A 72,089-nucleotide genomic window follows, 5' to 3' on the forward strand; every position below is an offset into this window, starting at 1 on the left:
TTTTAAAACTGATCCTAAGGGTCTTATTAATATCCACTAGCATCCCAAAGGTTTGATTTTAACCATTTAAATCAATTACATAGATCAAATTTGCTACCGAACTAGACATGCTGTAGGGACAACACTGAAACTATTTTGCAACCACAGCTCCATTCCAAACCCTCTGTTCCTCAATAATACTGAACCTAAGGTCTTCTATCACCCCATTAACATCCCCATGGTTCGTTTATAGAAGATGGAAGCAAGTACAGTAACAAACATTACAACAGAACTTAATATGCTTTTAAGAACAAAACTGGGAGCAACCATACATAAACTATAAACAGATTAAAATTTATGGCAAACAGATCATTCATATAACATATATTAAACATATAACTTCCAGTTATTGATTGATTAAACTCTAGAGATTATCTAGGTGCACAGAACACGAGCCAAAGAGAAGGAGAAAGAGAAGAACTTGCCTGTGATTTCAGTTCTAAAATCCCGGCGTCGTCTCTAAGTTTCCGGCACCTACTAACTTCCTTCAAGCCTCCTATGGGTGTGATCTAATCCACCACAACCCTCCTTTGACCCCCTCTGTTCTTGTCCTTGGTAGCTCTTACAATTGCCTCTGTTCTCTCAACTCTCTCTGTTACGTTCTATTTTTACTGTGCCGTGAATAAGGTTCTTCCAAAATCCTTAGTGAAACTCATCCATGTATATATATAGGCCTTTAGAAAACCCTAATTAAACTATATATATATATATATAGGCCTTTAGAAAACCCTAATTAAACTAGAGCTAAGGCAGAACCCTAATTAAACTAGAGTCGGCCCATAAATTTAAGTCACATACACGTTAAATACTTGTATGACGGCTCCAAAAAACCCTAACTGAAAACTATTAATTCAACTTCTACTTAAGCACTTAATAAAGACAATTAAATAATTAACCAAATAAGGCATTTAAAATACAATTTAAAATAAAACAAACAATACAATAACTCAGATAACTAAACAAACCATAATTCAAATAAAGAAAATAATTAACCAAATAAGGAAATACAAATACACAAGTAACCATTTACAAATAATTAAATAAAACAAACAAAATACAACAATTACAAAATCAATAGACAAAAATGCACATAGAATAAAATTTAAATCCCAATTTTATCCTTTTTAATTTTAAGGGTATTACACATCACTAACATGAAAATTGAAACCAGTTTATAATCAACGAAATCAGAATTTGAGCAAGAATAATTATCAACCACAAAATAGTTTTATTCAACGCAGTTTAAATTCAATTCAAGTATGCATATAAGATATATTTTAGTATTAATTTAAACCCTGGAGTCTACCTAGGTATGCACTAAACACATGTTTAAGGGAAGGAGTTAGAATAGGAACTTGCCTTCGGTTTCAGTTTTGAAACCTTAAACCTCCGTCTTTGAGTTTTTTTGACAGATTCTAGACTGTCGTTTAACCCCTCCATTGCTCTTGGTTCAATCCAAAAGCAATCCATTCCTTCCTTCTTTAGCCTCTCTGTTTCACTCTCAAGTTTTTCTCTGTTTTCCTCTCTACCTTCTCAGTATTTCGTCGCCTCCACTATTACGTGATTAGGGTTCTAAAACCCTTAGCAGACTTATACAAGTATATATATAGGCCAATCTTTTAACCTTAATTCTAATCATATTAAGAGACGGAAAATTAAAAGAGAAATAAAACTAGTCGGCCAAAATCTTAATTACCTAAACAGAATATAAAACCCTAATTAAACATTTAATGAAAGCAAACAATTAAATTTCCACCTAAGCATACATTAATGAAAACAAATAATTTGACTAAATAAAAACAATTAAACAAAAATTCAATTTAAACAAAAACACATAAATAATTAAATAAAATAAAAATCACAACTAAACAAATAGGCAAGTAAACAAATAAGCTAAAAAATGCAATAAAACATTAATTAAAATGCCGAGACTATCCTTTTAAAATTAGGGGTATTACAGTGTGTTAGTGGGGGGAACTAATTCCCATGTGGAGTTTCGAACAAGAGCATCAAATTCATCGCACATAGCGGTACGCCATTGTGGATGTTTTTTTACTTGTGATATGGATGTGGGCTTTATTGGTTCGGGTAAGGTGTGGGCAGTGGTCAAAATTTTTTTTTCTTGGGTTTAAAAATATTATGTTTTGATCGAGTGATCATGGGATGAGTTGAAAGGGATGGTGGTGGTTTTTGGGATGGTTGATTCGAAGGATTTATGGGCGAGAGATTTCTTACTTTTGGTGATGAAGAATCCCGTGACTTGCTGGACGGAGATGTGGAAAGTAAATCTCCATGAGTTGGCGACGTGGATGATGATAAATTGAGAGATTGTGATGTGGAAAAGGGAGAAGATTGCGACTAGGGATTCAATGAATTATCTCTATAGTATTCGGTGGGCTTGGAGTTAATTAAGGTATTGGAATTTGGAATGGCCGAATCAATGGATGGGGCGCAGACGTGGGTAGCTTCCTGGAAATTAGGAAAATTTGTTTCCTGAGTTATACTCGTGACTATAGGGATATGAAGATTCGATGGTGACAAATTTAGGGAAGGCCAAGTAGCTTAAACATCGTTGTAGACTCTAGATTCATGGGATTGGAGGTTTTGAAATGGGAAAATATCTTCCACAAAAATAATATGACGGGAAAGGAAAACTTTTGATGTAGTCGGATTAAGACATTTGTATGAATTGTGAGTCATTGAGTAACCTAGTAACACACATGGTCTTGACCGTAGTTCTAGTTTATGGTTAGAATAAGGTCGTAACCATGGATAGCAGAGACAGCCAAATGTCTTGAGTTTATGATAATTGGGTGAAGTGTGGAACAAATTTTCAAATGGTGACTTATTGGCAATGATTGGGGTTGGTAGTCGATTAATGAGGTAAGTAGCGGCTTGAAAAACAATCGACCAGAACTTGAGAGGAAGAAATACCTGATGAAGAAGAGTTAAGCCAGTCTCAACGACATGGTGATGTCGTCTTTCAACCGTCCCTACGACTTGAGGGGTGTGTGATGGAGAGATAAGATGTTGAACGCCCAGTTTAGAAAGAGTTGGATGTAGACCTTGATATTCTCCTCCACTATCAAAATATACTATAATGATTGGTGTTTGGAAATATTGTTCAACTGTGTTTTTGAAATTTTCGAATACATTTGTGACATTGGATTTGTATTTAATAGGATAAATCCAGGAAAATTTTGTGAAATAAAAATCACGTAAGATTGAAAATTATCAAATGATGTAATTGGGGCAGGTCTTCAAACATCTGTAAAGATGATTTCCAAAGGTTTATTGCTGGATAAAGGTGAGACACCAAAGGAAAGTCTATGGCTCTTATTACATAAGCAAGAATTACATGTATCTTGAGATGATTTTTCCAAAACAAGAAGAGATTGACACGAAACGATAGATTTTAAGACTCGAATAAACGGGTGACCCAAACGATGATGCCATTGATTAAGAGAGACTTTATTGGAGAGAAAAACTTACGGCTTAGATGGGCTTGAGGTGGTCGACCACTCATATAGATTTCCTTTACTCCGGCCTTGGACGAGCATTGCCCCCGTGTTCAGATTTTTCACAACAAACAAAGATGGGAAAAATTCAATTAAGGTTTTATTTTGTTGGCAAAATTGTGATACATATAATAAATTTTTACGGATTAATGGAGCATACAGAACATTATTAAGTGTAAAAACAGAATTAGGGGTAACAAGCTGAGTGGATCCAGTATGAGTAATTGGGACACCATTACCATCATCGACGAGAATATCGTCATTGCCGCCATAATCTGAATAGATTGATATATTTTGGAGATCTAAGGTTATATGGTGAGATGCTCCAGAGTCCACCATCTAATTGTTGTTAGTATTTGAAGAGCCCCTAACTGCAAAGTTGGCCTGTGGTTCATAGTATGGTGGTGACTTGGATTTGCAGTATTTGGCGGTGTGCCCGACCTTGTCGCATAGTTGACAGTCAACTCGTGGCCGATTATTGTATGAGGGACAACCTTGTTGCTCGAAATGTCTGTTGCCTTGTTGAGGACGATTTCCCTGATAGCTTTGATTCTAGGAATTATTGCCATGATTAGAATTCTGCCATTTCTTGCGGTTCCAATTATTGCCATTGGATTTGTTGAAGGTTTTCTGAGTGAGTTGAGCGGTGATGGTTTGACTTTCTTTTCTAGATTCCTCACATTTTATGAAGATTTCATGATCCAATAATTTGTCGTGTAGCTCTTCGAAAGTAATAGGAGTATCACGTGCTCTAACAGTAGCATTAATCTCCTTGAAGTCTGGTCCTAATCGATTTAGGACACTGATAACCAATTCTACATTAGCTAAGGAGACCCAACGATAGCACGTTCATCTGTGATGGATTTGATAGTCTTCATGTATTCGGCAACTGAGATTCCTTCTTTGGACGTTTTGGCTAGTGTTTTATGGAGGCCAAAAATACGAGTATGAGGTCTATTGGCGTATGTTTTATTGAGGCGTTCCCATGCCTCTTTAGTTGACTTTGCAGAAGCAACCAGCGTAGCAACAATATCGGTGACTGAGCTGATGATGGCATTCATCAGCAGACTATCTTGTCTTTTCCAGATTCTATATTCAGGACTTGTGATGGTTGCATTACCTTTTTTGATGAGAGTTGATGGTTGGGTGTAGATGCCATTGACAAACCCCATCAGATCATACCTTTCTAGGAAAATAATGATCTGGGTTCTCCAGGTGGGGTAGTTTCTGCTAGTAATCTTGAGAGGAAGGTGAGCAGCATTGAAGGCAACAACGGAGTTGACAGATGAATTATTGCCAGGGGTGATAAAAGTAGGATTCGAGGTGGATTCTCCAGAGATTGACGCGTCGGCCATTTGGTATACGACGAGATAGGAAATCGGATGTGAGAATGAAGGTTTGGCTTAAACAAGGAATAAGGATGAAAAAAAGTGAAAAAGGAAAAAAAAAAAAAATGCTTGTTAAAGCAAGACAGACTCTAATACCATTATAAAACACAAAGAATTATGAAATTATCCTCACCTCTCTATTGTCTGTACATTGCTCAATATATACAAAATAGTGATAGATAGAAAAAAAAAAACATGCCCCTAATTACATGCTATAATGGTGGATCGTGATATTTATATAATTGTATAGAGATAAATATGGAAAGTTTGATCTAGTCGTTAGGTAGGCGAGATTGGTGGAGCTTGATGTGTGATCTTTCTTTCAGGTGGCGGCAGTGGTGGTGGTGAAAGATGGTGGCGGCAGTGGTGGTGGAAGGTAGTAGTGGTGGTGGTGAAAGGCTGTGGCGATAATGGTTGTAACAAAGGAAGGCGGTGGCAGTAGTGGAAAACGGTGGGTGGTGGTAGAAGGCGGTGGTAGTGGTAATGGTGGTGGTGGAAGGCGGAGGTGGTTGTGGTGCAAGGTTGTGATACATGAAGGTTTTTTTGGAAAGTTGATTTTTTTAAAAAAATTAGTTGGGAATGAAATGATTATTACATAGATTTAGTTGTGTAATTAATTTTTATTCTAATAGAATGGATATTCCCACTCCAAATTAATACCAAACAAAAGAATGGTTAAAATAACAACCAAACGCACACAAGTTTCAAATTTTGTTGTCAGTATTGTGGCATGGACTAGGGTCCGAAGAGGCTTCAAATTCCATTCCATTGTTTCAAAGTCCAAACAATAAAAAATTCCTTTCCTTTCCTTTCCCCTCCCCTTCACCGCCCTTTGTCTTCCACGGAAGTGAGTAACTATTTTCTTTTCATATCAAAAGAACAAAAACTGGTGGTCTAGTGTTATATTTTTAGGGCGAGAGTGAGATTAGATCTGATATCGAAGTAAATGGCGAAGTGTGGGATGAACCACTCAGCAACGTTCATCAAAGTCTTGTTGTTGATGATAGTCACAGCCTTTATCTGCGCATCATCATCCGAAGCAGCCTCTACCAAATTCGTCAAGAAAACCATCTCCTCTCACTCCATCGTCATCTTCTCCAAATCTTACTGCCCGTATGATTTCTCTATCTCTCTCTCTTTATATATATATATATATATGCCCTTATTACTACTTATTACTACATCTGATTTGAAATCTCAACGATTTCTGTGCATTCCTTAATTTTTTTTCTGTCGTACTTTTGACCGGGCATTCCAATCAGTAATTGAAATGAGAGTTGTTGAATTCCCCAAATTTATTTTGTTATATATTATGTAAATATATGTATGTGTCATGTGTGTGTATTTACTGCATTGTTTATGTTAATTTGTATGTTTCGATTTTGGATGAGAATCAAATCGGTTCATTCTTGTTACCAAAATGAAATGAACTGATCGATTGATTAGTGAAAACCTAAATTGCTTACATGAAATGCTCGAATACGGGAAAGATAATTAATTCATTAGATATTCTTGGTGATAGAGAAACAATTAACTTTATCAATTTTCATTGACTATCTTAAACTCTTTCAATTTATTTTGTGTGCTGCAGTATCCTAAAGTTTCTTCAAGTGTAGTGGTGGATTCAGTATTATATGTATATGTAAAAAACCTAATAAATTGATGCTATGTTCGGGAGCACCGAATCTACTGTTTAGATTTGGGATTGGAAGAAATATAGTTAAAACTTTGAACTAAATGTCCTCTAATCCCAAATCTAAAGCACTGATTCGGTTCTCCCAAACGAAAAATGAGATAGGTTGCAGTACTCCACCGCATCACATGGAATGAGTCCTTGAAGTTCACGTATGACTTAAAGTGAGATTGTTGTTATTTACTTTATTATTATTATTATTTTTTACTTAAAAAAAAAAAAAATTACTTTATTTTTTTCAAGCCTTGTGAAGGAGAAGGGATGTTTTGGATATTAATGGTGACCTAGCATCTTTCTTTCATTTCCGATAAGAAAGATATCTTCATGTTACTCTATTTACTTGGGTTAAGAAAGATATCTTCATGTTACTCTATTTACTTGGGTTCAAAAATAGAAAAATTTCTGTTCAAAGTGAAAAACATTACTTATTAATCAATGCAAATGGAAGGAAACCAATGATTGCTGAAGAGATGATATCTTATGAATCTCACATGAAGATACCTGCTAGTCGCATTGTTTAGTTGGCCTAAACTTTGGCTTGTAGAGCATTGCTTTTAAAAATAATACCTAAAAGCACATTGACAAAATCAATGTCTAGGAGAGTTCACTTGCAATACAAATGGTTTATATAGTATTTTGTGAAGTACACTAGTCACCAACTCTTTCTTGGTTGCTGTCAATGTAATTTGTTTGTATGCAGAATTGGGCTAGTATAAATCATTAGCTATTTGTCTGGTCACTTTTTTCATTGTATTTTTGTGATTTGCAGATACTGCAGAAAGGCAAAAGCTGTTTTCAAAGAGTTGAACCAAGTACCGCATGTTGTTGAGCTTGATGAGCGAGGTTTGTCTACACAACTAACTAATTTACATCTTTGTTGAGTGATCTGGAATGTGACAAGGAACTTCTGTACATGTTGATGAATAATTTGCAATGTAAAATAATTACGTGCAAATGTGCAATTCAGTGTTAATTGTCTTTTCAGTGCTAAGAAGCGTGCTTGTCAGCATTTTTGACAGGTTATGGGCCTTTTCCACCTTTAATTGCTCTGTTGACATTTTATGATAAGCAGATGAGACACCAATGTGGCTATGTTGTTTCTTTGAAGTGCGTAGATTCATAATCATACTTGAGGTGTCCATATCACTCATCGGGAAGTTTTTGACGAAGATTTGCTCTGTGTTTTACAGATGATGGCTGGGACATTCAGGACGCCTTGAGTGAGCTTGTTGGCAGGCGTACTGTACCACAGGTGTTCATCAATGGAAAACACGTTGGAGGCGCAGATGGTAACTCACCGATCTTTGTGCTTGACATCCTTGATTTCTTTTCTCCCTACCTTCATTAGATATTCTTTTTATTAGAAACATACCTGAATGATTCTTAAATATGATTACAGATACCGTTGAAGCCTATACAAGTGGAAAATTGGCTAAGCTTCTGGGGGTCACTGCAAAGGATGATCTTTGAGCCTACAATTTTGAATGATTTGCAAATTGATATAAAATCTGCGCATTCCCATACTTATAGGTAGGTTAAATGATGTAACAGTTGCGAATTCATCTTAGTGTCTGCTTTGATGCAGCCATCGATCATTTTAAGTGGCTCTGTGATTCGCAGGACGGATTTCTTCATTTCTGCTTTCTACTGATTGGTGATTCTAATTTCCTCTTTAAAGCTGGGATGATATTTGAGGTTACTCTACTTTGACTATATTTTGATTGAACCAGAACTCTGAAAGTTTTTTAACAAACACAAGAATTTCTTCTTCTTCTTTTATTTATTTATTTTTTGATCCTTCCTTAACCTCTTGGTGCTCATGTTTCATCTATAAGCTTTTCTCATGGTTGCAACCTCAAAAGGTGTTCAGATCTCATCCATTTTAGCAAAAACATTTTATGAAATAAGGGAAGAGTGAAGTCCTTTCCCTTTCCTCTCAAAAGTGGAAAGAAAGGATCTTTCCTCACTTCTTACATTTGTTTACTATTTCAAGAGTTGATTGTAATTTTTTTATACTGAACTAAAGAAAATCTTCATAACATTTGAAAATTATTTGATGAAAGAAAATCCATTTCCATCTACCTTCATTTGTTTCCAATTTTCTAACCACCATGGCATCAAATAAAGCATTCATCTAATTACACAATGACCATAGCTATATTATAATCAAGAGTACACAAATTCATGAACATAAAACATCCAACTGAAAGAAAAGGTTCAACATTCTGAAACTTGAACCATTTAGTTTTTCAAACACGGGCTATAAAACCCATTTACCAAAACTCCATGACTACCAACCACTATGTAATCTCAATGTAAATGCATACCAAAACTCCATGACTACCAAAACCTTATACCACTCAAATCTCAAAACCTAAATATATCACAACACAAAAAAACAAAAAAAACCACTTCAAACCTCAATGCATGAAGTTTACCCATACACAATTATTACATAAACATAAATACAGAAACATAAATATATATATATATATATATAAAGGCTAATTCAATGCACGAGACTTGAAACTTCTGCCCTGCAATGCAGATCGAGCGCAAGAAGCTTCTGCCATGCAAATCGATTTCCCGTTCATCTTGTAAAGTAGGTCTTGGGTGAGAACAAACGTTTTGGTGAAAACATCCCCATGTATCTTGGTGAAGCAAGCCCATCAATGCTCCTATAATTGGGCATTATAAACCCTTCTCTCTCCTCACTATTACGTGGTACATTATTGGACAGTGCACCATTGAATGTACCATATTTCTTGAGCTTCCCCATCCAAGTCTTCTTCTTGGGGGACTCCTTGTGTGCCCCATTCATCCTCTGGCTCAGGTACTCCTTCACTGCATACACTCCCCTCTCCACCACCTCCGGTGGCGGCGACACCATAGGGTTCCCCTCAACACTCAGCTTCTGGAGCTTCTTGAGGCAGCCGACGGAGTCGGGCAAGGCAGTGATCTTGTTGTAGCTGACGTCCAATTCGACGAGGGAGATGAGGAGGCCCAGGGAGTATGGTAGGGTGGCGAGGTACTGGAAGTTCTGGCTGACATTGAGGACTTCGAGGTTGATGAGGTTTTCGAGGTCCTCGGGGAGGGAACGGAGGCAGTTGAGGCGGGCGTCGAGGACGCGGAGGGTGGTGAGGTGGGACGTGGAGTGAGGGAGGAAGACGAGCTTGTTGGAGTTCACTGAGAGCTTCTTCAGGTTCACCAGCTCAAACCCTATGGTGTCTGGGAGTCTGGTTAGCTTGTTGAAGTTGGCATTCAGCTCCTCCAGTGATCTGTCAATAAAATGCATGAGCCCACCAACACATGTAAACAATAATCACTCAATTATACATGTGTACTTTATATATTTACATAAATATAATAATATATATATATATTTTTGGGAATACGTGTATGGGAGTGCTTAGGGTTGTATAATTCATTTTTGTATTTCTAAACAATGGGTATTGATGTCGTTAGAATTACTTTAAGGGTAACATTGGTATTTTGATAACTTTATTTGCTGACATAGTAAAAATGTCGTTATTGATATAATTTAAACCAACATTTGTTTTTAAGAACGTTTGATATAAATTAACCTAACTAAAACTTTCCTGGTTTATAATAGTAATTAACCTCATTTTCTGTAGTCCAAACTATTATAATTGGAAGACTACTATTAAAATTTATGGTACTATGCTATTTTAATCATGAGTTTTAATTATTCTGAGATATAGACTTACTAATTAATATAACATCAATAGACTAGTAAGAATGAATTATATAGCAAGGCAAGTCTGTTTTAATGATAAGATTGAAGTAGTCACGGAGTCATCATCATATTGCGGGACTTATATAGATAGAGCAGCCAAACCCGTGAGATACATAATCAGAGTCCATATTGTGCGTTTGTGTGTGAAGAAGCTCTCTAGCAAAGTTTGACCGAATTTAATGAGCTATTTGTAACGGTCTACAATTAAATATGACTTAATGGACCTTGGGTTGCTCGATCAATTAATTTTTTTTTTTTTTGCTATGCATGTCTCACACGTGTAACAAAGTGTCCATTTTTATGCTTTCTAGATACAGGAGATAAGGATGAGGAAAGGAGAAGAAAAGACGAAAAGCACTGCTATATGGCCGACAGTCCACCTCTGAGTTGTAAGTTTTTTTTTTTTAGGTAAAGAAATTCCACACATCCAATTTTCACCGAGATTCGAGTTTTTTATTTTTTTTTTTGAAGAGGACTGGGTGATATCGCTGGAACAATTGATCCTTTGATAATTATAAGTTGTGTATGCAGAGGGAATGCATGTGCATTATATACGTACAATGAGTTGTAAGTTGTCTATGTGAAGGGGGTGCGTGTGCACATGCGGATGTGTGTATAACAAGTACAATTTGAATGTATCTGATATAGAGTATTGTAGGGCGCACTCAATATTTTTTTGTCCATATTTTTAATTATATATTTTTTTCAAAGAACATAAATGTAACAAATTTTCAATATTTGGTAGCAGATAGGAAGAATAAAGGGGTGAGCAGCCTCCTAATCGAAGTAATTTTCTTCCCTTTCACTAGTTCAGGGGCAAGTTTTTAAACAAGGAAAAAGAAAAAGTTTAATTTGTATGAGAATTTAATATACCCATAAGAAATGAATTATGGTATATATACCTGCAATTTTCAATAGTCTTGGGGAGTGATTCAAGAAGATTGCCGGAAACATTTAAAGTCTTGAGCTTTGAGAGACACCCCATTGAATTTGGGAGGGACTTGAGCTGATTTGAGTGCACGTCCAGCACCACCACATTTAGCAATCTTGCTATTAGAGACTCTGGTATGCCCTGTCAAACAAACAACAAACAAAACTTTCAAAGTAGTCCACATAATTGGTATGTGTATTTGTGTGAATATATATATATGTGTGTGTGTGTGTGTTATAGATTATAGAAATAAAGTCTTGAGATGTAAATGCTTTTCTAATTAACCAAATATATGTTGTGGTATCACACTTTTTATAACTGATCAATTGTCATATCGTCTGATATGAGCAACGAAGCACAACTCTCCTGATATTTTACCTGGCTTATATATATTTTTCTTTTTTGATTAATAAATAAAATTATTAGATGATTCTGAACCATGTTAGATCATTGGTCTAGCCTAATCGAAACTTATATATTACTTTTTTATTTTTTAGTAATATCTTATTAAATTCTTATGGGACCACTTCAAAGTAGTCACTATGCTCTAATAATTTCTTAACAATTAACTCCAACAATGCCAAAAGAAGACTAAAGAGTAGGAAATTAAAATAAAACAATAAAGTGTCATTGTGGGAAAAAAAATTCAATTTGATAGATGAAAATGGGATGCACATCTTAATTATTCTTGTGAAATCCAAACAAGATATATCTAACAATCATAGATTTCCTTTTATTGTTTTTCCCTTTTTGGGTGATATATATTGTGTGTCTATATATGGATATGTGGGGCATTAATTCTTGGAGTCTTGGAGAGACAAACTTCCTTATTACTTACCCAGAAAGAGGAAAAGTTTGGAAGTGTAAAAATTAAAAATCTATTCAACTTCCCATCTATCATCTCTCCCTACTCAAAAAAACATAAAACACACACACACACACACAAACAAAAGTAATAATAAATAAATCAATCAAGAAAAAAAATTAAGAAAAAGGAAATAAAGACATAAAATATCCCGTTTTCAGCCAGAAGAGAAAAAAGGAAAAAAAAAAAAAAAAAAAAAACAAAGAAGAAGAGGGGGTTTCCAACAAATTTAGAACACTCCTATTTTTGGAATTCCCACATGAGAAAATGCTTTTTCTCATGTGTCATCATATTCACCACAGCTCATTGCATGAACCAAAAAACAATCATGTCACTCATTGACTTAACAGTATACTTATACATACATATGTATGTATATAACCTGTATATAATTTTTTTTTTTTTAAACACTGTTTACATAGGTTGAATATGTAAACCTGTAGATTATTATTGGAGATTATTATATATACCTGTAGATTATTATTGGAGAGGTCTAATTTGCAGATGGTGCCTAAATTGAGAGAAGGGTTAGGGAGAGACTCCAAAGACATCCCACTCAAATCCACAATTTCAAGCCTTTCAGCTTCTTGTATTGGCGCTCTTCTCCTGTCTGTCTTCTTCCTCCCATCAATCTTAACTTGTTGCTGTTCGTACATCATCTTTACACACACACACACGAGAAAGAAAGAGCTATCTAGGAAGACAAATATATATATATATATATATATATATATATATCAACTGATATATATGTGTATATATATAGAGAGAGAAAGTAGGGGAGATAAAGTAGATAGAGAAATAGAAGGGGAAGAAGAGGAGGGCACTATCTATATATCTGAGTGCCTCTATGTGTATATATGGTAACTTGGTAAGTGGTTGCAGCAAAATTAATACGGACCATAACATATTAAAGGACGTACGGATGAGCATGAGGTACAAGACACGTTTGCATGACGTTGTGGGGGGAAAAGTACAAGCCCGTATGGGGTTAGGGGGTTGAGGTTGCGTATACACATCAACCACTCATCATGTTAAAAAGTCAACCCTTTGTTTTAGTTGGCAGCCCGCGAATCACGCTTTGCTTTGTTGTTATTATTTTGTTCTATTTGGCTAAAATCCAATTGAAATGCTAGTCTTATCTGTTTACTTACTATTCAGAGGGACAATATCTATAAGCTATAGCACTTATAGACCTTTTTACTTGTGGAGTGGACTTACAAATTCACCCCCAATTTCTTTTGTGATTAGTAAACAACCCACCCTAAATGTTTGTGTAAACACTAGGTTGGACTAACAAGTGAAGAATGATACATTCTCGAAATTTAAAATACGGAGAGAGAGAGAGAAAAAAAAAATAAAAAATTTTTGTGAGTGAGCGGTAGACTCCACCACATGATGTTGTCATGCGGGTGGAGTCCACACCCCAACCTATATAATACCATGTCTGTATTATTTGGATTCAGAATATGTATTATTTTTTTAATAAATTTGTAAATCATATTGTCATAGAACACTGTGTTGAGATTGATTGAATCTTCCATTTTGTAAATTTGAAGAAAAAGTCGCTTATTCGGTATGCTTATTATTTTTCATCTTTGGATTGTAATGTTTCAACATATAAGAAGGGAAAAAATAAACAATATTTGTGTAAACCCTAGGTTGGACTAATAAGTGATTAATAATACATTCTCTGAATTTAAAATGTCAAAAAATGAATTTGTGAGTGAGGTGTAGACTCCACCAAATGATGTCATGCGGATGGAGTCCACACCCCAAAACTTACACAATACCATGTCGATATTCTTTGAATTCCAAAGATATATTATTTTTTCTAGTAAATTTGAAAATCATATTGTCATAGAACAGTGTGTTGAGATTGATTGAATCTTCCATTTTGTAAATTTGAAGAAAAAGTCTGCTTATTCGGTATGCTTATTGTTTTCCATTTTTGGATTGTAATGTTTCAACATGTTAGAAGGGAAAAAAATCAACAATTTTTTTAACCTCTTAAAGTTTCTTTGATTTGTCTCTTGGTCCACAAGTCTAGACCATGGGTCATTTAGTGAGAAAAATTATTAAATGATCCTGATTCATAGGTTATTTGGCGGTCCACTACAATCAATATCCATGTTTAGATTTGTTTATTTTTTTAAATATATTAAACTCTTATAGGTTGAGTTTTGATTAAATTGAACCACATCAATCATCTAATAATTTCTCAAGTAAAAGAGAGAGAGAGAGAGAGAGAGAGAGTGTGTGTGTTTCAATGCTAAGGTGGAGCAAGAACATTGTAACGTATCTTGGAGGAATTTTTACATGGTCCATGATGTACAACATGATCTCAGCCAATCACAACACGACACGTAAGTAAAAAAAACTAAATAAAACTCGACATGTACTCAGACTACATAAAAATTTCTTCCAATCTTAGGGTGTTTTTCTACCAAGAATATATGCTCCACTAATTGTGTAATACACACCGGCCTGTGTATATATATTTTTGTATGGCATAACTAGCAATAGATATGTGAGTAAGTGGGAATATACATACTCCACCTAAAGAAGAAATTCTCATTTTGAAGGCAAAATTAATCATTACGCAAGTAAAAAAAAAAAACTAAATAAAACTTGGCATGTACCCAGACTATGTAAAAATTTCTTTCAATCTTAAAGGTGTTTATTGGTATGGATGAATGGAATGGAATTGAATGCACATTCTAACCATTCATTTATTTGGTATGCAACTTAAATTGGGAATGACCATTTCATTTGAATGAAAATTCATTCCTGAGAATGAAAATCCATTTCACAACTAAACTTATGGAATGACCATTCCATTCCCAAGTAATTTATTTTAAAAAATCGACTTCCTAAAACACCCACATATTCCAAATCTAAAAACCACCATTACCTTCCACCACAATCATCTCCGCCTTTCACCATCACCACCATTACCACTGCCTTCCACCACCACCGACTTTCACCATCGCCCACCACTTTCCATCACCACTATCACCGTACCGCCACCGTTTGCTGCAACCACCACCGTCACTTTTCACCATTACTATCGCCACCACCACCACTGTCATTGCCTTTCACCACCTTCCACCACCACCGCCGCCATCGTCTTTCACCACTGCCACCACCTTCCATCACCACCATTGCTACTGCCTTTCACTACCACCACCGTCTTCTACCACCGCCACCGCCACCACCGCCACTGCCTTCCACAACCACTAACACCGCCGCCATCGCCTTCTACCACCTTCTATCACCACCTTCCACCATCGCCACCACCACCACTACCACCGCCGCCGCCACCTTCCACCACCACTACCACCGTTGCTGTCGCCTTCCACCACCACCACCATTGTCGCCACTTCCACTGCCTTCCACCACCACCATAGTCACACCACTATCTCCTTCCACCACAACCACCACACTACTGCCACCGCCTTCCACCAACACCACTGCCACCTTCCACCACCATTGCTTCCACCAATTCTCACTATTGCCACCGCCGCCGCTTTCCAATACTACCACAGCCATTGCCACTATTTATTTTTAAAAAATTATTAGAGAATATTATTTTGTTATTTTATTTTAATTTAATTTATTTGTTACTAAGAGAGATATTTTGGAGAATTCAATTAGAAATTTATTTCATTCTAAATTTTAAATTGGTCCAACCAAACACTAGAATGGTTATTATTATTGCATTCTTACACATTTCATATTTACGACCAAACAATATAATGAGAATGACCATTCCATTCCATTTCCATTCTTATTTCATTCCCACTTACATTCTATTCTATTCTTGTACATCAAACGTAACACAAAAATATATACTCCATTAGTTGTGTCATGCGCGTGTGTATTTTTGTATGGCATAACTGGCCATGGACATGTGAGTAAGTGGGAATATACATAACTCCACCTTCGGAAGAAATTCTCATTTTGAAGGCAAAATCAATCATTTTTTTTCTGAAATGCATAAAGAGTACTTATAATAAGAAAGGAAAATGATCATCAAAGAATGAATTGTCATCCACAAATATTAAATATTGTACAAAAAACTGGCACCACCAACATTGTTCCACATCCAACACCATGACCAACACACCTCATACTCACATTTGTGTGAGATAAAAAGATGATGTAGATAGAGATAATGGAGGGCAATGAAGAGGATTTGACAATTAGAATGAATTGAAATGAGCGAGACAGAATCATATAAAGAGAGGAGAGAGAATATTATTTAAAGATACTTTATTGCCATTTAAAAATTGATACTTTGATGTAACATAATGAGTGGTAAAATGGTTAGTATTTTGCAAAAACCAGTTTTTAACATTAAAAAAAAATAGTTTCACTGTAACATTTATAACATTTATATGCAAGTGAAATAATAAAATTGCTCTTCTTCATTATGTTTTGGATGAGTTTGCAAGTAATTTTGTCATTCAAAGGGGAGACTGCAATTTTAGCAACATCAAGAAGATTAGTTCGCCAATTATCATAAATATTAGGTAGTGAATTTACAATTTCTCCTAATATATGTGTAGGTTTATGTGTGTTTGTGCGTGTGTGTGTGTGTATATGTCTATAACTTTGGTGTGACCTAACAGCACATAGATTCTTATGAACATGGCTTCTGTGGCCCATTGCTTTCAGCAACATCATGGTTTCTCTGGATTTGTTCTATACAATTTTTTTTTAATATTTTTTATGCACCCAAATTTAAAATTTTCAATAATATTCCTTAAAAAAACTATTTTAATAGTACAATTTAAAATTAGAATCTTTTGAATTTCACCAAACATTCACCCTATGGCATTTTCTTTTAAACTTGAAATTTTAAACATAAATACAGTTGTCCGATTCAAATCCACTTCCTTCACAAAATAAAAAAAAAATTGGATGAATATATAATTATATATGTATTATGTATAAATATTAAATGTGTGACTTCGGATCTTGTCACTTTGTCAGTTAGGGTTGTATTTCGTGGAAGCTTCGCAATAATGACAAAAGTGTCCACTTGTGGAAAAACTGTTACTCCATTAATAAACAAATAGGACAGGCATGAAAACATCATAGGACCTTAACAGTTAAAGCCACTGTTTTCTGAATCACGACAAATTTTGAGTCACTTGGTTTTTCCCGTTTAATTTTTTTCCGTGCATACTATACCATACTCATTTAAGTGCCATCACACAAAGTCATTTTGATAAGTGACCCGTATTGTCATATATATATATATATATATATATATATATATTTAAAATAATAATTTATTTTTCTTTTTTAAATAATATATTTCATATTTTTTTATATATATCATTTGAATTTAAAATATTAAACTTAAATATTCAAAATTGAAAAGAGCATGTCCCACGTGTCTTTTTAAAAATTATTATTCTCCATAAACGATATTTAAATTAGGAGAAAAAGAGTACATATCTACATAAATTATATTATAATTGTCGAGAACACATGTGTGTCTTTGTCACTTGTTAATTCTGGAATACGTTTAGAATAGTGAAGTGCTTAATGACAAATGTTAATTTTGAATGAAATTACAAATTGAAATTTAAACTTAATCTTCACAAAATAAAAAAAGAAAAGGAAAGAAAAAAAAAATGTACCTAACTATGGTTAGGCTCTAAAGATTAATTGGACTTGAATTGGGTTTGAATCGAACTGTTCAAAAAAGAGAATTGTAATTAGTGACCAAGTACAAATTAGTGTATGGCTAGAGAGCATGACATTAGGAGAGTAAATGATTTTTTTTCTTGTACTTATATGATTTTGACAGGGCAAAATTCAACTTGTACGGAAATTCAGACAATCAAGCTTGTAATGAGTTGACCCACCTAACCCAATAATTAACATATATTTTGGTGAAAATATGTTGAGGATTTTAATATTGATTTATTAGTAGAAGTATACCCTTCAACTTTCTCCTTCCTTTCAAGATCAACCAATCACACCTTACGAGGATAAGGATGAGATTAAACCCTCTGTCTTTCCTTTGACAAATATTATATATTTATATATATATATATCTATAGAGAGAGAGAGTATTACAAAATCTTAAAATGACGGCAAATATAAAAACACGAACAATTTTTCAAGGACAAGGGTTGAGAGCACGCTTTACTTGAAAATGTACTCTTACGAAGTCAATCAATAAACTTTATAAAAATTAAATATTTTTAATAATATAAATATGTATGACCTGGATATTCTCGAGACATATGAACATTTACAGCATATACATCATATATATATATATATATATATAGATAAATACAGTATATAACATGACATTCATTGGATGACTAATTAGCCAAATAATATTTATATATCACATTAGACCTGATTTTAACACAGCCGACCATAATACAAATTACAAAGAATGATGTTCACAACTCATCTAATGTCAAATTTAACAAAGCATATTTATTCTATTATTCCAAATAAATAGATGTATGAATTTCTTATTAATAAAAAATAAACAATAAAAATCACTTTATATAATATCTAAATTAATGTTTATTGATCATTTTATTGTGAATGGGGATTGGTTCTCAAATTTTTGAGTGGTGATTGATTTTTTTTTTTTTTTTTTTCAAAATAAATATTAGATTAAAAGTTAAAAGTACCAAATCTCAAAATCTGAGTATCAAAAACGACGGAGAGAAACCAAATTGAGTGGTGAGCTGAGTTTTTCAATAAATTATCTTAAACTTGCATCAACCTCCTCTGCCTAGGTCCAAGGAATGCTACCTTGAAAGACATTCTGGCAGACCTTGGGCCCCTAGAGTCAAATTCACCATTCCAAACACTTTCAAGGCCCAGGAGAACCCAGGCCCGTAAAAGATATCTCACCTTTAACAGTGGGTTTGGGTTGATGTTTGAAAGAAAATTTCTTTTAAAAATTAATTATAAAAAGAAATTAAATTTATTTTATTTTATAAAAAAATTAAATTAATTATATTTAAGTAAATTATTAACAATTATGATACAAAAAGAAATTGGCGAATTGAGGTAGAATTGTAGAGTGAAGAGAAATTCTGTAAAATGCAAATAAATAGTATAACACGATAATGAAATAATATAATATCTTATTAATAATTTATAAAATGTATATAAATTTCTACTATCTATAATTACACCGTAAAGATGAAAGGAAAAACATTCTGATGTCTTTCTTAAATTATCCATTTTTCTTGATTACTCATCTCATTTGGGTCACAGTTACCAAACCCTTTCTTCACAGGTATTTTATTTCCGAAAAATGCACACAATGAAGAGTGTGATGTCTTTAATTTACTGTGAAAGTTAAGAAATAGGTAAATAAGTTAATTAACCCGACTAAAAAAAAAAGAAAAAAATTGGGTGGTTTATAGTGATACTCACATCGAACACTTACAATAAATTGTCTAATCGAATAATTTTTAATTAGTTATTTATACTAAATACAACCAAATGTAAGGTTCCATTTTCTTATTTATTAAATAATTTACCAATTTAAAGAGTAGGACTAGCATTTCACTGTATTTATTCGGTACAAAAATCATTTTAATAACTAAACAACATAGACCTCTCTTATATTTTTTAAAAAATAAACTGACGTGTTATTGATTTTTTAATTGACAATTATACCCATTATATTTTTACAATACACAAATATTTTTTCAAAGGGTAAATTTGGGTTTTTAGATTTTTTCAAGTATGACATCAGATAACAATTTTATGATGGAGGAGGTCAGTGTTATTTTTTAAAATTAGAGGGGAGTTTATTGTTATTTAGATAGTTTATAGTAGACTCGATGTAATTTATCCTAACAAAATATCGTCATCACTAGGCTGAGTTGTCTCTTCCACAAAGAAAACGACGAACAGGCGTGGCCATAGCTGTAGGGATCTGTCTGAATCTTTGAAAAAACACAAAAACGGCCGTCAATTCACCGTTACTGAAGATATGAATGCCAAACGGATTTTCTCGGGAAAGTTAATGGCTTTTCTTGAATTTTCTCGAGAAAGTTTGTCTGTTCACTGTGTTATCATCCGCTGTCTTCGTTGTCCGGATCTGAATCAATTAATGTCTCTCTTCTAATTTTATTCTCCTCTTCAATCCGCATTGCCCTGTTCTTCTCTGCTATCGCAGTATGAGATATATATATATAGAGAGAGAGAGAAAAATAAACATTGTGATGGACTTGAGGCAGGTGATTGCAGCTTTTCTCACACTTTCTATGTTCGCAATGCTGGGAAACATGATCAAAAGAGACCATTTTGATTCACTTCAAGTAAGTACTCTGTTGATTATTTTTCTCTATGACCTTATGTTTATTTGTCATATTTGATGAGTATTACAGTTACTTCCGTTTAGTCCCAATTTCGCGTTAATATTATTAATATAAAAATGTTTGGGTTCTCATTCTTTTGAGGATTTAAATCAATATTGATTGATGGTAGCATTGCAACGTTAGTTCCTTTTGTTTTATCATTAATTGCAATGTAATTTTTTTTTTTTTTTTTTTTCATGGCAAGAATGTTAGGGTTAGTGGTTAGTAAGGGAGAGTGTGCGAAGGCTCGGGCTCCCAAGGATAATGGAAGCAACCCTATCGCATGGGCTACGAAGGTGTTCGAAAAAAAAAAAAAGTGTTTATTTTACATGATTTCATACTTATTTTCTGCAGAAATTGGTTTTATTACAATGTATGCTTTTGTGCGCATTTGTGATTTTTATTTTTGAATGAATTTAGTCATTATGAGATTAACCAATATGGTTTCCCATTTGGGTTTGCAGATGAAGAGTCCAACAACATTAAGTGGTGAGTATGATGCCACTGAGCTTACAAAGCAAAGGATTGTCAAACTTTCTAGTGTGAGTAAAGAGCCTTGGGAGGAAAATGGCAAAGTGCTAAGACCTTGCTGGAACAAACCTACACCAAGTCAGTTCTTTTTTGGATTTAGATGTATCAATTATTTGGTGAAGTGTTTTTATAGGCGCATTTTAACTGTTATTTCTCTTCTTCTTCCTTCTTCTTCAACCTATATATTCATGCTTCACTCATACAATGCAAACAGCAGTCAAAAGGTTTTATCACATTCTCATTGACTGATGGCCCTGAATATCATGTTTCTCAGGTACTCTATGCCATCTTTTCTTCCTTTTATTCTCTTTTCATGTTTTTATTTTAATTTTTATGTAATAGTACCCACTTACATACACAAAGACACAAATACATACAAACTATATGTGAGTTTTGTATACATACAACTCATTACCATATCGCGATCATCTAAGTTATCCAACTGTTTATAGATCCAATGGACTTTGTCATGTCTATTTTCCTGTATTTGACATAAGTATCAAATGGATGTCTTGATGAACTTCAATGGACGTTGTTATTTTCACGTGGTTTGGTGAATTCTGGTTCATACAATATTTTAGCGTTCTTTCTGTCTTTGTTGCTCTACATCTCAAAATCTTTTATGCTTCTATTGATCTTATATCCTTTACTCATGTAATTTATCTCTGATCGTTTCTAAGATTGCAAATGCAGTGGTAGTTGCTGGATATCTTGGTGCAACAATTGTACTCCCTGACATCAGGGGAAGCAAGCCTGGTGAGAAGAGGTTAGTGCTTAATGTAACCTGTAATATTCTTCCTGCATTCTTTATGCGTTCTATAGGCCTTGGCAAGTTTATGTTCGTTAACTTTGTATGCACAATCAATAAATTCTATCTCAGTTGCTTCAACTGATGTAAATTGAGTGCGAGGCTGTAGTACGGATATTTTTGTTGAAGACTTACCTATAGGGAGATTATAAATATTCCAGCTGAAAATTTTACGAGTTCCTGAAATGATCAAAACTAACTCTGCATTTGCTCTGTAGACTAATGATTGCGAAGCTCAATCTGGTTTCGTTGTCCTGGAAAATTTTCTAGGCTATTACAAATTTTTCAACCTGATTGAGGAAGAGGGAAAGGTTGGCAGGGAACATTTTTTATTTTTTCTGTTACCCTACTAGAGCCTTTGTACGAAGAAATTATAAGAAAATTTAAGTGTTAGCTCATTAGTTCCTTGCTGCTTGGAAGATAAAAAATATAAATGGATAAAGTGCACTGGAAACAACTCTGAGGGAAGATGATCTATAAGGGCCAATAGATCATCCTAATGACCAATTTTCTGATTTGATGTCTTCCTTATTCAATTCTCACATTTGTCAATCACTGCATCCTTACTCTGCGACTTTCCAATATCTAACGAACTTCCTCCAAAGATGCTGATGCAGTGTTTTTTAACCGATCACTTCAGCCATGATGCCGAAACAAATTTATTTCATTAGATGCCATTATCAGCAAACACTTTTCAAGCCAGAATTTGAAACCTTTTTTTCCCTTGACGTTGGTTTCAAAATATACTCTTAGTGTTGTTTGAAATCTATTTCTGATGGGTAATCTACATTAACTTCAAATTTTCGGCAACTACATAACATGTTACATATATTTTTTGATAATTAACTACATAACATGTTATATTACTTTATAAATACAGGCAGAACTGGTTAGTTAGCCTTGAAACATTCAACAAGCACTCCAACTTACTTGAAACCCTTCAGGAACTTTGAAGAAATTTATGATGTCAAGAGACTTATTAGAAATCTGGATGGTGTGATCACAATAGCAAAGTATCAGCCTATGAAAGCATCAAGCACCATTGTGAGGGTTCCTAATTGGGTTTCTGAAGACTACATTGCTGCAAATGTTGAGCCATTATTCAGATGGAAGAAAATCTTAAAGCTTGAAACGTACTTCCCTTCCTTAACCATGACAAAGGGAGAAAAGACTGGGTACTTGGATTCATATTCATGCTTGGGACTGTTTGGGATTCTCCAGTTGCAACCAGGGATGCAGGAATTGGTTGACTCAATGGTTGGGAGGCTCGGAACCTTAAGCCAGAAATCTAAAGGCCGGTTTATTGCACTGGACTTGGGAAAGGTGTGTTGGGAAAGTGGAGTTATGGGAAGAAGTTGTTACAATGCTTGGGAGATTGGTGAATTTTTGAAGAGGATTGGTTTTCATAGAGACACCACAATTTACCTGACGCAATCTGGGTGGCATAGAAGTCTTGATGCTTTGAGAGATATCTACCCAAGAACATATACAAAGGTAAAGGCCATACATTTTTTTTTTTTTTTTTGTGATTTATTACCTATTCTAGTCCTTCTAGTAACCCAGAGGATTTTCTATTATGATCGCCTCCTACTGCATCAGATGGCTTAGTGTGCCTTTCTGGTTTGGTACCATGTCTGAAGGAATTAAAACACTTGCTATCCTGTACCATGTTATGTGTACTCTTCAAAAGTAGGTGAACTACCGTGTTGGACATACAATACTCGGGTAAGGGTATGAATAAGTGTCCGATACTTTTTGTTGCTCATGCACCCAACAAACTTATCCAATAATCCAATTTTATTACATTATTGCTTCAAATGAGTGAAATGTTTATATTGAATACTATGTTGCATAAACACATTATTTAACACTAGAAAATAAAATAAAAGATTATTAAATAAAATAAATATTTAGTGGTGTTTCTTTGTCATTCTATTTAGGGATTTGACACATCTAACGCTTAGATATATATGTAAGAATTTTTGACACACCCACATGGCCACACCCGAGCCTAAGAGCGAGGAAGATTGAAGGGAAGGGATATATCTCCTCTCTTAATTGCCTTTACAGGCGTTCCTGAGTCTATGGATAGGCACAAGGTTACTGCATTAGCAGCTGAAGGCAAGAGTGTTTAAGTTCCAATTTGGACAGCAAATATGGTCTTAAAAATAAAGAGATTCTCAAAAGCCGGAAATTCTTGAAATAATTTCCTATAGGAAAGGGTTAAAGTTGAATGAAGTTTCAAAGTAGTTCAGAATCAAAGAGAGAGGTAAGACATCTGTCTCTCTTTTGAATGCCTCTTGACAGTGGTTTGCATCTTTCAAGCACCATGCATCGCATCTGAAATAGTGAATTGTTCTTAAATAAATTTTCCAAGATGAAATGCTTTCCCTCCATAAAGTAATTTTTTTTCAAGGTGGTTCCCTTGCATTTCTCATTATCTAGAAAGTAAGGATCAAGCTCAGCAGAGGGTTTGAGAATAGGGTAGGGACCTGTCTTAAGATTCAGATAAGAAAGAGTATGAAACCTTTCTGCATACACCTATCTACAAGTGCTGCATACAAGTTCCGGCCAGGATGATTGGGAAAGATCAAACCAATTTGAACAGTTTACGTCACAGTACAATGCAAAAGGCCGTAAACATGCAATTATTTCTAAGAAATTTGTAGTTACAGTCTAACAGAGGAATAGAAGATGTTGAAAATAGAATACTTCACATGAGACTTTGATGTAAAGTTTCCTTCTTTTTATATCTCCCAAAAGCATGTGGCACTTCCATGAGTGATAAAGGCCGTCATTGAACTTAAAATTATCATTGTTACTTGTTTTAAAGTTTTCTTCAAATCAAAATATAACAGTTCTTACATTTGATACTTTCATGAACTTCACCATTGTTCCTTAAAACAGAGTGAAATTATTTGTTGATATTACTATCAAATGGATGCTGATTAATCTTGCACATGACTTGAATTCCTGTATTTGTTTCTGAAACTGCAACAGCAAGGTATAATGCCAGCAGATAAAAAGGCAAAGTTCCTCAATGCAGAAAGTTCTGAATTTGAAAAGCTCGTCGACTTCCATATATGTTCTCAGAGTGATGTCTTTATACCTGCCTTCTCTGGGCTGTTCTATGCTAATGTTGCCGGGAAGAGAATTGCTTATGGCAAGAGACAGATTCTAGTTCCTGCCCAAATAACTTCGACTTCTTCCACAGATTATATTTCCCCCTATATATCTAACAAGAGCCATTTGGCATATTCATGCTTTTGCTGACATACGGTCACATACCATGTGGAGAATCCGAAAGAGAGCAATGTGAGGCTCCTGTAAACAGGTACTTGCCTCATCATTTCGCGTCAAGTTCTAACTTTTTATGGCCTCAATTTAGTCTTATTCTGTAAACAGTAACTGTAAATGATTTCGGTTCTATAGATCTCCCCAGCATATTTTCACTGTAATGTATCGATAATTTTGTAGCGGCAGTTGATTATAGATGTTGTGATTCCATTTTCCCTCCTTTTGTTTTGTGCATTGATCTTGTAATGGCCATAATGGATATGTAATCTATGTTTATGTAGATATAAAATGAGCATGGTGCACATTAGTATTTAGTTTCAGAAGTTGAAGACACCCAAATACGGTATGAGGACGAAACCCAGTCTGGCCACGAGTGGGAAAATCATAGTAGCCGTTGATTTGTTGGAAGAGAAAGAAAAAGTGTGGGATCCTACTGCATCAGACGGTTGGTTTCAAAATCATGCACTTCTGGATTGAATCAAATTTCATGGAATGCTAGGACTCCCTAAGGAAATTGATCAGTCAACTACGTTTAACAGAACACTTGGGGTACAGAAATGATAGTATGATTGTAAACACAAATTACCATCCTCGTGGTTGTGAACACAAATTACTGTTACTATTGTGGCTTTAAGGTTGAAATAAAGTCGCTTAACAGTAATATACATTGCCTTTTTTATATGGAACATATATATTGAGAAGAACTTGACAAGCAACATGACTGGCTTGAATTGGGAAGAGATGGTTTTAATCTATTTGGTAATGTAAGTAACTCTTGCAACATATTTTATGCTGTAAATTTTGTAACTTGAAAATGAATGGCGAGGCTTCGAGAACCAAGAGGACAAATGAATGCGTCAATTTCTTGATTTCATTCTATACAAGATATAACTTTCCATTGCATGAAGTTGTGTAAAAATAAATTAATTGAATTTCAAACCCTAAAACTTGCAAAATAAAATTTGAATTTTAAACCTTTGAATGTGCAAAATAAAAATGTAGAGTACAATTTGACAGATTAACTCAAACTCAAATCAAGTCTAATTTGATCGAGATCTGGATTGACTTTTTAGGGGTAAATAAAATGCACTCAATAAAATAAATGATTATTATATTCAGAATTAAGTGATAAATTGACGGGTTGTGAAGGAAATTTGATTTATTAATTTATGGTCAAGGGAAGACAGAAATCCAATGGGTCTTATGGTTAATAATCTGCACTCTCTTGCACACAAAAACTAGCTCCCTCACTTAACCAGAAAAAAACTCCCTCCCTCACATCATATGCTACGGTAGGAGTCAAACTCTATGTCTCTCACTCCTTCTTCGGGTAGAATCTAGAGAGAGAGCATAGTAAATTCCGCAATGGCGATGATGCTGAAACCCGTCTCTCCCTACGTTTTGGAAACCCTAGAGTTCAACAACAAACCCAGAAACCAATACCCTAATTGGCGTGCTAACACACGTCCATCTCTCAATCGAATCTTCAATTCCTGCAAACCCAACTATTATTGTTCATCATTCGAAACTTCAGACGAAGCTCGAAGACTGGTCCATGAATTCAACCCCAATATTCCGATACAGGAAGCCCTAACCCCACCCAGTTCTTGGTACACTCACCCTTCTTTTCTCTCTCTAGAATTCGATCGCGTCTTCTTCCGTGGTTGGCAGGCCGTTGGTATACTCATACTCTCTCTCCCTCTCTCTACACACACACACACACACACACACATACATGGAAAGAAATGAAATTTAATATTTTTTGAGTGTTAAAACCCAACAAATCTAGAAACCCTCCTAATCAATTGGGAAACAATTCATATATGATTTGAATTTTATATATATATATATATATATATACTTGTCTTTTCTCTGTTTTCTCAGCAATCAAAGAGAGATCCTTGAAAATTTTGGTAAAAATACTTAACACATGATTGTATTGTGTAGGATAAAATGTGAATTAAATGAGATTTCTGATTAGTTTATTGGAGATTGTTCTCGTTTTGATTGACATGAATAAATGCTTTGATTCATTTATTGCTTTTGATTTTTATTGTTAGGATATACGGAACAAATTAAAGAACCTCGTGACTTTTTCACTGGGAGGTATTGTTTGTGATTGTTGATCGTCTATTCCATTGTTCTCTATTTATTCCATAAATATATAACAACTCTCTTATATGTATGTATGTGTGTTGGTATTTAAGGTGCCTAATTAGTAGATTGTGACAGGTTGGGAAATGTAGAATATGTGGTATGTCGGGATGATAATGGGATTGTACAAGCTTTTCACAATGTGTGTCGGCATCATGCCTCTCTTCTTGCATTTGGAAGTGGACAGAAATCTTGCTTTGAATGCCCTTATCACGTAAGTTTGTGTATCATTGCAGATAGAGTAGCTTAAAATTCTTATGTCATTCATAATCTTATATATCATTTAGTAAACTTTATGTTTTGAAGTTTTGTAATATGCATCAATGTGTTTTAGTTGGTTGTATGATGTTCGTCAATTTAGTAGGGATGGACCGCGGACATGAAATTTATCTTTTTTCCGGCAATTTAGTTCAACTTCTTCTGATCTATTCTGTAGGGATGGACATATGGATTGGATGGAGCACTTCTCAAAGCAACTAGAATAACAGGAATCAAGAACTTCAATGTAAATGTATGCAGTAAAATGTTATGGTAGCAATCTCATTCCTGTTTTGTACCGCATTTTCCGATGGAGGGATAATTTGGGTGGTTTAATCTGGCCATGGGAGGGTAGGAACTTGGACTTATACCGCTGAAAGTAGCCATTTGGGGGCCATTTGTTCTTCTCAATTTGGAAGATGAGATTTTGCCTCAACAAGAAGCTTTTGGCGACATTGTCGGAAATGAATGGCTTGGTAGCTCATCAGAGATGCTGAGTACCAATGGAGTTGACTCTTCACTTAGTTTTGTTTGCAGACGAGAATATACTATTGAATGTAACTGGAAGGTTTGTTCCGCTACTTGTTTTACTTCAGATTCCTGTCCTACGTTATGTAATACCTTTCGACATTTGGTCTTTCATTGATGGTCCTAGAAGCTAATATTGTCTTCCCCTCCTTGAGTTACAGTGAGTGTCTCCTATGTCAATATAAAGAACCATTAGATTTTAATTTATTTTTTTAATTTAGTATGATATGCGTATTGATTGATGATGATAATTTTTATGAACTTTTTTTCTTGCAGGTATTCTGTGATAACTACTTAGATGGTGGCTATCATGTACCATATGCACATAAAGGTCTTGCATCTGGTCTTAAGCTCGAGTCATATTCCACCACAGTATGCTCACTATTTGATTCATCGTTGTGGATTTGGCAATGTTAATTTCCGACTACCAATATTATAATATCTGACTCATTTTCTTTAATAAAGTAGACTATTATAAAATCTGACTCATTTTCTTTAATAAAGTAGACTTTTGAGAAGGTTAGCGTCCAAAGATGTGATGGCGGATCAACTGAAAGTGAAGATGATTTTGATCGACTTGGATCAAAAGCTCTATATGCATTCATTTATCCGAACTTCATGATTAATAGGTGAGTGATTAGTCATCAAATGTGCCAAGGGCCATCGACCATTTGAGTGTTAAATAAATCCGATATTATATCAACTCTGATATATTCAGCTTGTTTCTTGGACTTACAGGTATGGACCTTGGATGGACACCAATCTAGTACTCCCACTGGGACCTAGGAAGTGCCAAGTGATATTTGATTACTTTCTTGACACTTCTCTTAAGGTAAAAACATATTACACTATATCAGAATATATAATTTATGGCTTCCTCCCACTCCATCTTCCCCCTAGTCTTGAGGGAGAAGAAAAACCAGATTTTATGTTCTCAGAGCGAATTGTTCCATGCTTATGTCAAAAGTTTGGAGTTAGAAGTAGGTTTTTCGTGAGATTATGTGATCGTATGAGGAATGTGTATGAGAACAATTACAAGAAAATGTAATTAATATTATGTTATGGTGTCAGGATGACAAAGCTTTCATAGAGAGTAGCCTAGAAGATAGCGAAAGAGTGCAGGTACAACCATGACAATTTATTTGAATTGTCTCAATATATATATATATATATATATATATATATATATATATTTTATATCTAATTCTTATATTTTTGAGAATATATAGATGGAAGATGTCGTTTTGTGTGAAGGTGTTCAGCGGGGCCTTGAATCACCGGCATACTGTAGTGGCAGGTATGCGCCAACCGTCGAGAAGGCCATGCATCATTTCCACTGTCTGCTTTATGAAACACTTAGAAATTGAAATGTACTCTTCAATTATTTAATATTTGTTTCAGGCGGGGAATCATAACTTTTTCCCCCCAATTTCCTTTGTACTCATAACTGTTTTGAATTGCTGCCTAGTCATGGTTTTATCCCCTCTTGAGAAAGTGAAACTGACTGCCTTGCTATATATCAAATATTTTCAAGTGATGACTTGCTTCAACTCTTCTTCTTTTTTCACATTTTCCTTTACCTTTCCCAAACAAGAGGAAAGGTTAACGAGATGGGTATTAATAATAAGATCCCTTCAAATGTGTAGGTTAGGGGATGCTCATATGAATTGACAGAAAAAAAACGATTCAACTCCTAATATCACCAATTTGAAGAAACCTAGTGATTTCATCATAATTGGTGCTACCTAAGAAGATATACAAAGGTAGCAGGCTTACAGCTAGTTTAGTTGTGCAACGGAGTGGTTTTTCCATTGTGATCTGGAGGTCACATATTCAAAATAGAAAGTACTTTCTGCATATAGAGGTAAGGAAGGTAAGATTGCGTACATCTGACTTTGTTCAAATCCTGCAATGGTGAGAATGTTGAATCAAAGATATGTGATCTAATCTTCACCTTCCACTGGTTTTGAGAGGGAGGAGAGAGTTGTGTACATCCTTACAAATTTATAGTAGTTAGAAAATAACCCGAATGACACACGTTAATAGTTAGTTCTCCATACCCCAAAATGGCTTAGAAACAAGATTGCAGCTAATTACCTCAAGACTTTGTTGATGCAATTTTGAAAGAGACACTTCGGTGTTCTTCAAATAAAGTTGTTTTCGGTCAACAATGATTATTTATATTAAAATTTAATTGTCAAAATAGCAAAATTGCATATTTTATTAACCAGAGTGGAACAAAAATAAGGCTTTACGTGTGGCAGTTTGGGACGTCCATTTTGATTCAAGGTGAACGGAAGATCTTTAAGATCTATCACGGATCATGGTCGGATTTGGATGTGGATATTTATGAAATTGATCACGTTTTATCCTACATCTGGCCATATCAGAGCATATTTCATCCATCCCCTTCCCAGCAGTTAAACAGATTACGCCAAACAGAATTTTCTATGAGAGAAAAGCTCAGGGCAAAGAACAAAGCCATATAGAATTCCTTTCTTACGAAGCCTGCATGTATTGCCACATTTAGTCATAGAAAAAGCAGAGAAGTGGGGACTGCATAACTGAGAACATGTATAAGAAAACTTGGGATTTCGAAACTGGATGTTGATTTTCATCCATCCCCTGCCAAGCAATTAAATTGATAGAAAATTAAAATGGTTCAAAATTTTTAAGGGAGAAATATATTAAATTTTATATAATTCTTTGAATCAACTCATGTCATGGAGAACCACGTAAGAATTGTTACATTAATCTCACAAAAATGATGCAAGGTATTTGAGTTCAAAATCAACCAGCAGCAGCAAAAAAGCAAAGAATGCTTCACCCACAAATTAGTTGCCAATCATTCTTCATCAGAATAATTGAACTTTACTGAATGGGATTGCAGATCAATCTGACCTCCTCTGTAGCTACCACGCTTCTTCTTGGTCTTTTCATGACGGAAGTCCCTGGAAAGAAAAGGAAACAGAACTGTTTAGTACACTGATTAAAATGCAAAACCACTAGTGATGATGATGGATGCATTACATGAACCAATATGGAGACCGGATCACTGTGGCACTTGGATAAAACTTAAAACAACGTGGCAGGAAGGTAAAAAGCTCACGTAGAGGGCTCAGTTGGAGCATGATGAGCTACATTGCATGGACTCTTCTGATAGAGGTAATCAGTGGAGATGTTTGTCCAAAAATGTCAAATTCTTTATCATTTTTAAGTGTCAAGTACCTACCCTTACCGCAAAGGTAATTGCTTCTTCCAATAACCACATGTCTGAACATACTATATTGTTTTTTAGAACCTTTACTTGGAAAGATGAAGGTAGTTTTCTACTTTCCTTGAGGGTTGGCAGAGTATTTAGGCCTAGTAGATAAGTTATCCTATATAACTTAATCCATGGGCATACAAGTAGTATTCTTTATAGCTTATGCATTGATGAGCAGCCATATGTAAAATAAAAAAAGTACAATAATCCATGGGCCTACAAGTAATATTCTTTATAATCAATGATCATAAAATTTGAATTGTAATCTAAGAGGGAAATATACAACCTCGGATATATAGGCACACTCACATGCGGTTATATTGATAAGCCAAACATCTATGTAGGACTTGAACCAACACTATCTGAGAGTCGCGGGAGAGACCTCCAAGCTACCAGCTAGTGGTAATGGGTTTATATTGATAAGCCAAACATCTATGTAGAACACAAGGACTTGAACCAACACTCTCTGAGAGTTCACAGGAGAGACCTCCCAAGCTAACAGCATGTGGCAATATGTAATCTCATGAATTACATAGATATGCCACTTACTTTGTTATTTTGACACCCTTTACAATGCACTAATTTATGTCATATAGCTAGTAGCAAACATACCTTCCTCTAACCTGCCCGAGAACTTCCTGTGCTTTTGCACCATAGCCAATCTCTGCGCCACCCTGCCAAGTATTTTTATGTAGGATAAGTACTAAAAACACGAGGCAAATAGAACAGCAAATAGATATTTAAAAGAATAAAATGAAGCAAAAATAACAAGATTATCATCACACCTTGGCCCAGTAGGAATTATTTTGAAGCCTGTCATCTGCAAATTCAACCTCATCAACTTTCACTCTTTGAAATGCATTCACTGTCTTTGGCTGTAAAATCAGTATCCATCAAATATAAATTCACAATGGAACATCAATTATTTGGAAAATAAAAATTAAAAAAGTAAACTACAGTATCATACGCATTGAAATAAAATAAACACAAGAAAAGCAACAAAATTGGCGAGGATGATAACTTAACACCAAATATAGAACTGTTGGCATATTTAACCAAACAAGGTAAATGTATTGTGTCACAACAGTTCAAAAGACAATTTCATGCAAATCAAGAAACAAGTAAAACGTTTACAACATTGTACCTCAGCGGAACCATTTCGTTCTTTCATCGTCGTTTTCTGCAAGGCAGATTTCTCCTCCCCATTCTTCTCAAGCTTCCCAATTGCATGCTTATACAATGCCTTCTTCAAGTCATCGCGACCAACTTGGCCAATTTCCCCTTTACTTTCTTCGCCTGCATGTCCATCACCTCCCAGGATTGGATTCACCTTCGTAATTTGCTCATTACTCTTCGCTTCTTCCAAACCTTCAGTTTTTCTGCGTTTGGAGTCTTCAGTTGCTACTTCCTCAACAGGCTGATGCTCATGTTCAACAGAAGCTAATCTTTTTCTTTTCTTGGAATGCTTTTTTTCTTTGTTGGCTGCATTCTCTGGTGTCTGAAACCATTCCTTTGTAGATTCATTAATTATTGGATTTTCTTTGTCAATTGCTTCCATGAACTCTTGAGAGACTGCACCATCTTTCTTTCTCTTCCTATCTTTGGTTTTAACTTTGTTGCCCTCCAACGGGATGTCAGGAATATTCCCCAATGCGGAATCATCAACAAGCTTCTCTGCCGTAGCCCCCTGCTTATCCTCCAAGCCAGGTTCCTCAACATTTTCAGCATGAGAAATAACAGTTACCTTGTTTTTCTTCTTCTTCTTATCTCTAGATTTAACATTTGACTCAGAATCAATTATATTGTCACCTTTTGAAGATGCTAAATCCATCGCCCCCGACAATGACTCTATTTTTTCTTGTTCTACATCACCATCAACAAGCTTCTCTGCCATAGCCCCCTGTTTATTCTCCACGCCAGGTTCCTCAACATGTTCAGCATGAGAAACAACATTTAGCTTGTTTTTCTTCTTCTTATCTCTAGATTTAACTTTTGACTCAGAATCAATTATATTGTCACCTTTTGAAGATACTAAATCCATCGCCTCTGGCAATGAATCTAATTTTTCTTGTTCTACACTACCATCAAGAGATCCAGAGGCTAGTGTACTTTTCTTTTTCTTATTTCCCTTACATTTAATGTTGGATTCATCCATCTGTAGTTCACAACCTGTATCATCAACATGCTTCTTCAAAGCTTCAGAGCTGACTTGTTCAGCTTGACCTAAGGAATCAAGAATCCTTTTCGATTTTCGTTTTGATTCGATGACTAAATCATTTGCTGCTATCTTCTCACACATGTTAGTAGATTGATTAATTTTTTCGGCAGCCCCAGATTGATCTGCTGCGGCATTCACGTCACTCTCATCACTTTTCTTTTTCTTCTTTTTACTAATAGTTTTCTCAGAGGCAGCACAGTTAGTATCACCATCTTTCTTGGTAATGGCATCCTTTAGTAATTCTGGAAATTTACAGATTTATGTCAGAACCAGTCTAAGTATTCCTCAAAATGATCAAATAAACTTTATACCACTTGATTCTGGAAATTAGAAGACATTAGGGAAACAAAACACACACACACACACACACACACACACACACACAGGTCCATTACTATAATAACATACCCTGCTCCTTGTAAGTGTTGAAATTTACATCTGCATGACCACTGCATATGGTAGAGAAGCACAAATAGCATTAGAATGATAAAAGGAATTCAAGATTTTCAATAAGCAGACTTTCGAGGAAAACACTAAGAAATAAAGCACCGGAGAAGTTGTACGGAGAATGAACTAGGAATCCCTCCAAATGGTTTTAAGCTAATTACAATACAAAGTAACAAAACCAACTTCAAGTGCCATTCCAAATTATTAGCCCCTTAAGGTGACTTAACATAGCATGACATGTTGAACAATCATTAAGGATACAGCTTATAAGAGATGTGAACAGCAAAAAGTACTCATATTGCCACCTTCAAAAGGCAGGATTGCATGAATTAACTCAAACAAAATATTTACCAAGCAATTCAAAATGTAATATATCCAAATTAAAGAAGGGGGAGGGAGGGGGGCCATTAGCGAGCACACTATTTATAAAGTGGTCATCATGTTTACAATGCCTAGCAGGTGAATGTTGAGCCAAGAGTCCAAGACATATCTTTCCATTTCCTCTTTTTTATGAAAACAAGAATATGAGGCTAAACTTTGAAGGCCAACGGATCATAAATAGTCAGGCTTTAATTCTTGTATATAAATTACTCCTAATCCTACCATGTCTCCTAACAAGGGAAAGGCTTCACGAATCTGTTAATAAATGATTGCATTAATACTAATTAGAATACAAGGATGAATCAGCCCTAATCCTACCATGTCTCCAAATACTTGCAGTACATATCTTCCAAATCCATTGAACAAGTCTTCCAACTGTCATCCTGCACCAAAAGAAGGATCAAGATTATTTGCATGACTAAGTCAGATAAAACTACAAAGAAGAAGCATATTAAAAAATAGACAAGAATTTGAAAGCTTATATTAATTAAATAGAAAAAGGGAAAAAAATGCATTTTAGCTTAGGGCTAAGTGGAAGTGTTTGTTTTTTTCTTTCTTAATCCAAAATTTCATACCACCAAATCCGGTAAATTATATGTATGAATGAATGATTTAGTAACATGGAGATTGTAAAAAACAGGGCATGTGCATATAATTAGCTTCTCGGTGCCTGAACCACTTGCACAAATCCCTCTGAATGAGTTGGACCTATCCATTATACAAACTTATACAGCCACCAATCTGTTTGAGCAAGTAGATGCAATCAAATTGCATCGTCTACTTCAAGTAGATACAACAAATATCCACCAGAAAACAACAAAGCTTGCAACAAATAAGATGTGAGAGAGAGATGTAGAGGAGACCTCAATTTGAGCTTCGGATAGAAGACGTTTGAGGGCTTTGGAGAAGCAATTGTGCTCAAGGTACCGAAGGACGGAGTGGAGAAGAGGAGCCTTCTGGTTGGGTTTTAGGGTTAGGGTTTTGTTGTGGTCGTTCTTCGTCATCGTCTTCTTCGCGTTCTGCTCTGCGAGCATCACCTGCCGAGGCTTCAATGCTATCAAAGTTGAGTTAGGGTTTGTATTCTCTCCACTTTTTGTTTCGAGCATATATATAATATATATATATAAATATACAGAGAGAGAGAATTGCGTCAGCTGGGGGTGGGGGGTTTGAGACTGAGAATTTTGTGGTGGGAGGTTTTAGGAATTAGGGTTTGCTGTGTGTTGTTGGGTTGTCAAATAGTTGAGACAAATAATTGATAAAAATTACTAGGGATAACCCTGTTTTTCTTGAATCTGCAGGGGTAGGAGTGGCAATGAACATAATATGAACCCGAATTCATCATTCCCATTGGTGGATACTTTTTCAATACCGACTGGACGGGTATTATAAAACCGTACCCGAGAGTTTTTATTTTTATTTTTTTAACAATAAATATATTCACAACTTTCATACAAACTTTTTTTCACACCCAAACTCGAATTCCTCTCCATCACAACTAACGTGTTTAATACATTTTTTTATTTTTTTTATTTTTTTTAGTTTAATACTTTTTCATGTATCTATTATATATATATATATATTTTTTTATTTATCATTGTTCGTCGTATCAGTCGATTTGTAATCTTTTTTAAATATTTGATATCGTTATACACCTACATAAATCAATTAATTCGGTCAGTTTATATCGATATTTGTCTGAATTTATTATATTGTGACTATAAATCATGTTGTCTCATGTTTGCTTATAATATTTGCAACATAAACTATATTTTGTTATAATGAGAAATTATAAAACGAAAACCATTTATCCTTCTTTTTATTCTCTTATGAATATTAGTAAATTTTTGGTGATATATACTATCAATTTTTTGAGAAGTCTGAGAACTTCAATTTTTCTTTCAAAATATTGTGTGCATCAAATTAAAATTTATAATATATATTTTTTTCTTTTGCTCGCTTGAATCTAAATTTTCTAAATTTCTTGGTATATATTTGATCACGAAATCGTTCAAATTCTAAATGCTTTTAATATCCTTGAATATTTTCTATTTATTATTGGTTGGAAGGATGCAAAAATTGGAGCATATGCTTCATCATTTTTATTGTCACCTTTAAATATGGAACTCATGCTTGATTATTTTATTTTATTTTTACATCAATGCATATTTAATTAATTGATAATTGAGATGTGGTCAAGGGAAATAAATAAAAGTAAATTTATTAGACAGTTTAGAAAAAGCCTAATTGTATAACAAATCCAATCTAATTTAATTTTTTTTATGAATCAGACCAAGTCAGATTAAAGCTTTTTACAAATTGAATCAGATTCATTTTTCATCAATTTGTATGAAATATATTGATTACTTTAATTTTAATATAATTTAAATTAACTCGTTTGAGTGGAAATGCCGTCTACATTAATGAAAAAAGAGGTGGGTGGATATAGCTCACTCCAATTATTTTTAACAAGTAAAAATATATTATAATCTAGGGATATTTTTATTAGGGGTGCACAAAAGAACTGTGGAATCGAAACCAAAACCGGAATGAATCGGTTCTTATGGTTCCGGAACCGAACCGTAATATATATATATATATATATATATATATTTGTGGGCTGTGGATTGTGGGCCATGGGCAACCGGGCCATGGGCAACCGGGCCATGTCTAGCCTATAACTTTCAAAGTGACCACATCCACATATTCAATTCGACATTTCAGAATTGAGATCGGATAAAAGTCATAAAAATCAAAAGTCACAAAACTCTCAAAACCTAAACCTAAGCTTTATGTCACGAAGTGACTCCTAAGACGCTTGGAGGATGGAAGACACGCATGCTGGTTGGCAAAGAGCAGAGTTTGACTGGGAATGGTTCCAGGGAAGGGGCGTGCAGGAGCACAGGATGGTACCTCTTCAGAGTTCAGGCAGGTTGACTCGGTTCAGTTCGAGGTGCTTGTCGCTAGTCTTGGACTTGACTATGAAGAAGGGAGTTGGCCATCCCTGCACAAACTGGTCGGGAGCTGGAGCCGTTCCCCTGACGAGGCCATGGCAGGGCGAAACCAGTCAGCATGTATCCTTGGGAGGGCAGGTCGTGGTGGCTGACCAGGGCGCTTGCGCGAGCTGAAGCAACGCCTTGGTGCCGCACGGGCCGTGCCGCTGCGCCAAATCTCTAGGCCCGTGACAAATGGTATCAGAGCAGGACTTGGGGTAAAGCACGGTAGGGTGCCCCCTTGTCGGTCCGGGAGGGGTCAGAGAATGAAGACGGTGCATTGAAGTTGCGTCGATGTGGAGGAATCAATGCAGTTGGGGGGGAGAGCCTCCATCTCCCCAGGAAGAGGCGTCCGTTGAAGTTGCGCATTGAAGGGCCGGAGGGCCGCGCGCACCAAAGTTCGTGCTTAGTCCTTGGGTGATGCAAACCATGGTGAAGGGCGAGCATCAAGTCGGCAGAAGGCCATTGCTTGCTCGGGATGTCGCGGAGGCGGCATGACGGAGAAGAGTCACGTCCTTGAGGAGTGGACGTCCCCTTGGTCCGAGGCCTATCATTGGGCGAGTGCAGTGCAGGGAGCTGCACAAGGAAGCGATGGTGGGAAGGCGAGCATACCGCATGGAGGCAGACTTTGGAAGGGAGTGGACGCAGTAGTGAAACGCCGCACTGCGACGAGGACGTCGCAGGATTTGGGTGGGGGAGAATGTCACGAAGTGATTCCTAAGACGCTTGGAGGATGGAAGACACGCATGCTGGTTGGCAAAGAGCAGAGTTTGACTGGGAATGGTTCCAGGGAAGGGGCGTGCAGGAGCACAGGATGGTACCTCTTCAGAGTTCAGGCAGGTCGACTCGGTTCAGTTCGAGGTGCTTGTTGCTAGTCTTGGACTTGACTATGAAGAAGGGAGTTGGCCATCCCTGCACAAACTGGTCGGGAGCTGGAGCCGTTCCCCTGACGAGGCCATGGCAGGCCGAAACCAGTCAGCATGTATCCTTGGGAGGGCAGGTCGTGGTGGCTGACCAGGGCGCTTGCGCGAGCTGAAGCAACGCCTTGGTGCCGCACGGGCCGTGCCGCTGCGCCAAATCTCTAGGCCCGTGACATTTAGGTTCATTGAACTAACCTCTCAAAACACACTCGGCGGCTCTGCCTCCCATCCTCTCCTCTCACTGGTCTCTATCTTCTCGGATCACCGGTCAGATCGGTCAAATCGGTCTCTGTCTTAGCCTCTCTTCTCAGCCTTTGATTTAATTAAGTCAATTTTAGGAGGGTTTTTTGGCGAGGGAAGACTTGATCCGGTAAAATGAGGTCCGAAACATGGAGACTGGAGAGAGTGTTCAAGAGTATTGGTGAGAACGTCGGCGTTTGTGATCGATGATCGGCGACTGGAGCCGATCGGAGATGGAGGCGGTGCTCGGAAATCGACGACTTTTTCTGATTCAATCACTTCTACTCAGATTGGTCTCTATCTCAGCCTCTCCTCTCAGCCTCTGATTCAATCACTTCTACTCATATCTTCGCCTCTCCTTTCCTCTCAGTCTCAGTCTCAGCCTCTCCTCCCGATCTCAGTTTGGTCAACGATTCCACTGCTCACGGTTCCGGTTCTATTTTTTAGGAACCGTTCAGACCGGTCGAACCGTACCGAACTGAACCATGTGCACCCCTAATTTTTACATGTAAAGGGTTAATTCTTTAATATTCCACAAGATAAATTAGGTATATGAATTTAAATTGCACTATTTGGATAATGAGTGCATCTGGTAGAATTTTTTTTTTTTTTGAGTATCCACTGCTAATGGACATCTTAGTCCAGCAGTGAATGACTGTTTTCTAGTTATATATATATATATATATATATATATATATATATAAATATTTTAAAGGATTCAGTGCAAAAAAAATCTTTGTTATCTAAAAAATGTGCATATAACTCCTTATATTATTTATTTTTTGAGCAATTTGTCCCTTATTGAATTAATTTGTTAAAAAAGAGCAGTTGGGGATGTTATTTAAAAAAAAAAAAAAAAAAAAATCAAAAAGTGTCCTTTTTATTTGACAATAATGTAATCAAAAGTGTCTTTTTTATGTGATAATAATATCCCTATTAATTTTGTATATATTTAAACACTAAAATGGGTTTGTTTGACTTGTCAAAAAGAAACTCTCGCATATAGTCATAGTCCATCTCTAAAATATATAGCCACTGCCGATATTCTCTCTCTAATTTTTTTTTTCTCACTAAAATATTTTTTTTGTGGCTGCCAATATTATCTCTCTTTCTATTTTTATAGCCTCCCTTAATTATATATTTTATATATAATAATAATAATAATTAAATTTGCTTTGACACAAATTGTTATCAGGTGAACTTAGGATTTCTATCAAAATTAAAATTTTGATTTAGTTACCACAAACTAAAGCAACACATTTTTTTAAAAATTATTTATTTTATTTTATTTTATTAATGTTGAAATTTTTATCATATTGTGTTCTTTATAATAAACCAAGCACAAGGCTTTAACATCACGTGAGCCAAACCTTTTGAGTTTACCATTAACTTTTTTTCTTTTTCTTTTTTCCTAGTCGGTTTACCATTAACTTTTCAAGCACAATTTCTCAAAAATTATTAATAAGTGAGATAAAATAGAGTTAAAAAAAATATATTATTAATAAATGAGATTGATGTGTAGTTAATGACATAGGTCTACAATTTTTTTTTTAGCCACTATAGATTTATATATAGATATTCTTAAACGTATTGGAAGAACAATGGTAGATTTTGGTAAAAGGTAACTAGACATCCACATTTTAAGTTTGTTTTAAATATTGGGACACTGATTTATAGTCCTATGTTATGACTTTAAGGGTAATTTTGATATTTTGTCTTTTGGCTTTTTTTTTTTTTTTTTTCTTCACTAATGATAAAGAAAGGTTAATTTAGTAATTTTAACACTAAAAATTATGATTTGTCCTTATTTGCACAAATTGAAAATAGTAAGGGGTTTGTACGAACAATAAGGGAGTAATTGTACATTTTGATTATTATGAGAGGTTTTTTTTCACTTAATCATTTTTTAAATATTAATTTATTGCATGTTAACTCTTACAAAATAAAATTTATAGGAATTTGCAGTGTTTAAAATTTTCAGTGATATTAAACTAACTTAAGATCACTTTAATTTTCATTGGGTAAATGGACCATATGTTTAACTTTAATTGAGGTAATCCAAACTTTGAATCCAAGATCTCAGCCAGCCAAAGTTTAAAAATTCAAAAATATGTTAGAATCGAATGGAATAGTTGTCATATGTTTGGTTGGAGAAAAGGATTGAGGAGGGATAAATGAGATAAAGTCTTTTGTGTCTGGTCGGAGGAAATGGAAAGAGAGAGAGGAAGCAAGAAGGGATGAAAAATCCCTCATTTCGTCTTTTTTTCTATCGACCCAATTTTGGAGGAAATGGTCCAATGGAGGAGAGAGAAACTGAATACCTACACATACAATTTCTAATTTTAACTTTTCCAAAAAAATTCAAATAAATATTTATCTTTTATTATTTTATACAATGAGAGTATATTGATTAAAAAATATATAAAAATTATATGAGTAATGATACTTGTACCGATTTGTTACACGAATTGTTATACTGAATATTTTTGATTGGTTATTTATGCATAGTACGTGTAAGTGGAGGGTCCCATTTCTTTATTTATGCGATTTGTTGTAATGAATTGTCAAACTTATTTATTTTAATTGGTATATTTATGCATAAATAAAGAAGTGGGGCCTTCCACTTACATATACTATGCATAAATAAACATTCGGTGCAACAAATCGGTGCAAGTATTATTACTCAAATTATATTTTTCTTACTCCCAAAAAAAAAAAAAAAAAAAAAAAATGTATCACCCCTCCATCATTTCCATTATTCATTCCATCCAACCAAACAAAAAATAGGAGAGACACCTTTCTGGGATTCCTAATCCATCCCTCCTAATATCTTTTCCATCCATTTTTCCATCCTACCAACCAAACTAAGCCAGGGTTGATGATCAGTTAGTTAGTATTTCAAATGTTGGTTGGGCTTAGTTTTGCCTTCAACACGCCCTAGTTCACAACCATAAAGTGAAACCTCCCCCTTGAGGGTAAATCAGACATTTGGTCAAATCGGATCCATCAACAAGTGTTGTTTCCCCATAAACAGGTAATAAAATTATAAACCGTTGGATGGTTTTTACCAATGTGAAACACAACTCCAACAAAACCCTAATGTCAGTTTACTGGTCTATATATATACACATACGAATATATCCTTCAAGTGAATTAGGTGCGAAACCCGGGCGCAAATCCTCTGCTATGGGAATTTTATGCGGTTCCTTGCTGTGAGTGTTAAGTGGTCTTGGTTTGCCACATCATTCTTCATTTAATAACTCTTGAGGTAGCGTTTGGATGCACAATTACAAAAAAATAAAAACCTTCTTCACCACCATTTATAAGTATCTTCACCCTTAATATAAGTTATGCACATAATGCAGATTAAGTAATGTCACATACAAACGTAACTCAATTTTTTTATTTTTTATTTTCATAATTGGTGTTTATGTAAATAAAAAATTAAAATATTTATAGGTGCACAGAGGGTATACTCTAGAACAATGCTGAAAATGAAACAAACAATGAAAGATAGAAACCATTTCCAGCACTAAAGAAACCAAAAAAATCCAAACTAAACAATGTCTTAAATAGAGACATTATAAATATCAAGAACTTTAAACAAAATATGTCGAGCCACTTCAGAATGAGTTCTAGTTGTTTGATCATGCAATCTTCTATTTCTCTCTTGTCAAATAGTCCATAGGCCAGTAACAAAAAGAGTGTGCACCGGTTTACTTGACTGAGTTAAACACCAGTTCAATAAACTATCCACTATTGTTGTGATGTTTGAAAAATCCATCCTCCATCCAAGAGAATCATCAAGCCACATCCAGAAATCCCTAGAGAAGATACAATCAACAAACACATGATCCCTTGTGTCTATAGCGTGAAGGCAAACAGAACATCTTGAAGCCAAGCTCACATTCCTCTTCTGCAAATTATACATGGTTGATTGAATTGAGTTACGTTTGTATATGACATTACTTAGTCTGCATTATGTGCATACCTTATTTTGAGGGTGAAAATACTTATAAATGATCATGAATTGAGTTACATTTATATGTAACATTACTTAGTCTGCATTATGTACAAACCTTATTTTGAGGGTGAAGATACTTATAAATGGTGGCGAAATGTTATTTATAAATAGTGATGAATTGAGTTACATTTATATGTGACATTATTTAATATGCATTATGTACAAACCTTATTTTAAAAGTAAAAATACTTATAAATGGTGATGAAATATTATTTATAAATGTTAGTGTAATTACCAAATATACGGTGGTATAATTGCCAAATATAGTCCTGGTGCATATTAATTGAAGTAAAACGTGACCAAATTAATAACACTTAACACTTATGGTAGGAGAAAGCATGGAGATTTGCGCCCGCGAAACCCTCCCTCCCGGCCGACCAAATTCCGCATTTCGGATCGTAAAAGGTACAGTAAGTCTTACAGAATATCTTGAGCATGCATTGTGTGTGTATATATACATGTATCGTTTGACGAAGGGTTTTGTTGAGATATATTTGTATATGTTTGTTATTATCTTTTGAATCTGGGCATATTTCATGTCTCTCTGTTAGCTGTTACGATGTTTAATTAAATGTATGGGTCACTGGAAGATTCTGTTTTGATGTGCTGTTTGATTGCTGAGAAAGTGAAGGAAAACGAGAAGAACTTGAGTTTATAATTTTTCTTCATTCTGGAAGGAAGATTTATGGTCAACTGAGTGTGGAAAACTCAATTGGCTCATCTCGTGTTATTATTTTTTCGTTTTGTTAAAATAAAAATCCTTTATGTTGGAACCGTATAAGTTACATAAAAATTGCAAAGTCTATTTTGTTTCACTTTTCCTGTTTTATTTACACCCAAATTCTATATTCCATACTTATTAATGTGTTTATCTGATGATATCAAAAGTTTTCTCCTTGAGAAAAATGGATTATAGTTGGAGTAGAAAATTAATGAAGCGGAACAAATGCACGTGATTGATTTACAATGCTTCATTACAAAATGCCTATTTAAACATATTGATATTTGAAAAAGAGTTTATTTATTTATTTATTTTTATTTTTTTGTTCCACAATAATTCTTGCAGTGAATTTTTTTTTATTTTTTTATTATTATTATTTTTGCAAAAGCACAAGGAGGCTTGGAGTGTATTTTTCTGGAAACTGTTTCTGTTCTGATTGATACATATATATATATATATATATATATATATATATATATATATATATCTGGTTTATCTTATTTTTATTATTTTAAATATTTTTGTGTTGGATTTTTACTCAGTGATTTTTTGCCCCAATTTTTGTAGAGATATGGGTGGAGAGGAAGTCGAGGGAGGTGCACTGGTTCCAGAGTCAGTATTGAAGAAGCAGAAAAGGAATGAGGGATGGGCTCTTGCAGACAAGCAAGAGCTCGAAGCTGACAAGAAGAAAAATGTTGAGAATCAGAAGTTGATCTTTAAGAAAACTATGCCGTACTATGAGGAGTATGGGGAACAGGTAATTCTTCTTTGGTTTACAATATTTTGAGTTTCTGGTTATTTCAATGGATTTGTATTCCTGCTTTTCAGGTAAAGGAACTGATTCAGTTGAAGCCTGAGGCAAGACTGAAGGGAGGCTTTTATGTAAACCCGGAAGCCAAACTGCTTTTCATTACCAGAATCCGTGGGTATGTCGATACAGTGTCTATAATATATGTAATTATGATGCTTATTAATTATTGTTTAAAATTTGAAACTTTTAGGATCAATGCGCGCAATGCACCCAAAAACCAGAACAATTCTGCAACTTCTGCGATTGAGGCAGGTAAAAATTCAGTGAGCTATAATGCTATGTAAGGTAGATAGAGTTTGTACTTGAAATTATCTAGAAAAGTTTGCTTTCCTCTCGATGGGTGTTTCTCGATTTCCTCTTAATGGGAGTTCTGAGTGCTAGTTTATATGGTTAAATGGTTCTATTATTGTCTAGTTGCAGTCTTACAGACAAACTTCGGCTTCAAATACTGTTTGCTGCTAATATCGCGAAGAATAATTTTTATTTATTTTTTTGTTTAAATATTTATACTTCTATGGAATCTAGAGAACATGGCTGAGTGCCTCTGGGTGCTTAATGTTGATTAAGCTGTTCCAGCTTTGACATGGGTCAGTTAGGATGACAGAGTAAGAGGATTTTCAGAGATATGTTCTAGTGTTGACACTATTTTGAATGGGGTCGAATTACTGGTGGAGATTTTCCAATACACATCTTTGGGACCTTGGGTGTTGATGGGGACTGATGGTCCCCTGAAATTCATTAATCTCTTTTCTTTTCATTTTTCCCCCTTTATTGGTGCTTCTATATTCAACTTTTCGTTTTTGAACCGCTGAATCTTCTCCTTGTTATACTACAAAATTTGTCATTATACAGAAGTTCTTAATATTTGATATCCTTTGTATTTGTTTTGGGTTACAGATATTTAATGGTGTCTTTTTGAAAGTGAACAAAGCAACAATGAACATGCTGCATCGGGTTGAGCCATATGTGACATATGGGTACGCAATTATTTTATTTATTTATTTTTCTCGTGCTATTCATTCATAATTTGAAGACGCCCATGGGTTCACTAAGTCAATAATGTTCATATGTAGCCTGAATGAATGCTTTCAGGTATCCCAATCTGAAAAGTGTGAGAGAATTGATTTATAAGTGGGGTTATGGGAAACTAAACAAGCAAAGAATTGCCTTGACCGACAATTCAATAATTGAACAGGTTTGTTGGTTAAACATGATTCGTGTTCCTCTAAGACAAATAAAGTGGACAATCGTTTGCATTCTACAATGTTCATTTTCATCCCTTTATCATGGGATCAAAATCTTCTCCAGCGCAACAATAGGAACGGTCCTAGTCAGTGAGTTAAAATCGTAAGAGTTAAAAATTAAAAAAATAAAATTTTTGTATATACATATACACTTACATACGACACCAAATCAAAATCAGACCAACTCTTTGCTATTTTTTTATTTTTATTTTTTTATTTTCTCTCTCTATACACAAACATTTTCCTAACCTACAACTTCTTGTATATCACAACATTTTCCTAACCTACATCCTAACTTTCTCTTTACCAACATCCCACTTATTGTACAAATATATAAATAAACATATCTTAGTATAAATTGTATATTATAACATTTTTCTAACCTAAACTACATCTCAACTTTTTCCTTACCAACATCACACGATTCATTGCTTTATCTTGTTTGAGATGTATGTTAGAAAAATGTTGAGATTCTAGTAAGGAAAAATTTGAAAAATATTGGGATGTTGTTAAGGAGAAAGTTGGAATGTACAGACTTTCTATGTTTACACTGAAAACTGACTTATCTACATCCCAACTTTTCTCTTACCAACATCCCAACTTTCTCCTTACCAACATCACACTATTCATTGCTTTATCTTGTTTGGGATATATGTTAAAAAAAAGTTGGGATGCTAGTAAGGAGAAAGTTGGGATGTACGTTAGGAAAATATTGTGATGCAAGACCAACGTCCAAACATTTTTCTAACAATAGAAATAGATGAATAGTAGATCGTATTATAAGAAAATATTGGGATGTATATTCGGAAAATATTGGGATGTTGTTAAGGAGAAAGTTGGGATGTATAGATTTTGTATATATGCACTAAAAGCTGACTTACTCTTTTTTGTCTTTTTTGACTAAGTGACGTGGCAAACTTTGTATGTATACGCTAATATGTCTTCAATAAAAATTGATTTATTTTCTTTTCTCTTCTTTGACTAACTGACGTGGCAAAATGGTGTTCGCATATTACTCACAGGCTAAGACATATGTACTGTTGCGCATGAGACGATTTTGATCCTTTAGGGCAAGTGGTATAGTGCTAGCAATACAGGCTAGCAAAGCTTTGTTGGATTACTAGCCACATCAGCAATTGTGCTGATGTGGCTAGCAACAGTATATTGCTATCTTTAAGGCACGGTATGGGTTAATTGATATCTATTATTTTATTATTTTTTGTTGTACTATTTTAATACATTTAATATTTTGAGTAAAAAAAATTAAAAACATATTTATTTTTTTGTTTGCTTGTATTTTATAAAACGGCTACTTTTTCTACCACTTGAATTTTTTTTTATATTATATATTGCTATCTTTTAGTCATGGTACGTATGAGTTAATTGATATCTATTATTTTATTATTTGTGCTTGTATTTTTTAAAACGGCTACTTTTTCAACCACTTGAAATTTTTTTTATTATATATTTGAATAAAATACTTCTTTTAATACATTTAAATTAATATATTTTCTCATAATTAAATAAATCAAAAATAGATTACATATTTTCTCACAATTACATAAATAAAATAAATAAAAAGACATTACATATTTTCTCCCAGTTACATAAATAAAATAAAAAAAGACATTACATATTTTCTCACAATTAATTAAATAAATAAAAAGACATTGCATATTTTCTCACAAATATAAATAAATTACATATGACTACTACCTTCATTTAGTTTATTTAAGATTTAATTTTGTTGTTGAATTATCCATGCCTTTGATGCTTCTGTTGGAGCCTTTGATGGATCTTGACGCATTATATCTCTTTCAAACTACATTTCAGCCATCATTTTTCTTGTTTTTATTTCTAACTGTTTAGTCCGTTCTTTCTCCAAATTTGATTCTATCGCCAGCTGCTTAGTCCATTGTTTCTCCATGGAAAGTTGAAGTCTCATTCGCTCTCCTTCCACACCTGCTTCACTAAACATGACGCCTTGTGCTGTTACAGCTTCCAATTGTTTAAGAATACTTGTTTCAAGAGATGGCGTTTTCTTTTTGCGAATCTTCTTTGCTTTTTGTCCCTCGGGACGTGACATATTCGAACCTTCGATATCGACTGGTGTATCGTCATCACCAAGATTTACTGACCCTGGAGTTGATACTGTAGGAGTTGATGAACCTAGTGTTGTTGGCGTCGATTTTGACCAATTTCTTAGCTAATTAATATCAAGATCAACACCTCTTTTCATTGGTCGTCTAGTTGGATTTTCGTTAACGTTGCAATGCATCTGCCATTTTCCTGAATCCTGAAGAACATTCCAACAATGCTCGTATTTAAATTTTTTTTTCTGTTGAAGTTTATATAGTTCTCTAACAGCATTCATCTATAAAAAATAAATAATCATTGAAATTAATAAGTTGGATTAAAATTAAGAATAAAAAAATATTATACAAAGTAAAAACTTACCATATCATACTCGTTGTAACCACTGATTGGATTGTCGTGGACATTTTTGTAGTATCCTGAAAATCTGTTTACATCACGTTGAAAGTTTGAAAAACGGTTCATCAGAGCACCGTGTGATCTTTCTTTAGTTATCTTGTCTCCCAATTGCCTAACCCAAGAAGCTTGAATTCGTTGCCACAATGTATCCATACTTTGATCTGTACTCATCACTGGATCTTCACCAATCATGATCCATGATTTGCACAATGCTATATCTTCTTCTTCGGACCAATTCCCACCCTTTTCCTTTAAGGGTGGCTGTGATTGAGAAGGTTGAGAGGAATTTTGGAATTGAGGTGTGTATGGGGGTTATTGGGATGGATTTTGGAATTGAGATGTGTAAGGGTGACAAAATGGATTTTGAAATTAAGGTGTGTATTCTGGATAAATTTGGTTTTGCAATTGGGGCTGAGATGTATATTCAGAATGGATTGGATCTTGAGAGTGCCACCCAGAATTGAATTGAGATGGTATTTCGAAGTTTCCATATTGGTTAAAATGAGGGTTATTGACTAGAGGTCGTTGATCCATTGAATGTCGAAGGATGATGATTTAGTGAAATAAATGTTGAAGGATGAGAGAAATGAGTGTTGAATGATGAGTATTGAGTGAAATAAGTGTTGTATTTATAGGGATTGTTGTATACCCAACGGCTATATTCTCAACGGCTATATTCCCAACGGCTATATTCCAATGGCTATATTCTCAACGGCTATATAAACCACTAATTTAGTCTTTTGTAATTGCTCAAGTCCATTTTCTTTTCCTTCATTCCTCAAGTCCATATTTTCTCTTATTTGATTCCTCTACCATTTTTTCTCTTCTCTGAATTATCAACTTTTATATAAGAAAAAAAATGGCATCATCATCACAATCTTTTCAAATCTCCGAATCTGATTCTTCAGAAAATTCGTCAGATTCTGATCGGGAGACGGTTTATCAATTCCATCAAAAAAGGATCAAAACGATTCTGGGTATTTTTACGCCTGAGAATCTAAAAGCATTATTTAAACCAAAGAAGAGACGATATATTAAACGTGATCGGGAGGATGCAGCACAACAACTCTAGAAAGATTACTTCGCCGAAAATCCTGTGTTTCCACCCGAATATTTTCGTAGACGGATTAGAATGCGACGACAGTTGTTTCTTCGTATTTTGAACGATATTACAACTCATGACAACTTCTTCAAACAGAAGCCCGATGCTACTGGTCGTATGGGGTGCACCCCTATACAGAAGATGACAACAACAGTATACTTGCCTATGGAATTTCAGCGAATCTTTGTGATGAGTACATAAAGGTTGGAGAGCGCACTGCGATTGAAAGGTTGGAGAGTGCACTGCGATTGAAAGCTTGAAGAGATTTTGTGATGTTGTAATTGCATTGTATGCGGAGCAGTACCTACGCTCGCCAAACGAAAGCGACATTGCACGTTTACTTCAAGAAGGGGAAGAAAGAGGATTCCCAAGTATGCTTGGCTCTATAGATTGTATACATTGGGAATGGAAGAATTGCCCTAAAGGGTAGCATGGCACACACAAGGGGAGAGGTCGTAAGCCTACCCTCATGTTGGAGGCGGTTGCATCAAAAAATCTATGGATCTGTCATGCTTTTTTTGGTATGGCTGATTCACACAATGACGTGAATGTCTTAGATCATTCCCTAGTATTCAATTGCATCATTAGTGGTACAATGCCTCCAATTAATTACGAGGTGAATGGACATCACCGTACGTTGGGGTATTACCTATCTGATGGTATATACCCTAAGTGGGCAACTTTGATTCAAACCATCCCGCACCCAACTATTGAAAAAGAGAAATTGTTTGCTCAAAGACAAGAAGCCGTTAGGAAGGATGTTGAACGGGCATTTGGTGTGTTGCAGATAAGGTGGACTATAATGCATGGACCAGTATATTATTGGAAGAAAGAAGACCTGAACGTGCATCATATTGCACAACATGATCATAAAAGATGAGGGCGACACTAACATTTTGGAATGGACACCTCCAACGGATGAGTCGGTCTACCTTCCACAGTACAATCGAGACCGATCATTTTTGGCAGCACATATCTCCACTCGCCTCAGCAGGATTCACAATGTAGAAAACAATGGAGATCTCATGAGAGATCTTATGGAGCATTTGTGAAATAAATTTGGCAATAAAGAGGTTTAACGATAATACCGAATAAAATGTATTTCTTCATATTGTATGTTTGTGATGAATAAAATATTACTTTACAATTTTTTTTCATATATATTTGTTGACAAATTTTAAAGAAAAAAAAATCAAAATCATAAAATAAAAAAAAATTTACAATAAAATTAAATTACATATAAAAGGAAATACTAAAGAAAAAAAAAAAAAAAGCCATTTCTAACAATGTGATTTTTTGTTTTAAAAAATTCATATATATTTGTTGACAAATTTTGAAATCATAAATATTTATTTCAAAATAAAAAATAAAATAATCAAAATTATAAATTTATTTTTTACAATAAAAAGAAATAGTAAAGAAAAAAACCCAAAAAAAAAAAAAAAAAAAAAAAAAAAAAGGGGAAAAGAGGGCAGGTGGGGCCTTGTTTAGCTCGCAATGCTATTGTTAGCGGTTGCGATGTACTTTGCTAGTCTTGCTCTGGGTCCCACAAATTACTAGCCTTATACCAAGTCAAACAAAAGTAGTAGTGACTCCCTAGCTAGCAATAAAGCCCTTATATCGGTTGCTCTTACCATGTTACTTATTATTGCGGGGTATAGGCAAGTTCGGTATCATTTGCATTGAAGATCTGGTCCATGAAATCATGACCGTTGGACCTCACTTCAAGGAGGCAAACAACTTCCTATGGCCATTCAAGCTTAAGGCACCATTGGGTGGTCTGAAAAAGAAGAGGAATCACTATGTTGAAGGAGGTTATGCTGGCAACCGCGAGGATTACATCAATGAGCTCATCAGAAGGATGAACTAGATTTCTGTAGGATCTTCTTGTTTTTAAAATTTTGGTGGTTCTCGACATATATATATAGAAATGGAAATTATTGGACTCCTATAGGCTTTGGGTAAAGTAGTAGCATTTTAAAGGATAATCCTAATTGCCTTCCTTGTTTGACATTTAGGTTTTTACTAACCCAAAATTTTTTGTTTTTAAAAATACTTCCCAGCAAGCACTGCAAGTTTGTATGATAAGACGCGTCTAGTTTAGTATTTTATTCATTGGTCGTACATTTTTTTGTCTGGATGTGCCATGAGAAATTTTATGGCTGGCTGAGTAGAATGTTCTGCTTTGGCTGAGACAGATGTTCTATACCATTCACACTCACTGTGGGACCTAAATGAGTTGGACGGTTCCTTATGGGCCGTGTGGAGCTAATCCCATAAGGAACCATCCAACTCATTTAGGTCCCACAGTGAGTGAGTGTGAATGGTATAGAATATATATATATATATATTATTACTGAGGTTAAATTGCTAAAAACCCACTTATATTCATAAACTGCAAATAAAATTTCCTACATTTTGAACAAAAAAAGACATTAATTTAAAGATTAAAATACTTGAAACAAAATAATAAAAAATACTTATATACACAAATAAAATGAGCTATGCAATAAAACAAGGACTAATGAAAGAATCCTCGGATAACCAATTTCGATTCATGCGGAGGAGATTAACAATGAAGAATGTAGGAGTAAGCAACAATACCTAGCTACATATGGTTCTTACATATTTAGAAAAACACATGATACGATCCCAAAGATATAACTTGGTGGCCTCATAAAGAAAACAAATTCCCTTACAAATTGTAAAAACTATCCGAGGCATGTATAGGGATGGCAATTTGACTCGCCCCCGTGGTTACCCGCCTTGACCCGTCTCGATTTTGACGGTTTTGGAGGACCGTTTTGCTTATATGGACAGGGATGGTTTCATGTAATAAAAACCCGCGCGGGTTTGGTGCGAGCGCTGGGGAAGGTTGCCCCGCATTTTCCCGCCCCGTTTAGATAGACAAATTACTTAAGTATTCTTATTTCAATAGTATATATATTTACAACTATATATTAAGTACCCTATATAACAATATTAAAGTAACAAATGAATTTGGTTAAAAAGAAAGTTGCAATGGTGAAGAATTGAAGATGAGGGTAAAAAAAAAAAGAAGAGTAAATCTATTTTATAAATAAATAAATTATGGTCTTAAACGGGGCGGGGTGGGTATCCGTGGGGGTAAAAATGTTAAACGGTTACGGGGATGGGGTAGAAAATTTTCCCCTTTTTGCGATTTTGGACGGGAACGGGGGCAGGGTTTTTAAATAATTGCGGGAATGGGGGAGGGTACACCCGCCCAAACCCGCCCCCGTTGCCATCCCTAAGCATGTATATGAATACAAAAACTAAATGTTCATACAATGTGTGGTCACACTAGTGAGTTTTTCATTAAAAGAATTTCAAAACAAGATTCCATTGTATATTATGTTTGCTGTTGATGTCTTATTTTTGAATACTCTAAAGAGAAATTTGAAATAAAACTAGAAATAAACATGGATGAATATCTCTAAAGAGAAATTTGAAATAAAACTATAAATTAACATGGAGAAAATATTTTAGAATCAAATTATTGAGAATTAGTCCAACTAAAACTCAATGTATGGAGTGCAAATTTCATATCGATTCGAATATTGATGTGCAAATGATAGCACTTGAAAACCAAAAGATTATTCAAAACAAACACTTTCAATATCTAGGATTGATAATACAAAAGGATTCAGAGATAGAGGATGATGCAACTACTATAATTGGAGTGAGTTGGACAAAATGGAGGTAAGCTAGTGGAATTTTATGCGATAAATATAGGCTAAAAGAAAATTTCTATGAGACGTTAGACTAACTATGTTGTATGAAGTGAAGTGTTGGGCCCTAAAAAAAAAAAAAAAAAACTTCTTCGTATAGCAAAAATAAGAATGTTAAGATGAATGTGGAGTGTTAAGTAGAATGACCCAAAACCAATGCCGACCCTTAAAACTTTAATAAAGTTGGACCAAACTTCTGAAACTTGATGACTCAAAACTAATGTGAACTCTGAAACTTGAAGATGACCCAAAAACTAATGTGAACTCTGAAACTTCTAGACTGTCGAGGAAATTGCATTAAATTCAAGATAACCTACAAACAATACAAATTTTGCAGTGTGTATTCACTTTTCTTAAAATGTTATTTATCCCTACTCTGATTTATAGTAAAACATTCACATAAAACAACAAAGTTATAGTTAGTAATGCTGAAGGAATATATTTCTTAGACAGTCGTTGAAACTGTACGTTATAATAAAGAATAAAAAAAGAAATGAGGGATAAATAATAAAATAATATGTTAAATTTTGAGTCAAGCACCCTACTTATATAGGAGGGATGGTCGCCAATTTGAATCCAAAAGTTACTATGAACTATAATAAAAGTGTGAGAGAAAAACTAGCGGTGGTTTCCATTGGTGAGAAAATTAGAGAAGGAAATAGATTGAGAGGGCGGCTAAAAAATGACATGAGACGAGATTATTAAAAATAATTTTTAAAATAGTAAGTGCATTAGCACGTAATAGAAAAACCTGAATAGAGAATTCATGTGACAGACCTAATTCATATGGGATTCATGACATGATAATTAATGATCATATATTATAACTAATGTTTAAAAAAATTTGTAACAAACAACTAGAGGTTATATTGTATGGAGATTATTACACCATTTACATAAACTCTTTTTATATTTAACAGTTGTTAGATATCTAAAAATATCGTGTATGTGACCAGCGTAATCATGAATTATCGATACCGCTTTAAAATAAAAAGAAGATTTTCAGATTGTGATTGTATATATGTTTCACTCTTAGACAAATTTGAGCTTCATAGACACTAACAAACACCCTTGCATTTGGATCCCTCTCTAATAAAGAATCAACCATGACCTAGTTTTAGGTTTTAGAAATGTTCATGGAAATTTTCACTTCTATATGCTCTAATATTTCAAGCTACCGAAGTTAGATTGTAAAGTGAGATTTGAACTCAAGGACTTACCTGTTCGGAAACCATAGTGACAATAACCATCTGCTCAAGTTGATAAATAGGGTGTTGCTAAATTATATATATATATATATATATATATATACATACATATAATAGTCTAATGTATGTGTGTATTTTGTGTGCGTGTGTATATATATGTATACATACATGTTGAGAAAGAAAGGATATATATGGAGGAGGAGAAAATATATTAAAATCATTAGAAAACCCGCCAAAAATGAGGGTATTCAGGTATTTTGTACTTAGGTTGGAGCAGAAGCTAATATATACATACATATAATAGTCTAATGTATGTGTGTGTTTTGTGTGCGTGTGTATATATATGTATACATACATGTTGAGAAAGAAAGGATATATATGGAGGAGGAGAAAATATATTAAAATCATTAGAAAACCCGCCAAAAATGAGGGTATTCAGGTATTTTGTACTTAGGTTGGAGCAGAAGCTAAGATACACAGTGATCTCTTATATATATCTAAGAGTACAAGACCAAACATTTGGCGCTGAAAATATATTGAAATCATTAGAAAACCCGCCATCAACTAATGAGGGTATCTAATTTGTACTTAGATTGGAGCAGAAACTAAGATACACAGTGATATCTTATATATATATATATATATATCTAAGAGTACAAGACCAAACATTTGGCGCAGGAAGTACAGAAGAACTTTCTCTTGATCTTGCAGCAAATGGGTAGACATAAAAACCTCCATTGTCTCTCTACATCTACTGCGTCCACTTTCCCTTCACAGCATGGACATGCCCCCGTTGCTTCCTGTCTGCCTAGCTCTCTCTCCTCACTCAAACACATTCTCTCTCTCTCTCTCTAGCTGATTTTCTGAGCTGGGGTTATGGGTAACTTGTTATATGCTATGGTTTCTCCCAGAATTGTCTCTCAATGGTCAATTTATTTATATATTTTGATATACCTAATAAATTGTGAACACATGCATTCGTTTAGTTCTCATCAACAGCCGCTATGTTCTGAAGGGCGTATTAGTAACTTCACTCGTTAGAAATACAGATTGTTTTGAGCTCAGCTGCCTCCTTAATATTGTGTTTACCTCATCTCCTCCTCAATAGACGGTTTAACATTTATTATTTTTACCTACCCTGAAATTTAAACGGTGTGAACAATAACATCTTTATTATTATTATTTTCTTAGTAGACCTGAATAAATTTTATAAAATGATAATTGTGGCTTTCCTGTATAAAATGTACAATAATATATTATTATAATGTAAAAATATCACTTACTTTTTACCTTCAATATAATTTTTAGCGCGAATAGAAGATGTCAAAATAATAAGCATGAAATGATAATTTTTTCAAATCTCAAAAAAAGTAAAAAAGTTGGTGCAATTTATCTAAATTATTTGTACATTTATCTCGAAAATGTAACATGTGAACTCACAATCTAATAGTAAAAAATTATGCAAGTCAAGTCGCCAGCTTGGGTGCTTCACAAATCTCTAACATTCTCTTCCCTACCCAAATACACAAGGACGCTTTTGTTGTGGTGGGTCTAAGCTGTCCAGGCCAGACGTTTGGCGGAAAATTAGATTAAGGATTATATTCGACTCTAATACCAACTATAACGAATCAGATATTTAGCGATCCGATCCAACTCAAAACTTAAACTATTAAGTAAAACTAACAACCACGTCTTACATACCCATTTTAATTCCAATCTAATCTGGTGTGGAACAAACTTCTGACACCATATGCATACAATATTGAACCCGAAGCATTTTTCAATAAGTTGTTGCTCTTGCCCACATGCAACGAATTAAAATTTTAAACCTTTTATATATATATGTGTGTGTGTGTGTCATACATAGACTAAAATAAGTTTGGGAGACTTGGGGAGATGACCAAAACGCATGTGATCTACTTTTCCGCTTATCTCTTTAATTGAATTAATTTTAACTATCAGATAACACCTTCACAAGGCTTTATTAAACAAGTGGAGTGTTTCATACAAAAAATTTTTTGTGGTTGCTACTAATGACGTGATCATTCTACTCCAAACGAGGACTGAAGTATGAGTTCGAAGCCGAATTTGTGTAAGTTGGTCAATGGTCCACCAAAAACAAAAAAAACAAAAAAAAAACAAAAACAAAAACAAAAGAAAGAAAAGAAAATTAAAGAAAAGTGGTCCTAATCAATCTTTGAAGGTACCATAATTCTCTTGAAATTATTAATCCATGTGATGGAGATTTAATTATTTCATATAGGTTAATGTAATGGCCCACTAAAAGCAACAACGTTTTAAATTTAACCAAATCCTTTTCGACAGTTCAATATATATGATTTCCCTTTAATCTGCATTACAGTATAATTACTACTACTTTTTTAAAATTCAATCGCACTCTTTCAAACAAAATAATTTAATTTTCTACATTATCAAGTGAAGGCTTAGACATTTTTTTGGTGCTGATGAAATCTCTAAATTAATTTTGTCAATTTTTTTTTTTTCAAAAGAGGATTACTGTGCAATGTGAAATAATAAATATTCTGAATATAACTTCTCAACTTCATTCAAACGTATATGTATATAAACATGTACATATTATATATATATATATATATATATATATATATATATAAATTGTTATATATCTATGAAAATGCAAGCAATTTCTCTCTCGATTTGGAAAGAACAACTCTACACTTTAAGAATTTTTCAACCCTCATTTCCCTCTATTTTCCGTCTATTAATAGACTATTACAAACCTTCTAAAAGTTTACTAACTAACTCCTTGTGCTGGGCTTCCTCTTGGGCTCTTCTTGATCATGGGCCTGACTTTTTGGATTGGGCCTCCAGCCAGATCTTTCGTTCCTGGGCCCGACCCTTGAGGATCTGGTTCGAACCAATGCCACTAACCCGACCCGCTTCTAGATATCTGGGTCACAACCGGCCTATGCCCTTTTTGGCATCCTCACTTGCCCCCATAATCTCTCTTTAATTAATTGAGGTGAGATTATCGAAGGGACCTAATCATGACTTGACGGCTCGAGATGACGGTGTGTGGGAGCAAGTGGTCGGTTCAGAAGTTAATGCTTTGAAATTTGAAATCTCTTCATTTTCCTGACGTCTCGGTTACTGGGTCCACTTCTCCTCTATAAATCCCACAATCCGTACTCTCAATTTTCTCTATTGTCTCAATCACACATCGCTGTCAATCAACTCACTGCTCATCCCTTTCAAGCAAATCAAATCTTTCCCGGCGAATTCCTGCGAAAGTGTAACGACCCTAAACTGATACCAATTATAAAAAAAAAATTGGCATGACCTCCGCTAAAAAGGGGCCTATAACAACCTGCTTAAATAAAAAAAATGCAATGGCCTTTCTTGGCCTTCAAGACTTATCCAACCTGTCCCAACACACAATACAAAAAAAAAAAAAATAAATAAATACAGTCTCCAAAACAACAACATTAACAACCTACTCAAGATGGCTCATCGTCATCATCCCATTCAACACAAAATATTAACATAGTCTCGCTTCCCTTCAAAATACCAACAAGAGTTATAGTTTATAATACATGACCATGGCTTGCAAAATGTATACACTTCACTATGGTTTTGAGACTTTACAAAAGTGTAGCAAATATACAAAAGATAGCAAAAAAAAAAATATATTCCTAGTTCTCCTTAAGTTTGTGATGGTTCAGTGTCCACAACTTTTTTCCCGAGTCCTGAAAAAAAATATTAAATGATAGGGTGAGCATAAAGCTCAGTAGGTGGTGCCTAAGACACACCTCTTGTGGCCTCGTGAATCCAAATAATGAATAGGAATATAGGATAGTGGTCATGCTATGCTGGAAAAGAATACAACATAAATTCCAATTTCAAATCAACAATCATGCCATGATATGCAATGTCATGTATGTCGCTCCCCAAATTAAAAATTCAAATCCATCGCTTTTCAAACTGTTAATATAACCCGTCATTTGGTGACTCCGCAGCGACACGAGAGAAGGATTGGCTACTGTCCCTGACCCTTGGTACCCCCGCGGCGTCATTTGAGGCCCATCTAGCTCAACCACGTTAGGGTGATTTCCCTAATTCCCTCTAGGTTATATTAACACCACGACCCTTTGGTAACTCCGCGGCAACCGGGTTTTCTCAAAATCATTTCATCAAAATTCTTCCCAAAAAATCCCTTTTTCTTTTATTTCAAATAATTTCCCTTTATTCGTACCCAATGAAATGTATACATTTCTCATACTTTCAACGTTATGATAATAAGGGGTTTTCATACAACACAATTAAGCATGCCTTACAAGAAATTCTAAAAAAAAATTTACATACTTCCATACATCATTTCTAGCAAGTTAACACCTAATAGACATAAGGAATCAACACTTAGGCATGTTTTCCATGTAAATCAACAAATACACATATTGCATGCTTTATATACACAATTAAATCATTTAAGAGACAACCAACTCAAATTAAGCATGCATAACAACAATTTTAATAGAAAAACTTACAAAGGTGCAAAGAAGTGGGAATTAGAGACCCATACCTCAAATTAAGCCAAAAACCCCTAAATGGGTCTCAAAACCGGAATCCCTAGAGTGTACTAAAATTGAAATTGCTTATATGGATGTGAAGATCTCTCCGTGCTCTTCAAATTGCCTTAAACGGCTTCCAAAAATTCCTAAGGTTGAGGGAGAAATCAAGGTTTAAAATCTTAAAGTGAAGAAAAAGAAAAAATGGAATTTGAGAAGTGAGAAAGACAGACCAGCGGGGAGAGAGAATTGTGAGACCTTTAATGGTCTCTAATCCACCTAAATGACTAAGGTGGGTCCCACCACTTTTATTTTAATTTTCCTTTTTCTTTTATTTTCATTTTACACCACATATATATATGTACATATTAAATAATTTCACAACCTTATATAGCACATTAAACAATATGAATATGATGGACCCAACTAAAATCCTCGTATGCAACAATTCTAGCAACGGGTCCCACAAAGGATCGTCCGGCCCGAAGAACGAAAAATGCGAATATGGTCACCCTTGCATTTTAAAGAGTTCCGAACTCAATGGAATGCCCAAAACAATTCTCAGACACACCCGACACACCCCACAGTGTCCAATACGCACAACGTGAAAAGACAAAATGTCCTCGCATCAACAAAATTCTGAAAAAATGAAAAATGGAGAAAATTAGAAACATCACAGAAAGACTCTCTCTTCTCAGCTATCCTGCAGCATCTTTTGCAATCTTCAATCCTTTTGAGGTTAGTTTTGCTTCCTTTTATCTTTTAAAAACTTTACACATTTCCTTGGGGATCCCGTTCGTCTTCACCATGCCCATTGATTTAGATGTTCTTCGCATGAAACTTTTATAAGCAAAAATAATAGTCTAACTATAATTAATTAAAATATAGTTATCCATGTATTTAATATAGGTGTCTTACACCATATTAATCCTTAAAGGTGCTATTAATTTGAATGAATAGTCACATATGTATATCTAAAGAGTTACGTCGGTTGATGGAACCAACACATCTTTTCATGTAAATATTGAAACGATCCTAACCCTCACTATATAAGCAGATGAAATCCTGGAGTTCATTATCCAGTTTTGCAGGCATAAGAGAGGGTTGAAGATCGTTTCCGCTGTAATCTCTTCAAACTGAGTTTCTATATCTGGTATGTCTCTTCTATCAATTTATTTATTAGGCCATGAATTCTATTTGTGTAGAAATTTCTTACATGTGGTATATCAAAGCCAACATGGACTCTAACGCATGGATTCTGAATATTTTAAGTATAGTGTTTATGAATTTGAAATAGAAGAGAACACCAGTTGGATTACAAATTATATTAAAAGTATACGTATAGCATAAAGATATTGATATATATATATTAATATATGTACGTTATTATTTTGGGACAAACATTTGTATAATAAGATAATGCATATGCATGTACTGAATATGAAATACATGAATATTTTTTATACAATTGTTATAATAATTGTTTTAACGTGGATGTGTTGGACAACAACGTGAATGTAATTTTGGGTATTTATGTCTCTATAAGAGTGTCACGTGTTGGACAAGAACTGTGACATTTATAGAGACATGAACACATTCTTGAAAGAACTATGGCTTCTTTAGTGTCATACATATCACGTTAGGTGGCAATATGAATTTCTAACATTCATGTACCAGTGTTACGTACTGTCAATAATATCAAATGGTTTTATGATCGTTATAAGTGAAACAGTACCACTCATACAATAATGTACATTGACATGTTTTGGTTTGGGTGTTCATGCATATAATGTTAGACAGTAACGTGATTGTGATGTGAATGTAATTTCTTCTTTGGTATCCATACATATCACGTTAGGCATATCAACACAAATCTTTAACATTCATGTACTTAATCGGTTGTGGGGACGATTGTAAGTGAAACAGTACCATGTCATATTTTTGTTCGGGTTACAAATGTCTCAAAAAGTTATAACTTTTGATGTTTAAATTAATAGTTATGTTTTTTTTTAGTTTCAATGAACAGACATGTCTTTTTAGTTTGAACCAACAAACATGTCTTTTTGGTTTGAACCAACAGATATGTGTCTGTACCTACAAAGTCATGCATGTTACATGCACCGGTACATAGCCTTTGTGGTTTATGCACCAAGAGTTATGCGCATGGTATTTTATAGATGTTTTGCTATAAACTCAATTGTCTTACTATAAACTTAATTGGAGTGTGCATGACAACAACAATTAATATGCTAATTGTGAAAGGTTATATGTTTCAACGTACCATTTCATATTTTAGTTTGGGTCACTAACATTGATTCATTATATATATACATGTATATCATGTTTTTTGAGTTGCAATTAATAGTCATGTCTTTTGGGATTAAATCAACAGGCATGTCTTTTGAATTTAAACCAATAGTCATGTCTCTCCACCCAGAGTCATGTGTTATGCACTCCTACTTACTCTATCAACAAGGGTCGCTAATTTAATATTTACAACATGTATAAATTTTGAAAAATTTTGGATCTTAAATATTAATTTTTATAAATATGTCATTTTCCTTAAGTTATCATCACTGGTTGAATGTTTTATATATTTGATGATATACATAGCATAGTCAATGATTAATTTAAAGTTTCATAGCATATAAGTTTATTAAATTATACATGTTATTGAAATTATAAACATAATTATGCACATGTCTCATGTTATAAATTGTTGCACAATATGTATATGGTATTTTGATTTATTCTGGAAAATTGAATTATTTTGCAATCCTAAGTACAAGTGTCATTAAGTTTGATCGAGTGTTTAGTCACCAAAGTGGTACACTCATGAAAATTTTAATGATATTTGTAACTAGTGGCAAAATTATTATTTTGTTAAAGTTAAAGGATTGTGTTGGCGTTTAGTAAAGACGAGTAATGATCAAACTCAAATGTGGGTCATTGAGTTTGTCCAACTAAGCGGATTGAGGTAATTAGTGTAAAAGAAACAACTGATGACTCACTACGTCCAAAGGAGTATAAGTTATTATTGTGTTTTTTATGATTAATTAGCTTCAAAGGTGAAAGTTATTTCACCAGTGGGAGACTAATATATGATAATTTTGACCCAAAGGAAAGATTGTTGTATGTTATGTTGATCCCATTCAAAGTTAATTGTTTTGAGGCATTATTTAATTAACTCTGGAAAGTTTAGTTGACCTTCCCATCAATTAAACTATAAATGTGTGGCCTTAGTTATTCTCAAAGTCAGTGGGAGTAAAATTCATCTTTAGTGTTAAATGTGGATGACAGTTGTACATGAGATTAAACAATTTAACTTCACAAAAATTTGAGATGAAGGTGTTGGTGAAGCCTTTTTATTAGCATTAAGTTTCACCTAAATAAATCTTGTGAAATTTTGAATTGTCACGATTAAAGAACCTACTTTGATAGAGTTTTGAAAGTATTTAACATGTAACACTTGTGATACCCTTCGATTCTAGAGTCACGGGTGATCAAGTCCGAGCACAGATTCGAGGAATATCAGACAATTAATATGTAAACAAGCAGGAATAAAATTTGAATTAAGAATAAAATAACAAAACGCTGAAAGAATTCTAAAATACAAATCCTCAACTTAAAATAATAAATTAATAACATTTAAATCCTTCAAATCTGTACAACTCGGGAATCCATCTAGTTGACCCCTAATAATTCCAACTGGTAAAACATTTACATAATTAAAATCCAAAACCAAAATAAGAAAGAAAATCCTATGTAATCGGAAGAGTGAGTGACTGTATCTGCATCACCACGATCAAACCCTAAGCCTGGTACTCACGAACACCTGAAAAATAAAGGTGGGTTAGGCCCACATGCAAGTTCCATCCTACTACCATCCGTACATAAACCCGATACGCAGATACATCCTAGATAGCTCGGCAATATCTACAATAGTCCATAGATATATAAATACACACTATAGGATGTTCACTAGCCTATAACACAGTTCAGCTTGGGTAGAAGGTGACATATAAAACACGCTTTCCAGCGGCCAAGTACCTAGACCTACCAGGGAACATTAGCTATATTCAGCTACTCAACCTTTGCGATATACGCACCCTAACCGTGATAAGGAAACTCAAGCTCGTATCACGGTACCATAAATATATATATAAATTCATTCCTAGTGTAGAAAGATAAAACAAATATCCATTATGTCGTTCAACTGTTTTAGTTTACAGGACATGCATCCATGTAGGATTTAACTGTTTTAATTAATCCATTCCTATGTATGAAGGGGTAGGACTTAGCTTTTTGATCTAATCCATCCCTGATATGTCACCGTCCCATACCGGTACATATAATGCATATGATTCATGTACAATGCAGAATCACTCAAACATCCAATCCATCCAAAACCAAACATAATAGAAATCAATTATAGACAAGATCCTATTATGCATCCAGTATATGACTATATTTATAATGAAAACTCCTTTTGAAATTGTTAAAACAATAAACAATTTAATCCATCCATCTCCATATAATTGACAGAACAAGAATTTATAACAGTTCAGCAATTACCATTCATAGCATGATATAATGATTATCAGAATTATAAACTGAGCAACATTATACTAGAAATTCCAACCAATCCTTCTATACTAGTTCACTTGAATTAATACAACAAGACTAGCAATTAAATCCTCCTAAATCCCTGACAGCATGCCAATTCGTGTATAGATTTCATGCTGCCCATAACCACAACCTAACCAACATTCCTAAGACTTAAGTATGTCTTAGATATCATTGATATAAAATCCTAAAAATCCCTTTTATATCAATTCATTTAATTTGCTAAAACAAATAGCAACTCAATCCTCCTTCCTCTCGGACAGCATGCGCATTATATGATTAGGTTTCATGACGCCCCTTAGGATTAGCACCCTAGCATAAACCAACTATTTTAGGGTTTTATCAAGTTAATTTTAAAATTTTAAAACCCCCAACAATTTTCAAAAATTCCATTTAAGCCCCTTAACTCAGAAACTTATCCGAAAACAACCCGTAGGGGTTTTATTCAAGGGAGTCGGCTCCCCCACCATGGGAGCCGGCTCTAACACTTCTAGAGCCGGCTCTCCCCCATGAAGAGCCAGCTCTCTCTTCATGGGAGCCGGCTCCCACACTTAGGGAGCCGGCTCTCCCCCTGAGAGCCCCCTCTGCTTCGTCTCTGCTTTGTCCGGTGATCTTCTGTGCTTCCGGCGAAGTTCAACATCCCTGTCCAAAATATTTTTAAAATACCTAGGGTTCAATTTAAGTTCTTATTGTCCTAGAACCTCCTCTCCTTCCAGTATAAATTAATCAACAAAAATCTAAACCAAAACCAAAAAACAGTTTATGTTGCCTCTGTTCGTCTTCCTTGATTCCGGTAAAGTCCTAACCTCTGTTCCAAAGTTTCCTTAAAGTTATTAAGGTTCAAGATAAGTCCCAACAGTCCTAGAACACCTCAATTTTAATTTTTAATTGATTTACAGAAGTTTAAAACAAACACAGACCAGTTTAAGCAAGAAACCGTTTTCAGTTTAAATAAATATAACACAAGTTATAGTCCGGTGAAACATGCATCAACCATCCGTTTTAAGAGTTGAATTAAACCCTGGAGTCTATAAAGAATGCACAGAACACAAGTTTATAGGAAAGAGATAGACTGAAACTTGCCTTTAAGGTTTCGGCTTGAAACCTTTCACATCGTCTCTAAATTCTGGAGAATCCTAAGATCGTTCCTTCCTCCTCTGTTCACTGTTCTTCTTCCTCCGTTGCTTCTTAACTCAACCCACGAGCAACACCTTTAACCAAACTCTCTAGACCCTCTCTGTTTATTTCTCCAGCCTCTCTCTGTTTTTCTCCTCTCAAGACACAAGTACGTGAATAGGGTTTTTCCCAACCCTAGCAACGTATAAGAATATATATATAGGCTTCCCAATCTTAAGTCTGATTGTAACCATACCTCTATAAGCTTTAATTAAACCCAATGTAAATCGGCTACTCTAACCTCATTAATCAAAATCCTAAACCTAAACTATACGGCACACATAATAATTTAAAACAATCAAGTCCACCTAAGTACACAAAACTTAATACAAATAATCCATACAAGTTGTAAAATAAAACATGTCATTTAAATCACCAATTAATCAAATAATTAAACCAAATAACAATCTAACAATTTATTTAAAATAAATTCACTAAATACCAATTAAACAATTAATTTTAAAATAAATAAACAAATACAACTTAAATAAATACTCACTTAATCAATTAAGAAATCTAGCACACAATTCAAATAATTAAATAAAAATACAATAAAATCCTCAATTAAATTAGCCTTTTGAAAACTAGGGGTATTACAACACTATAGAGGAAGAATTACACCCATTGTAAAAGTTGAGAAATTTGGTAATCCAAGGACCAAAAAAAATATCTAGAGCTGAATTAGGTAAAAAACAGTACCATGTCATATTTTTGTTTAGGTTACAAATGTCTCAAAAATTTATAACTTTTGATGTTTAAATTAATAGTCATGTGTTTTTTTGAGTTTCAACGAACAGACATGTCTTTTTAGTTTGAACCAACAGACATGTCTTTTTGGTTTGAACCAACAGACATGTGTCTGTACCTACAAAGTCATGCATGTTGCATGCAGCGGTACATAGCCTTTGTGGTCTATGCACCAAGAGTTATGCGCATGGTATTTTATAGATGTTTTGCTATAAACTCAATTGTCTTACTATAAACTCAATTGGAGTGTGCATGATAACAACAATTAATAGGCTAATTGTGAAAGGTTATATGTTTCAACATACCATTTCATATTTTAGTTTGGGTCATGTCTTTTGGGATTAAACCAACAGGCATGTCTTTTGAATTTAAACCAATAGTCATGTCTCTCTACCCAGAGTCGTGTGTTATGCACCCCTACTTACTCTATCAATAAGGGTCGCTAATTTAATATTTATAACATGTATACATTTTAAAAATTTTGGATCTTAAATATTAATTTTTATAAATATGTCATTTTCCTTAAGTTATCATCACTGGTTGAATGTTTTATATATTTGATGATATACATAGCATAGTCAATGATTAATTTAAAGTTTCATAGCATATAAGTTTATGAAATTATACATGTTATTGAAATTATATACATAATTATGCATATGTCTCATGTTATAAATTGTTGCATAATATGTATATGGTATTTTGATTTATTCTTGAAAATCGAATCATTTTGCAATCCTAAGTACAAGTGTCATTAAGTCTGATCGAGTGTTTAGTCACCAAAGTGGCACACTCATGAAAATTTTAATGATATTTGTAGCTAATGGCAAAATTATTATTTTGTTAAAGTTAAAGGATTGTGTTGGCGTTTAATAAAGACGAGCAATGATCAAACCCAAAGGTAGGTCATTGAGTTTGTCCAACTAAGCAGATTGAGGTAATTAGTGTAAAATACACAACTGATGACTCACTACGCCCAAAGGAGTATAAGTTATTATTGTGTTTTCTATGATTAATTAGCTTCAAAGGTGAAAGTTATTTCACCAGTGGGAGACTAATATAAGATAATTTTGGACCAAAGGAAAGATTGTTATATGTTATATTGATCCCATTCAGCGTTAATTGTTTTGAGGCATTATTTAATTAACTCTGAAAAGTTTAGTTGACCTTCCCATCAATTAAACTATAAATGTGTGGCCTTAGTTATTCTCAAAGTCAGTGGGAGTAAAATTCATCTTTAGTGTTAAATGTGGATGACAGTTGTACATGAGATTAAACAATTTAACTTCTCAAGCATTTGAGATGAAGGTGTTGGTGAAGCCTTTTTATTGGCATTAAGTTTCACCTAAATAAATCTTGTGAAATTGTGAATTGTCACGATTAAAAAACCTACTTTGATAGAGTTTTGAAAGTATTTAACATATAACACTATAGAGGAAGAATTGCACCATTGTAAAAGTTGATAAATTTGGTAATCCAAGGACCAAGAAAAATATCTAGAGCTGAATTAGGTAAAAGGCATTTTCTACGCCTTTGGAAATCTAATGTATGTTCAGGTTTTGTATATGGTTAACTATAAAATAGCATATGCTAGGCAGATATCACATTGATCTTGGTTTGGATCCATAGTAAGCGGCAAAAAAATTTATAAGGTATCTGCAAATAGTTAAGAACCATATCTTTATAGGAGTGGTAAAAACTGACTTTGCTGGTTGTTAGGACAGTATACAAATCCACTTCAAGTATTGTTTTACTATTATGATAAGTAATAGAAACGGATTTTATTTGCATGTTATAAGGCCACGTTTCATCCATTTTAAAATATCAGTTTTATACTTCAGGTCAATAATTCCGCTACAGCATTGTATTAAAGAAACAACAAGGGTTCAAGGAAGTCTAAAATATGACTGTTAATATCTTGTTGTGAAATAGAGGAATCAGAACCAACTAGTGTCTGATTGAGCACATAATACACAACAACATATTGTTGATCCCATGACTAAGGGTTTGTCGCTAATGTTGTACAGTAAGCATTCATATTTCTCTTTGACAACATTAATTTGCTTAGTTAGTGGGAGGTTGTATTTGGCTCAGGTAAAGACAGTTTTATTTTGTGATCACATTATTATCCTCATTTACTAGATATTTTCCATATTGGTGCACACGTATATAGAAAATTGTGATTTAAGTGTTCTGTGTTGAGACACGATGTGTCCTTATTGAGATACGATAGGACCGATGCATTGCATAAATATTGTGTTAAATATATGCATATGCGGTATATATGTGATTTTAGAGTTGAGTTTGTTAGTATCAGTGACCATTGGTGTCTTATATCATTGATGATATAATAATGCCCTTGATCCCATATTAGTAGACTCGAAGGTACTCCAAATTGATGGAAGATGAGTTTCTTATATATATGGATTAACTTCTGGAGTTCACTCAATGATCATTTTGATCGTGACGTGATCAGAATTAATTATCGTTAGACTAAGTGAGAGAATGTAAGCAAAAATAATAGTCTAACTATAATTAATTAATATACAGTTATCCATGTATTTAATATAGGTGTCTTACACCATATTAATCCTTAAAGGTGCTATTAATTTGAATGAATAGTCACATATGTATATATAAAGAGTTACGTCGGTTGATGGAACTAACACATCTCTTCACGTAATTATTGAAACGGTCCCAACCCTCACTATATAAGCAGATGAAATCCTGGAGTCTATTATCCAATTTTGCAGACAAAGGAGAGGGTTGAAGATCGTTTCAGCTGTAATCTCTTCAAACTGAGTTTCTATATCTGGTATATCTCTTTTATCAATTTATGCATTAGACCATGAATTCTATTTGTGTAGAAATTTCTTACAACTTCAACTCCCCAGCAATATTCTTATTCGGGAGGGCCCAAAAATGTGAACATTAGAACCGGTGCAGGTCTTTTTCCTGGTGAAATCTCGTTCTCCCTCCTTGACCTGAACGTTGTTAGATTTCCTTTGCACCCTTTTTTCTGTTCTGTCTTTAATAGAATAAGACTTTCCCCTCTTCAAGTAAACCCTAAGTTTCTTAGGTTTTTGTCCGTTCTCTTGCTTCTAAACCGTAACAGGGGTTTAGATCTTGATATCATAGATCTTCTCCTTTGCTATAAGGTTAATAAGATTAGATTGGATGGCATGTACTATCATTTTTATATCATTGAAAAAAGATCCATTTATATGGATAAACTTGACTTCAAGAAAAGGTGGAAGAAAAACATAGTTGGGGTTAGAGAGGCTTGGTTTGCTCCGGCTGTTAGGGATTACCCCATCCCGAGCGCTTTTGGTGAATGCTCTGTCTCTTCATACAGAAAGTACAAAAACCACAAGAGTGACTGCCCTTATGAAGTTTGCATTCCTCGCCTCTGTACTTTTCTTTGCAATTTTTAGGTATTTCTCATAACGAACTGAGTTACAGTATTTACAGGGATTGGATCAACCACCTGAAGGAATACGTTCTGAACAACGTTCCTTCCTGTTCGGAACTCCTTGTATCTGAGAATCTTAGTAACATCTCACTCAGGGCACTCTCATGAACCAGATCCGGATCCCTTCTTTCAGCAGAAGGAAGGACCCTCATAGGAGTTCACTGCTCCTGCCCTAGCTTCCTCTCCAACTTCAGTATCTACTTCCGCCACTACCTCCAGCACCGCTCCGAATGTTGTGACTGCCATCAGCCCCAACGTTAGTGTTCCACGTGCCAATCCAAATAATGCTCCAAGGGCAAATAACCCCTCCAACACCCTTGTGCCTGCTCCAGATAAAGAGCGAGGGAAAAGACCCCAGCCTGACAGTGAACCCGATCCTAACGATATTCCTCTGTCAAGGAGGGTTCGATCCTCTGGGGTGGGTGCATCCACAACCTCCTAAACCAAAACTATCGCCACTCCTGGAACCGGTGAAGCTTCATCTTCTCTCTCTGAAGCAGTTCCATGGACCTCACGATTCATCCTAGCAGATGGGTCGGTCGTCAAATCCAACGAAACTATGTTCAAGGAAGGTCAGACCGCTCGGGCCTACTACAAGCATTTGTGGTCCCCTAAGGACATTAAAGTGGCTAAAGCACTGACCCAGAAGGAGACGTTCAGCCACTTTCCCCTGGCTGCCATGGAGGTAATTTTCCACCCCATACTTGGTTAAATTAAGAAAGTCTTCATACTCTAACTTCTTTGAATATACATTTGGCTTAATTAGTATTTATGCATCTATTTGCAGACTCTGTTCGGGATGATGACAATACAGAAGCATGTTGAGTCATCCAATGCTCAGGCACATAGGCTCGCCAGTAATGTTGAATCGTCCAACAAAGAAAATAAAATCATTAATACCAAAAACGCCGAATTAATGGTGCAACTGAACAATGTTGAGAAAGAAATGGACGTTCTGAAAAAGGATGCAGACTCCCTTCAAGATGAGAAGAACGCTATTTAGATTGAGAAGAACGTTATGTAGACTGAGAGGGAAGTATTGAGGGCTGAAAGAAAAAATCTTCAGCGCTTGCTGGATGACGAACAGTCAATGCGACTGGCTCTTGAGAAGAGAGCCTCGGATGAACGTGAAGCCTTGCTCGGCATCATTGGTAGGGTTGATGGTGGAATGAGGGCTCTCCACGGGCGTTTCTTTTGGATCGGGGCCCTCAGGTACGCAGAAGGGTACAGAGACGGCTACACTGACCGTTCTCATGTTGAAGGTCAAACCAATTCCTATGCCGGCCCAGATGATGTTGACAAGGAATTGAAAATCAGTCCCCCAAGAGTCTATGCTGACCCGGACCCCACTCCTGCCGAGCGTATCTTTGAAGAATGCCAAGAGATTGCATCTTCTGGGGTCATTCTTATCCCTTCACCTGATCAACCTCTGGATGTTCCTCCTCTATCCTCCATGATTCCCCTTACACCTATTGCTGAGGGCTGAACTCAACAGAATGAGATGATAATCCATCTCGACTCTCCTCCCCGAGGAGATGGGACAGTTAATGATGGTGAGGAAAATGTCGAGCGTGGTCCAGAAACTGAGGGAACAGATAAGGCTAGCTAGGAACTTATAGATGTGCCATCTTTTTGCATTGTACTCATTTCATTAGGATACTTCTCTTGTAATTCAGAACTTAAAATGAATTGAATGGAATAAATGATTTTTGGCCGACTTTTGTTCCATTTCTTAACACTTATCGTAAGCTTTTCCTTTTAGGCTCGCTCCTGGTGCTCATCCATGATAACATTCCATTAGTTGATTTCATTTTTGTGCAAGTTTTTGGCGTTCAGCTCGTAATGTCATTTGTCACTTACTTGGCTTAAGTGCTTGGCGCTTGGCTAGAATGCCATTTGCCACTTCACCTTTTTATTTTCGTGCAAGTATCTAGCGTAGTGTCACCTGCCACTTACTTGACTTAACTGCTTGTCGCTCGGCTAGAATGTCACTTACCACTTTATTTTTTTATTTTCGTGCAAGTGTCTGGCGTTCGGCTCGAAGTATTATTTGCCACTTAGTTGGTTTAAGTGCTTGGCGCTCGACTAGAATGCCACTTGCCACTTCACTTTTTTATTTTCGTGCAAATATCTGGCATTCGGCTCGTAGTGCCATCTTCCACTTAGTTGACTTAAGTGCTTAACGCTCGGCTATAATGCCACTTGCCATTTCACTTTTTTATTTTCGTGTAAGTGTCTGGCGTTCGGCTCGTGGTGTCATTTGCTACTTACTTGGCTTAAATGCTTGGCGCTCGGCTAGAATGCCACTTACCATTTCACTTTTTTATTTTCGTGCAAGTGTCTGGCGTTCGGCTCGTAGTATCATTTGCCACTTACTTGGCTTAACTGTTTGGCGCTCGGCTAGAATGCCACTTGCCATTTCACTCTTTTTTAATTTTTGTGCAAGTTTTTAGCGTTCGGTTTGTAGTGCCATTTGTCACGTACTTGGCTTAAGTGTTTGACGCTCGGCTAAAATGCCACTTACTACTTCACTTTTTTATTTTCGTGCAAGTGTCTGGCATTCGGCTCGTAATGCCATTTGCCACTTATTTGGCTTAAGTGCTTAGCGCTCGGCTAGAATACCACTTGCTATTTCACTTTTTTTAATTTTCGTACAAGTGTCTGGCGTTCAGCTCATAGTGCCATTTGCCACTTATTTGGCTTAAGTGTTTGGCACTCGGCTAGAATGCCACTTGCCACTTCACTTTTTTATTTTTGTGCAAATGTCTGGTGTTCGGCTCGTAGTGCCATTTGCCACTTACTTGGTTTAAGTGCTTAGCGCTTAACTAGAATGCCACTTGCCATTTCACTTTTTTTTTTTTTTTTTTTTTTTAATTTTTGTGCAAGTTTTAGGCGTTCGGCTTGTAGTGCCATTTGCCACTTACTTAGCTTAAGTGTTTAGTGTTCGGTTAGAATGTCACTTGCCACTTTACCTTTTTATTTTTGTGCAAGTGTCTGGCGTTCAGCTCATAACGCCATTTGCCAAGTATGGCTTAAATGCTCCCCCCCCCCCCCCCCCTTTTAATCAACTCTTTGAAACAAACTGAACTCTTTTTATATATCTTGGAGATTCTATACATTTTATAAACGTGTAAATCAAAATAAACATTGCTCAAAATGAAATTCAATTTCTACTAGTAATACCTCTTTAGAGACGTGGCATTCCATGGCTTACTGACCAATCTTCCAGCCATAGTCTCTAAAATGTATGCCCCTTTTCCTATGGCTTCTGCCACTCTGTATGGGCCTTCCCATGGTGACATCATCTTCTTGACAATCCCCACCTTCTTTTTCAGAACCAAATCACCAGGTACAAAGTCTCTATGCATCATATGATACCCCTCGGATCCGAGACACGAGTTGATCAGGTCCAGGCCCAAACCCGAGGGATATCAAACAATTAATATGTTATAACGAACACAGATTACAAAATGAAATAAGAATTAAAATTTAAAAGCTGAAAGAAACTAAAATATAAAATCCTTTAATATTAAATAATTAAAATATCCCAATAATCCAAAACAACCTCCATAGGT

General features: G+C 34.8%; 6 protein-coding genes across 7 annotated transcripts; 4 read left to right on the plus strand and 2 right to left on the minus strand.

The window, feature by feature from the left end:
- The first annotated feature begins 5,722 nt into the window (after positions 1 to 5,722).
- Positions 5,723 to 8,417, plus strand: LOC132276930 (glutaredoxin-C4-like). Its single transcript, XM_059778581.1, has 4 exons — positions 5,723 to 6,058; positions 7,408 to 7,481; positions 7,829 to 7,927; positions 8,038 to 8,417. The coding sequence occupies exons 1-4, from the start codon at positions 5,892 to 5,894 to the stop codon at positions 8,106 to 8,108; spliced, it is 411 nt and encodes a 136-aa protein (XP_059634564.1). The 5' UTR covers positions 5,723 to 5,891; the 3' UTR covers positions 8,109 to 8,417.
- A 402-nt stretch (positions 8,418 to 8,819) lies between these two features.
- On the minus strand, positions 8,820 to 13,059 carry LOC132276929 (plant intracellular Ras-group-related LRR protein 6-like). The gene is made up of 3 exons (XM_059778580.1): positions 12,662 to 13,059; positions 11,298 to 11,467; positions 8,820 to 9,916 (listed from the first exon to the last, which is right to left on the minus strand). Exons 1-3 carry the CDS (start codon positions 12,848 to 12,850, stop codon positions 9,229 to 9,231), a joined length of 1,047 nt encoding a protein of 348 aa, XP_059634563.1. The 5' UTR covers positions 12,851 to 13,059; the 3' UTR covers positions 8,820 to 9,228.
- A 7,146-nt stretch (positions 13,060 to 20,205) lies between these two features.
- Positions 20,206 to 25,960, plus strand: LOC132278361 (protein MANNAN SYNTHESIS-RELATED 1-like). The gene is made up of 6 exons (XM_059780156.1): positions 20,206 to 20,515; positions 21,019 to 21,163; positions 21,731 to 21,851; positions 22,838 to 23,387; positions 24,894 to 25,227; positions 25,472 to 25,960. Exons 1-5 carry the CDS (start codon positions 20,375 to 20,377, stop codon positions 25,164 to 25,166), a joined length of 1,230 nt encoding a protein of 409 aa, XP_059636139.1. The 5' UTR covers positions 20,206 to 20,374; the 3' UTR covers positions 25,167 to 25,227; positions 25,472 to 25,960.
- A 462-nt stretch (positions 25,961 to 26,422) lies between these two features.
- LOC132276932 (choline monooxygenase, chloroplastic) lies at positions 26,423 to 29,680 on the plus strand. The gene is made up of 10 exons (XM_059778582.1): positions 26,423 to 26,868; positions 27,251 to 27,296; positions 27,423 to 27,558; positions 27,781 to 27,855; positions 27,958 to 28,170; positions 28,407 to 28,502; positions 28,638 to 28,759; positions 28,869 to 28,962; positions 29,202 to 29,252; positions 29,360 to 29,680. The coding sequence occupies exons 1-10, from the start codon at positions 26,556 to 26,558 to the stop codon at positions 29,495 to 29,497; spliced, it is 1,284 nt and encodes a 427-aa protein (XP_059634565.1). The 5' UTR covers positions 26,423 to 26,555; the 3' UTR covers positions 29,498 to 29,680.
- Positions 29,681 to 30,798: 1,118 nt separating this feature from the next.
- LOC132276933 (uncharacterized) lies at positions 30,799 to 35,638 on the minus strand. The gene is made up of 7 exons (XM_059778583.1): positions 35,305 to 35,638; positions 34,760 to 34,824; positions 34,022 to 34,062; positions 32,540 to 33,855; positions 32,181 to 32,270; positions 32,008 to 32,069; positions 30,799 to 31,081 (listed from the first exon to the last, which is right to left on the minus strand). Exons 1-7 carry the CDS (start codon positions 35,545 to 35,547, stop codon positions 30,976 to 30,978), a joined length of 1,923 nt encoding a protein of 640 aa, XP_059634566.1. The 5' UTR covers positions 35,548 to 35,638; the 3' UTR covers positions 30,799 to 30,975.
- Positions 35,639 to 43,811: 8,173 nt separating this feature from the next.
- LOC132279776 (large ribosomal subunit protein uL30y-like) lies at positions 43,812 to 50,859 on the plus strand. Of its 2 annotated transcripts, none has more exons than XM_059781819.1 (6): positions 43,812 to 44,096; positions 44,168 to 44,261; positions 44,341 to 44,402; positions 45,048 to 45,127; positions 45,243 to 45,349; positions 50,648 to 50,859. In XM_059781819.1, the coding sequence occupies exons 1-6, from the start codon at positions 43,911 to 43,913 to the stop codon at positions 50,857 to 50,859; spliced, it is 741 nt and encodes a 246-aa protein (XP_059637802.1). In that variant the 5' UTR covers positions 43,812 to 43,910. The 2 variants fall into 2 exon arrangements, with proteins under 2 accessions (XP_059637802.1, XP_059637803.1); XM_059781820.1 differs by having other exon boundaries at positions 45,243 to 45,344; positions 50,643 to 50,859.
- Positions 50,860 to 72,089: the final 21,230 nt, after the last annotated feature.

This window comes from Cornus florida, unplaced genomic scaffold (genome assembly GCF_030987335.1).
Source record: "Cornus florida cultivar Cherokee Brave unplaced genomic scaffold, ASM3098733v1 CherokeeBrave_3.0.0_Hap2_Chr10, whole genome shotgun sequence".
In the NCBI taxonomy this organism is placed as follows: domain Eukaryota; kingdom Viridiplantae; phylum Streptophyta; class Magnoliopsida; order Cornales; family Cornaceae; genus Cornus; species Cornus florida.

Bases quoted from the DNA above. Each gene is read 5' to 3' on its own strand.
- LOC132276930 (XM_059778581.1), top strand. From the start codon at position 5,892: ATGGCGAAGTGTGGGATGAACCACTCAGCAACGTTCATCAAAGTCTTG. The intron at 6,059-7,407 runs GTATGATTTCTC...TGTGATTTGCAG, and splicing joins TTCTCCAAATCTTACTGCCC to ATACTGCAGAAAGGCAAAAG. The intron at 7,928-8,037 runs GTAACTCACCGA...ATATGATTACAG, and splicing joins ACACGTTGGAGGCGCAGATG to ATACCGTTGAAGCCTATACA.
- LOC132276929 (XM_059778580.1), bottom strand. From the start codon at position 12,850: ATGATGTACGAACAGCAACAAGTTAAGATTGATGGGAGGAAGAAGACA. The intron at 11,468-12,661 runs GTATATATAATA...TTTGTTTGACAG, and splicing joins TCTCCAATAATAATCTACAG to GGCATACCAGAGTCTCTAAT. The intron at 9,917-11,297 runs GTATATATACCA...TTTTATTGACAG, and splicing joins AAGACTATTGAAAATTGCAG to ATCACTGGAGGAGCTGAATG.
- LOC132278361 (XM_059780156.1), top strand. From the start codon at position 20,375: ATGAGATATATATATATAGAGAGAGAGAGAAAAATAAACATTGTGATG. The intron at 21,164-21,730 runs GTCAGTTCTTTT...GATCTTATATCC, and splicing joins CTGGAACAAACCTACACCAA to TTTACTCATGTAATTTATCT. The intron at 21,852-22,837 runs GTTAGTGCTTAA...GAAACCCTTCAG, and splicing joins AGCAAGCCTGGTGAGAAGAG to GAACTTTGAAGAAATTTATG.
- LOC132276932 (XM_059778582.1), top strand. From the start codon at position 26,556: ATGGCGATGATGCTGAAACCCGTCTCTCCCTACGTTTTGGAAACCCTA. The intron at 28,171-28,406 runs GTTTGTTCCGCT...TTTTTCTTGCAG, and splicing joins CTATTGAATGTAACTGGAAG to GTATTCTGTGATAACTACTT. The intron at 28,760-28,868 runs GTGAGTGATTAG...TTGGACTTACAG, and splicing joins CCGAACTTCATGATTAATAG to GTATGGACCTTGGATGGACA.
- LOC132276933 (XM_059778583.1), bottom strand. From the start codon at position 35,547: ATGCTCGAAACAAAAAGTGGAGAGAATACAAACCCTAACTCAACTTTG. The intron at 34,825-35,304 runs GTCTCCTCTACA...CTTTTGGTGCAG, and splicing joins TATCCGAAGCTCAAATTGAG to GATGACAGTTGGAAGACTTG. The intron at 31,082-32,007 runs GTATGTTTGCTA...TTTTCTTTCCAG, and splicing joins CTCGGGCAGGTTAGAGGAAG to GGACTTCCGTCATGAAAAGA.
- LOC132279776 (XM_059781819.1), top strand. From the start codon at position 43,911: ATGGGTGGAGAGGAAGTCGAGGGAGGTGCACTGGTTCCAGAGTCAGTA. The intron at 44,403-45,047 runs GTAAAAATTCAG...TTTGGGTTACAG, and splicing joins AACTTCTGCGATTGAGGCAG to ATATTTAATGGTGTCTTTTT. The intron at 45,128-45,242 runs GTACGCAATTAT...GAATGCTTTCAG, and splicing joins GAGCCATATGTGACATATGG to GTATCCCAATCTGAAAAGTG.